The 72,089-nt window shown below is 39.5% G+C and overlaps 2 protein-coding genes and 1 pseudogene across 3 annotated transcripts; 2 read left to right on the top strand and 1 right to left on the bottom strand.

Annotated features, from left to right (window-relative positions):
* Positions 1 to 30,329: 30,329 nt before the first annotated feature.
* On the top strand, positions 30,330 to 38,448 carry LOC145124826 (uncharacterized). Its single transcript, XM_079060290.1, has 8 exons — positions 30,330 to 30,850; positions 31,593 to 32,697; positions 32,799 to 32,867; positions 34,171 to 34,395; positions 34,506 to 35,243; positions 35,327 to 35,891; positions 35,983 to 36,080; positions 36,206 to 38,448. Exons 1-8 carry the CDS (start codon positions 30,369 to 30,371, stop codon positions 38,279 to 38,281), a joined length of 5,358 nt encoding a protein of 1,785 aa, XP_078916416.1. The 5' UTR covers positions 30,330 to 30,368; the 3' UTR covers positions 38,282 to 38,448.
* Positions 38,449 to 39,860: 1,412 nt separating this feature from the next.
* On the bottom strand, positions 39,861 to 42,108 carry LOC145123521 (cell division cycle protein 27 homolog B-like). Its single transcript, XM_079058732.1, has 6 exons — positions 41,607 to 42,108; positions 41,108 to 41,176; positions 40,794 to 40,913; positions 40,636 to 40,703; positions 40,412 to 40,531; positions 39,861 to 40,064 (listed from the first exon to the last, which is right to left on the bottom strand). Exons 1-6 carry the CDS (start codon positions 41,607 to 41,609, stop codon positions 39,932 to 39,934), a joined length of 513 nt encoding a protein of 170 aa, XP_078914858.1. The 5' UTR covers positions 41,610 to 42,108; the 3' UTR covers positions 39,861 to 39,931.
* A 7,609-nt stretch (positions 42,109 to 49,717) lies between these two features.
* LOC145126940 (disease resistance protein RPV1-like) lies at positions 49,718 to 53,615 on the top strand (annotated as a pseudogene). The gene is made up of 6 exons (XR_013716427.1): positions 49,718 to 49,767; positions 50,330 to 51,485; positions 51,585 to 51,650; positions 51,761 to 51,985; positions 52,093 to 52,877; positions 53,004 to 53,615. The product of XR_013716427.1 is annotated as a disease resistance protein RPV1-like (transcript).
* The last annotated feature ends 18,474 nt before the right edge of the window (positions 53,616 to 72,089 follow it).

Below are 72,089 nucleotides of genomic sequence, written 5' to 3'. Positions count from 1 at the left end.
CCTGCCACCACCGACCACCATAGGGTGGCTGTGTGTTTGTTTATTTCCGTTTAGTGTGTTTATTTCTTGGGTTGTAATTGTAATTTGGAAATGAAATAATAAAAGAAATTGGAAACCACCACCGGCCGCCGTGTCGGGTGGCGGTGTGCTTGCCTCGTTGAGTTCGATTCAGTTAGGGTGCTTGAAACCCTAATGGGCCTTGTAAACCCTAATGGGCCCAAAGAAGCCTTAATGGGCTTAGTGAAGCCCTAATTGACATTAAAGCCCAAACATGTGTCTAATGGGTCTAATGGACCCAAATTGACCTTAGGAAACCCTAATGGGCTTAAGGACCTAGTTATCGGGCCTATTGGGCTAAGATGGGTTGGAAAACCCTAATGCCATGAAACCCTAATTTGGGACTTAGCGGGACCGCATCGGAACAATTTAATGAACTTAAAATATTAATTATTAATCATTGCAAATTAACCTAAGGCCATGTGGGACTTAATGGATTAAGTCCTTAATGGGTTAAGTAGGAAACTTAACCCTAATCATCATTTTATGAGAAACCCTAATTTCACTTGGGTTTATTGTTGGGCCTTTCTATTGGGCCTTGATGGTTGGGTTATTATTGGGCCATCCAACATCAAACAATTGGACTAGAATAATTTAATGGGCCTAGGGTAAGGCCCATGTAAGGGGCTTGGGCCCAATTTGGAAAATTGGGCCATAGATGGGCCATAGTTTAGGCCTTACTGATTATATGAGGTTGGGCCTTAGAATAAGACCATGTGTAGGCCTAGGCCCAATTTGGAAAATCGGGCCATGTGTTGGGTTTTGATTCTTAATGGACTTTGGGCCTATGGATTGGGCCTTGGGCTTAAATAAGCGAAGCTAGGGGTAATGTAGTAATTACCCAAAGCATGTATTTATGGTTATGTAGTGGAACCCAATTATTAATTGGGTGATGTTTTGATATTGACAGATCGGGAATCTGTCCTCCAGCAGCTGGGGTTGAGTCTGCAGGACTTCAACAGTGTGGGGTTGAGTCTACGGGACTTCAGCAGTGCGAGGTGAGTTACCTTCCAGTAGGGGTGGGTCTAAGGCCATAATGCCGGCCCACCAACAGGGGTAGTTGGTAGATAATTGTCTTTGTGATAATTATCTTGGTATGCTTATGCGATATGCTTATGAGATATGCTTATGTGATATGCTTATGTGATATGCTATGTGTGTCAGTGGTAGTAGCAGGGAATAGTTCTTCCCTGACTCGGTCGTTAGGATCGAAGGGTAGGTCAGTACCCTAGATATGCCTGACTGTATGATTATATCATGTTATTATATGATAGTGGTAGGGGTGAAATAGTCCCCGGTTACTGGTTGAAAGATACCGATGGCGGATACCGGTTGAAAGATACCGATGGCAGATACCGGTTGAAAGATACCGAAGGGGTATACATAACCCATGCAATGCTTATATGTCTGTTTATGATATGTTAGTATGTGATCAACATGTTTATGATATGTTAGTATGTGATCAGCATGTTTATGATATGTTAGTATGTGATCAGCATGTTTATGATGTTAGTACGTGATCAATATGTTTATGACATTATTATGTGATAGTAGTAGGGGTGAAATAGTCCCCGGTTACCGGTTGAAAGATACCGATGGCAGTTACGAGTTGAGAGATACCGATGGTGTTATGTGGTATGTGGTATGATAAGGGAACTCATTAAGCTTCGTGCTTATGGTTTACAGTTTTGGTTTCAGGTACTTTGTTTCAAAGGAAAGGAGCCGGCTTGGTCGCAGCGCATCACACTATGTTTTCCGCACACGAGATCCTTGGGATTATACTCTGATATGGTTTCATAATATTATATTTTGATTATTCACACTTTGGTTTTATGTAATAACCTAATTAAAAATGAAATTTTTGGCCTTGAATTTTGGGACGTTACAAGTTGGTATCAGAGCCTTGGTTTGAGGGATTCAGGCACACTCTCGGGCGTGTCTGAACTCAAACTAAGGACTTGGTATGAAAATTGTCAAAAGAAAAAAATCATTTTATAAAAAGAGTTTGAAAAGAATTTGGAAGGATAAAAGAACTTTGAAAAGAATAAGGTGTGTGATGCGTGCAATCAGCCGAGCTCAAGTAAGTTTTCCCCAAGATACCCATACATGTTGTGCTATGATATGATATGATTATGAGAACTGCATGCTAGACTAGGGCTAAGGATCTAGGAAGATGCCTTATGTGCCTGCTGTATGTGCTTGCTGAATTACATGATAGTACTGATCAGTCAGTGATAGGATAGCCTTTTTAGGTTATGCCTGATTGTATGAGCCTTTGGATTTACATGCTAGTATAGATTCCTGATAGGAGGATAAACTGATTTGATTGGAATGTGTTGGTTAGATTTCCCATTGTCTGAATCTTGCTTGCTTTGTGCTTCGAGGGACTCTTGGTAATGTGAGCTAGCTACTAAGTGAATATGCTAAATCGCGAGTGGCTATATTCATAAGGTAGCTAGTTGACATTAGTGGGAAGTCCTTCAGCACCTGAGGACTGGGTGAGTACGGGAACCTAGGAAAGCCTAGAAAGTGCTTTAGTGGGTCCGGTTGTGCTGTTAGCGAGCATTCAGGGTACCAGTTTGAGGAAGTGACTTGGAGGATTCAGGAGGATTGCTGAGGAAAGTAGGGATAGGTGTAGAAGGTAGTATTGGGCCCGTACTACTGAAAGCACAGGATCCATACTCGATTCAGTGAGAGTCTTAGAGAATCTGAGAAGCTTCAGGGGAAGTTTGTGACCCGGTTTGGGGACAGAGGATGTTCCCGTTGTTGCAGCTTAGCCATTGGCAAGTGAGTTAGTGAGCGTGGCAGGGTGTCAGACCTTGAAGGGTATGAGTTCCACGAGGTTGCAGATGCGAGATCGATCTGGAGCACTTTGAGAAGAGAGGTTCGTGCTAAGTGCATATAATAAAGGGTCCCGGGAAGAGACCCATGATTTCTGATCATCAGGAGAAAGGCCAGCAGGGCCGGAGTCAGTGCAGCACGTACGGGAGAGTGCACAAGGGAGTTTGTTGCTCCAAGGGTTAGGCTGCTACAGGTGTGGCAGGGTTGGTTATGCCAGCAGAAGGTGGTAAGGATTCTTGGGTATATTCGAATCCTTGGAGTGTCAGTTCAATATGGTGTTAAGCACCCAAGAGTGAGATACAGATTCTGGTTCTGGCTCAGGATCATGGCCTGGTCCAGGCAATGCGCAATCACAGGAGTTCATCTCATCGGAGATTACTTATAGAGTTATGGGAACGAACCTTGGTGGTCTTTCGTTCAGCCAAGGTATGACTTTAGAAGCTCTCGGTAGTTGTCTCGGGGCCTTTTGGGCCAGAATTGTCGCGAGAAAGTTAGGGGTTCGTTTGGAACCCAAGGTCTGTGGACCCTTAGAATCTTTTGGGAAGGAAGATTCTATAGTTGGTTCCTGTCATCAAGACCAGGATTTCGTTAGATGTTCACGGGGATGTCATCTTATGCCACTTCAAGGTGGATATTGGGAATCGGTATCGCTTCAGAATTGTGAGTGTTGAATGAGGATATTCAAGAGGAATGTACTTTCGCATGGGTTATGATCAGTTAGAGTTCAGTAGTGCTGCAAGATCGGAACTGAGGACGAGGATTCGTCAGCCAGAGTGAGAATTTAGACCTCCAATGGTCAACATGACTGGTGGATCAAGGTGTCGGATTGGACCAGATTTCAAGAGTACTCTTCAAGATTTTAGAGGATGGGCGATCTTAAGGTTTGATTGGTGATGGATCGCTAGCACTGGTAAGTACATGTTATCGTCAGTGGACTATTAGGAAGTAAGAAGGATTGGGAATCCTTCAATTCTCACGTACAGTGAAGACTTAGTCGAATCTAAGTGGGGGAGAGACTTTTTATAAAGTCCTCCAAATGTGAGTTCTGGTTGCACGGGGTGCAATCTCTTGGGCACCTAAGAACTTGTTATATCTCTGACTTCTTGTATTTTCTCGATCAAGTGGCGTTACGAATCTTAAAGTTTGGGTTGTTACATGATATTTTTTGATGGCTTATATCATTAGCTTATTTGAAGATCATTGTGACTTGGAGGGGGAGGTCTTCAAAGACAAGAAGTGATTTGGTTTCTTTGTTCTGAAATGGGTTTTTCATGGCGGGTTTGGTTTTCATGAAGATTTTTTTTGGGATTACATTCGAAAATGAAGTTTAAATACATTACTTCAGTGCTTGGTTTATATATCCTAGAGCCCGTGTTTGAAGACTATTGAAGAATCAAGATTCGTGGATTGCTTCATATATTCCTCGTTGCAGATCTTTTTATTTGCTAGATGCTTGTTTTGGAAGTTAAAGCATTGTCATCCATTCCATACTTTGAGGGGGAGATTGTAGGGTTTCAAAGCACTCCATGGATGATGGCAATGGGACCCTTGATGAAGTGTAGGTTAAAAGCCCAAGACTTGTCTTTTCCCTATAAATAGTCATGTATTATTCATTATTAGGGTTAAGAGTGAGGCAAAATGTAGCCGCCGCATTGTGAGGTTTCTTATGTAGTGTTAGATTCTTTAGTCTATGCTGAAAGTGTAATTTATTCCTCATGTTTTGAATAAATCGAGTGGTCATTCGACATATCTTCTTTATTTGTGTTTGTTCTTATTTTCCGCATCTTGTTCATCAAATCACAATTAGGGTTTTAATCCTAACAGTTGTATTATATCTATTTTGGTGTCAATACACAATGATTGAACACACATGTAAAATTATTATTTCTTTAAATATAATGGTTGTTGTACTTTGATTACTATGATGCATGTGTTGTGATACTTAAACATGAAGTCCTCCACCCCCGGACGTTTCCGCCGCTCCGGTTTGGGGGTGTGACAGTCCTGCCGAGCACTTTGATGGTATCTTTCCATCAAATCCTGATACATTTCATAGGGATAGTAGTCCTCATAGGACTTCTGCAGCTCAGCAGTCATGGTTGCAATCATAAGACACGACACCTTTGTCGCATCCCTCTCATGAGTAGTGTGTTCAGCGATTTGCATAATGCACACTCGCGAACTCCGATTCAGGATCTTTCCCAAAATGAATCGATACTCCGCTCCTACGTCGAGACCTACAAATCTGCATTTGCATAATGCACCATAACTTCCGACATCCCTTACTTGACCGATTAATAAATACCCTTAGCCGATCCCCGAGACTACCAGTCTCGCACCCGGTCCAACCACCAGGTTCCCAAGAGATCAAATATCAGGACTACCCAGCCACAGCTCTACTGTGACACGCACTACTCATCCACATGATCTTGCAACTCAAGATCCCACCTTTGGCTCAACAGTCTCTACCGGTTCCATCCTAACTTACCATAGCCATCCGGGCTCGCCCACGTATAACTGATCGAACAATCCCTCCGGTCTTGATTCTAATTAAGTTGCGGCCTACCCACAACCTTGCGAACTGGCCTCCCCTTGCCTAAATCATCTGAATGAATCTGTGAATGCTACGACTATACTCGTATACTTACAACACTCTCAAAACTATCCGACAACCTTGTGAATGCTACGGCTACACCCACAGACTTACAACACTTCCAACACTATCCGACAACCTTGTGAATGCTACGGCTACACCTGCAGACTTACAACACTTCCAACACTATCTGACGACCTTGTGAATGCTACGACTACACCCGCAGACTTACAACACTTCCAAAACTATCTGACAACCTTGTGAATGCTACGGCTACACCCGCAGACTTACAACACTTCCAACTAACCCAACCAGCGCCCATGATCCTACCGCTAATTTACCAATCCAAACACATCCCAAAGTTGAGCGCCTACACGGTCTAGTGTCCCAAACTGAACTCATGTCCTGAATGGAATCCCCAACCTGGTTCCCTCAAACCCACTATCAATTATTACGAGAACGCGATCTCAATATTGGGAAGTTTTCTGATCTTCCAACTCACAATATCCTCAATGTACACTGCTGCTTCAGCCGCCCTTCTTCCCGACACGGATGCAGAACTTATCCCAGTTTCAAACCACTCCTGCTATGAAGCTCTGATTGATTCTCCCCCACTTAGATTCGACCAAGTCTTCCCGGCACATGAGGATTGGTGGGCTCCCAATCCTTCTTGTCCTCTAAAGTCCAGCAGTTGGCAACCTACGCTTACCAATATCAGTGATCAATTACTAGTCAGACCTTAAGACCGCCCATCCTCTAAAATCTTGAAGAGCTCTCTTGCCACATGTTCCAGTCTGATACCTCAATCCATCTCCCTATTATATCAACTCCTCGAGTACCATGCTGGCGAATAGAAAACTTAACCTTTACCCTGGCTGACAAATTTCTCGCTCCAACTTCCATTCTCGCAGAACTACTGAACTCTATCCGATCGTAACCCATGCGTCTAACGCCAGTATTTGTTTACTATCACGCCTCTCCTAGCCACGGTAGTGCTAGAACCCAGAAGTTCTCCCATAAGCCACCACCGACAGCAGCAGAACAGACGATGAAATCGCAATACTCCTACGATGCATGCAGACTATTCCGATGGAACTAACTACAAACCTTCCACTCAATACCCCTAAGTCGACCTCGACCTCAACCCTAATTAACAACCGAACACTTGTAACTCTCTATACTAGATACAACCCCCCTTCCAATCCACTAACAATTCATTGTATGCAATTGGCATGTGATATTTCTTGAAATTATAATCCACACACAAGTAGATAAATAAACCCATATATACACTTACACAAAACTCAGTGAGATTTCAAAGCATATACAATTGCTGATTAAGAGTAATTACACCATAATTTCATTACAGAAAGGGGAATTCAAATTACATATCAACGTTCTATTGCTGTCAATCTTGACTTCCTGCAGAAGTACCTACGATGAATCCTGAGTAGCCCTAACTACTATGCGGGGGCAATTCGCCCTGATATGACCAGGCTGATGACAACGATGGCACAAATTTACCTCCAATGTGCATTCTTGGCGATTGTGACCCTTCCACCCACACCTGCCGCACTTAGACCTGCTACAAACATCCTTTTGTACCCCTTCGTCCTTAGTGCAACCGCCACGACCCCTCAGGTCTCTGACACTTGATGTCGCCGCACCCATCTGCTCGGTTCGTCGACCCAGACCATGTTCCTTCTTCCTCTTTCCCAGCAGTCCATCCAAACCAATCTTCTTCTCCTGAGTTACCTCGAACACCCCATCAACCACCTGTATAACTGAGGTCCACCCTTCGAGTCTGGCGACCACTCTATCAGTGACACGCCTAATGATGTCGGGTAACTCCTCTCGTAGGGCTCGCGAAACCTCCACAATGATCCAATCATGTGGTAGACTCTCCTGAAGACAAGGTGCATAAACCACCTCTGGTTCCAAATGACCAAAGTTAACAGTAGGGTCCTCCTTCCTGAAGGATCTCAGGGATCCATAAGCATTGGGCTCCAGATGAGCTCCCAACTGCCCTGCCATAATCTCGGCCTGAAAGGCCCTGAGACGACTATCCAATACCTCCAGAATCCCCTCCTTGACTGAACTAAAGATCACAGGGGTCTGCTCCAAAATACCGCGGGTGATCTCTGACAAGATAAATTCACGCATCTACTTGCTAATCAACTCAGCACTCGCACCTAAATCAGAACCCGAACCTGAACCACCTCCCTGAGTGCTCATCTCCAAACTGAAAAACCACAAAACCATTGGTCAAAAAAACATACTCAAGGATTCTCCTCCCCGAAGCTTCTCAGATTCTCTAAGACTCTCACCGATTCGAGTATGGATCCTGTGCTTTCAGTAGTACGGGCCCAATACTACCTTCCACACCTATCCATACTTTCCTCAGCAATCCTCCCGAATCCTCCAAGTCACTTCCCCAAACTGATGCACCCAAGTCTCACTAAACCTCACTACTAATCCACTGAAGAATATCCTAGGCTTTCCTAGGTTCCCGAACCCACCCAGTCCTCAGCTGCTGAAAGATTCCCCATAATGTCAACTAGCTACCTCATAAATATAACCACATGTAGCAGAGATCAGATAATCCTTCAAGTAAAAGACTCATCCCTAGAACGGTTGGACTCGTACGAGAGTTGCGCAATAGGGTCAAGTCAATCACTCTGAGATTATCCATTCTGTGCTACATGTGACTTAGCATATTCACTTAGTAGCTAACCCACATTGCTAAGAGTCCTACAAAGCACAAAGCAAGCAACATTCGGACAAAGGAAAACTAACCAACATACTCCAATCAAGCAACTCTATCCACACATACAATTCACAATCAGGTAACTATTATCACTAATCTCATCATAGGCTTACCCTAGGGCAATCTCCGAGCATACTCCAATCAAGCAACTCTATCCACACATACAATTCACAATCAGGTAACTATTATCACTAATCTCATCATAGGCTTACCCTAGGGCAATCTCCGACCAATGAACTATCATAGAACACTCGGCCCACATACCACAACTCGTGTCATCCACATCCATCCACCCTTACTGTCGGCTGCCTTATGCATGCAAATTGTACACAGAACAGGAAACGAGCCAAACCAGTCATTCTAAGGCTATAAGATCCTAACCGTATACAATTTTCAAAACATACACTTAGCAGTTATCAATACCAATAATCATTCTCATTCTAGCATGGCATCTAGCATCTCCAAGGCTACAAGCATCACATACCAGGCCAATCTATCGATGACTACTCAGCACTAGCATGTAAGTCTACCAGCTCATACATCATATAAAGGCATCTCTCCTAGCCCTAACTAGCATGCGATTCTCAGATTCATAAATCAAGTCATAACAGATAACATATATGGGTATTCTGGGAAACTTACTTGAGCTCGGCTGATTGCATGCACCACACCCTTTCATGCCTTAGAAAACTTTTTCCTTGAAAACATTTTTCTTTTTGAAAACTTTACAGATCCTCAGTTTGAGTTCAGACACACCCGGAAGTATGTTCGAATCCCTCAAACCAAGGCTCTAATACCAACTTGTAACGACCCAAAAATCAAGGGTAAAAATTTCATTTAGTCCTGACGTTCCAAAACATAGTTAATTAAAACATTTATCAGAGTTCATCCCAAAATCACTTATTGCGGAAAACATAGGTGTGTGCGCTGCGATCAAGCCGAGCCTTTCCTTTCCAAATCGATGCTACCTGAAACCAAAACTATAACCCGTAAGCACAAAGCTTAGTGAGTTCCCCAGAGCATACCCCACACAATCCACATAACCACATAATCCATATCAGCTATAACAGCTCATAAACCATATCAATTGCATAAGCCCTGCATATAAACATATAGGGATGTCGTGGGCTCCTCCCACGGTGTTACTCCAGGATGCCATGGGCTCCCCCACATGGTCTTACACCTAAGTGCAATGAGCTCCCCCATGGTCTTTAGCTGAAAGCCATGGCTCCCCCACATGGTCTTACATCCAAGTGTCATGGGCTCCCCCCATGGTCTTTAGCTGAAAAGCCATGGTCTCCCCCACATGGTCTTACATCCACGTGCCATGGGCTCCCCTCATGGTCTTCCATGCAAGTATCACAAAGACAACTAGCATACCACATACCACATAGTCAAATAGCATACCACATACTCACTAGCATACCGCATATACATGCATACCAGACATATCAGTAGTGAATCTACAATAAACACTACAACTAACTAAATGGGCCGGCCTTGGTGCCTTAGACCCATTGGTATGGTGAGAATACTCACCTCGAATGTAGAAGCTTCCCGAATAACATCCTTAGCTGATGCCCCACCGACTTCCCGAGCTATCAACACCAATCAATATACCCAATTAGCAAATTTGGGTTCCATACTATAATCCCTAATCCATACATGGGGTAAAATGACCATTTTACCCCTGGCCCAGTATGATCCAATACTGAGGCCCAAGCCCAAACAAAATCCCAACACTATAATGTCCATAAATCCATCAATGGACCTAATCTGCAAAGGCCCAATAACAAAAATGCCTAAAATACTGAATGGTCAACCCTAGTCAACTCCCAGTCAACTCAAAGTCAACAGTCAATGTTGACCTCAACTCGTCGAGTGCATCCATCAACTCGTCGAGTCACCTGAGTACTCGTCAACTCGCCGAGTTACCTATATAACTCGTCGAGTTCCTTAATGTCCAGAAGACCGCAAACTCATGCAACCCAAAACTCTAATCCTTCATTGCACTCATCCATAATCTCGAAAACGGGTAAACCCTACCCAACTCGTCGAGTCAACTAAGGGACTCGACGAGTTCCTTCAGTCCTTTTTGTGTTCAGACCTTTCCAGTGGGATCCAAGGTCCCAAACTTCAGATCCAACCCCCTAGGGTTGAGATACCACGTAAAGTTGCTAACTTTACATCCATACAAGGCATTAAAGGCTAAAAACACTTAATCAAAGCTTGTCAAGGGACTTAGAGCATGAAGGAGGGCCAAGACTTGAAAAAGTAGGCAACTTTAAGTCCCCAAAGGCCCTGAGATGTCTAGATCTAAAGCCACATCTTCATGTCATGCTCAAAACCAAGAATGGTACCAAACTAGGCTAATAATGGCCATAAACTTTCATAGAAGGATATCTAAGCAATGGAAGGTCAAGGTTTCGACTTTATACCTTAAAATGGTTGCCACACTGGAGGAAATCCCAGATCTACTGCCTTCCACTCAATCCAACCTCTTCAAGCTTCAAGTTCCTTCCAAAAGAGCACCAAGAATCACTTTCCAAGCTCACATACACACAAAATGGGAGATGAGACACGATTTAGGGTTTCTATGGACATAGGAGGTGTGTAACACCCATAAAATTTGCACCGATTTAAAACATTTTAATTCATTCAAAAGCCATTAAGTTATTACAACTTGTTTTAAAAAGAGTTTAAACATCAGAGTATCCCCAGAACCAAATCACAAAATCATGAAGTATGACGAGCGGTACGATCACGCCTTCGCCTTGCCACGATCTCCTGAAGTACCTGAAACATAACAGTACAACTGTAAGCCCGAAAGCTTAGTGAGTTACCCCCAAAATACCAACCACATATAACCATACTCATATCATATCACAATACAGAACAGTCGTGCATATCGAGTCTACAGTGTGACTGGTCCGCCCGCACCGGGCCTTCAGTCCACCTGGTCCACTCTCCGAGTCTAGCCACATATACCGAGTCTATAGTGTGATTGGTCTGCCCGCATCGGGCCTTCAATCCACCTGGTCCACTCTCTGGGTCTACAGTATGACTGGTCCGCCCGCACCGGGCCTTCAGTCGGCCTGGTCCACTCTCCGAGCCTCGGCACGTCTGGACCGCCCTCTCGGGGCCTTCAACCTATCCGGACCGCTCGCTGGGCCTTCGGTCTTTCCGGTCCGCCCTGGGTATGTTGGCCTACAGCACAAAGCAGGACCCGCCTCAACCCAACCCCAGTCAAACAACCATGTGCATATAAATAGATAACCACATAACAATCCTCAGTCAAACAAACATATCTATCAGATCATGCAGCATAACAACTGTTGGATTAGTGTCTAAGTCCATAACTATAATTGATATACTTGACCCGACCCGGCATGGTCCATTTGGGTTGCATGGCATCATGCATTTGGATAGACTAAAATGAGAGAAATAACACTTAAGTTTTATTAATATATTATAAGTTCTAATATATTAATAAGATTATTTAATTAGTATTGATCAAGAATTAATCTATAATTAATTAAGTGATCAAAAGAAGAGTAATTAAATATATGGGTTGATTGTGTAAATCATCCATACTTATATAGTGGGCTAATGCTCCATGGATTGTCAAGTTGGGCCAAAACCCATAGGATGCTTCATGGATGCTCCATGGTGTATTTGAACCCATGGATCCAAGGAAATGGAAAGCCATGACAATTAGGGTTTACCCTAATTATGACAAACTATATAAGCATCTTATTCTTGGAAAAATCGGCGACCATGTATGCATGAAGAGGGCTAGGCGATTTCATGAAGTGTTCATTTCTCTCTAAGTTATTCCAAGTGCATTTGATGTTGTGTGAACCATTTGAGGTGTCACATTTGGGGCACTAGGCTCTTGAGCTCCATGGAATCAAGCACCAATAAAGAGGTATGTATTTCTACTAGTTTCTATATTACTTGTACTTCATAATATGCTAGTTAGGATAAATACCTTGGAAAATTGACATTTGCATGTATAATAGAGAAAACATAGATCCAAGGTATTTAGGGTTGCATGTACACCATAGGAGTGTTATAATGCTCAAAACCCAACAGTGGTATCAGAGCCTGGTTTTGTTTTCACTTATACTTGATGCAAACTGCTTAAAAATCGAAGTTTTGTGCTGTCTGAACAGGGGACTCGACGAGTCCATTAAGGTACTCGACGAGTCCAAGACAAAATGCATCCAACTCGCCGAGTTGGTTCATGCACTCGACGAGTTGGAACCCCAAACAGCATATCTTCGAGTTTTGGTGCTGGAATTGGTCTAGAATCATTACCTTTGACTGTTTTGGACTTATAAAACCTGTTTTTAATGTGGTAATGATTGTGTTAAACCAATTTCAATGCTATAATCGAAGTTTCAAGTTTATATATGTTTATGTAATTCTTGAAAAATGTTGATTATGAATGTTCATGCTTATGAGTTTTGGTAGATCATAGGAATTATGTGCAAATTGTTTGTTAGTATAATTCTTGATCTCAATGAAATTGTATGGAGTCCATAACTTGTCCTTAAGTTATGGATTACCAAAAGTTTTTTTATGTTTCCTTGATTTATGAGTTAGTTTAGATTAATGAAAAAAAATTATGTTTTAGTTGTTTTTAATCCAAATTAATCTAGAGTTAGTTCATAAAATATGTTTTTGTAACTTGTCTTCAAGTTATATGAAAAGTCATATTTATGAATATTAAAACTCATAAAAGTGTCATAGGTTACATAAAAGTGAAGAGCTTTTTCATTAAATAGTATTATGACTCCATAACTTGTCCTCAAGTTATGGATGTTAAAGAGTCACTTCTTTAAAAGATGTCATTAAAAGATAAGGAGTTACATAAAAATGAAGAGTCTTCATTTTAATGTACATTAAACTCATAAGTTATGAAATGAAAAGTCTTGAATAGTTTCAAAACTTGCCCTCAAGTTTTGGAATTAGTAAAGTTACTCTTCATGTATACTTTAATTCCAAATTGAACCCTTAGAATTTTAAAAGCTAAAATTCAAACTTTATGGACTTCATTAAATTAATTAAAGTGTTTAATTAAAAGAGTTAATAATTCCATAAAGACATGGTTTAAGTTTAATTAAATTAAGAGTATAGTTTAATTAATAGATTAAACCACCAAGTATTTCAAATGTTTAAAATACACCCTTATACTATTATTATAATTTTAATTATATAGATATGTATAAGATAAAGTCAATCTTACCATTAGTAGGCCTCATTCACGAAGCCGGTCTATAAGGGGGGTATAAGGTTACTGCCTATAAAATGGCAGTTTAATGGGTGTCCACTCTCACCCACCGCTTCCTTGACTGGTGGAGGGTCGTTAGCCGAACGGGTAGGAAAGGACTATAATTATCCCTTCATTAAAAGTATAATGAAAAATACTAAGTAACTAAACACTTATAAATTCTCAATCTTAGTTACTTAGGAAAATGTGAAATAGGTGCTAACCCATGAAATTACACTTTGTAGCTTACCAAGTCGATTAGTGGAGCGTGTGTGGTTAACCGACACGCTAATAATGACTAGTAAGAGTGGCAAAGGGTAACTTGACCTTATTATAGATCGGTGGAGCTGTGTGGCTAACCGGCACATCGATTAGGTGATAAAGTTAAGGGTACCAAGTCAATTTGCATGGTTCTTCACACCTTGTTTGTGATCCTCGGCATCCCAGTCACAAACTTGAGAGGGCACAATCGAGATTCAAACATGCCATTGAAAGTTCAATGTATCTCAAAAGATCTAGGAGTTTCAAATCCAATTAAAACTTAATTATATTTCGTTTTTCATGGTGGAAATTGGTAAATCATCATTTACCTACCTTCAACTATTTTATAACTCGGATTACGGCATCCCTCTTCCAGTTATAAATAGGTTGTTGGATCCCAGCCTTAATATTTCATATTGGGTGTTATATTAAGGACTTTAAATCAACTAACTTGAATTTCTCCCTTATAGATGTCTAGTTTAGACAACTATGGTCTTCCCATATCGTTAGGAACAAGCTTCCTAATGAAGATGATATCCCAAAAGGGAATCAAGGTGAAAGACTAATCCCTTTATTGAGCACTAATGGGACTGGAAATCATACTTCATTTCCTCCACCTCCTCCAATAAATCTCCCTATCCCACAAGTTTCAAGACTTGATAAGTTCTAAGTCACTCAATCCCTATTGGCAAACAAAGTCTATATGTGCTTAGGTCTTGGAGATTAAGTCACATATTGACAAGCCGGGAGAGTCGGGTGTCGAAGTCTCGAGGTAGCTGGCTGTTGACTTGGTTCTTCAGTCACTCCCTGATGACAGATCACGACATGACCCTTTAATGATCTTATCTATTTGCTTGGTGCTGCTGAATCAGTAATGATTTGGAACACTGGTGAAGCAGATTTGATTAGAAGATCGACTTCCCAAAACTTCATGGACATTGACAATGGTGACACTGGAAATCCAGAAAAACTTTCTCTTCCCAATAAAAAGGGATCGGCCATAGTCAACTCGGTTGACCAAATGGTAAAGAGAAAGGCTAAGTCTGAGATAGTCCCATGTACCATTCCCAAAGAGTCCATATGTGCCTATTGCCAAAGGAAAGGGGCATTGGTTGCGAAGCTGCCGAATTTACCTGAAACCTCATAAGGATGGTAAAGTCAAAAGTTTGACTCTACTTCAGGTAAAGTCCGTTATCTAACTCTATTAAGTCTCTTTTGGGGATTCTTAATACATGATGTAATGTAATTACATTTTGATGTTTTTGAAGAATCAAAGGAAGCTTAAAGAAAAGGTGTGCTGATTCTGATCGCATGGTTCGATGACCAGAATTTTGAGTCACTGCATAAGAGTTATGAGATATTGCTTAGGAATAGATAACAACAAAGTTTTCATATGAATTTGCATTGTAAGGATAAGTTTTTCCGCAAGTTTTTAAAATAAAATAAAATTTTTGATTTTATTTATTTTAAGTATCCTTACAAAGGCATTTGTGAAAAATTGTTGTTTGTATGTTTCCATTGATAAGCAATATTGAAAATGAATTTGATTCTTTCGTTTGTGGTAGTGTCATAATTTATCAAATAAGGAAAGATTCTCATCACCCAAGTTTCAGTTGGATAGAAACTTGGAATCATGCAAGTTGTATTGTGTGATGAATGAGATTTTTCGTCTTTGGTAAATTAAGACTAATTCCTTGTTCACATTTGCATGTGAGTCAAGCGAAGGACTAAAGGATCGGGTACATTAGGTTGTGCACTAGTCAGGTCCACCACAAAGGTTGAATAAGAAGAATCAAATAAGGCAGAAAGATAAAAGTTTCTTCAATCTGAAGAGATGGGAGAGTACTTGTGTATCTTGTTTTATGATTATCTTAGTGATTATGGAACCATATCACAATTGATCCTCTAAGGATACCTTAGTGCATTTGTTGGCTAACGAGAGGAATCATGAATTGTTGAAATGGTTAAATCAAAAGATAAATCATACTTCGTTCCAAAATAAAATCTTAGAGTCGTACTCCAAGATTGAGCCTTGAGTGACATAATCTTAAGAAAGGTTTAAAACACTTGTCAAATGTAGACTAAAATGTTTTCTTACTCTTGTACATTTGAAATTTGTAAGTTGTGATGTTTTGGATAAAACAAAGACCAACTAAGGCCAATTATGTGAAGTGTTTGTAAAAGAATCCGCACTATCTCTTGAATATTGGGCAAAAGAGTCTTATTTGTCAAGAGGACAGTGGGAGTCTAAAAGATCTTAAGATAGGTTCAAGAACTAATCAAGATATTTGTTAATCACTAGCCCACGACTTGAGGTTTGTAACCTATCATGTTGACATATTCTTATTTCTGTGTCTATTCCAGTTAAAAGTTGACTATGCTTGTGAGTTCTATGAGTTCTCAATTGTTTGCATAAAAACGTGGAAGCAGTGGTAGGCCCTTGTGCTGCCGGGTGGCAAGAAATTAAGATTGAACAAGTTCAGTCCATATGTGTTTGGATTTTCCACTAACCTTGTCTTGTAATTAAGGTTATGAAAAATTCACATGGATAGGAACACTTACACCATAAAATCTAAGTGTCATAAGGTTTCTCTCTGATTCATGAAAATGATGGTGAGGAAACTCTTTCACTAACTAGATTTTAAGTAGATAGCAATTGTGAGAATGACAAAAGGTCTAAACATTATGATTACGGTATCCCTCTTCATAATTGTTTAGACACACAAGTGAGCTATCTAAGGAAAGGTGTATGATTTTGATAAAGTCTTATCAAAACATCTCGTATCAGAAATCTGAACTTTGGTAAGAAAGTCAATAAAGCATTGTTTTTCTAGAAGTCCAGCTGATTTCTGAGTACATGTCAAAGCTAGTGGAAGCATAAGTGTTATGCTAGTAAGATAATAATCATTATGCTAGTGGGAGCATGATGATTATGTTGCAAGTTAGCAATGTTAATTATAGAAAACAAAAGTTTCAATTCGCTTTGAAAAGTTGTTTCCCTATAATTAAGGGAGAGAATTTTATACTTCATTCCAATTCTACAAGCTTAGATTAAGATTTTAATCAACTTTAGTCAAGGATATATATGAATGTTATGTTGGAATGGTTCAACATAAGGAAATTCTGTATATGTTGCGTTCTCAAAATTCGTTTATGATTACGACATCCCTCTTCATAGTTCGAATTGTGAGAACATGGCAAATAAAAATTTTATAGCATGAATCATGTCCAATATGCTTCGGGTATAGGATCGATTACATGAGCTATAATAGTTATCCTTTCTAAATCTTCCTAATGCTCAGGGCATTAAGAGGGGAAAAGGTATTAGAACTGGATATGACTAAAATGATTAAGCAATTGTCGAGGACAATCTGAGGTTTACCAAAGATTGGTTGCTCATAGACAATTAGAAGTATAGAGTAAGGACCATATTGACATATTTTGAAAAGAGGAAACTCTTGTTCAGAAGTGATGGTCAAAATGGTAATATGGAATTGTTTCCATAGGTGGAAGTTATTCTTTGAATCTGTGTAAGATTAGAGAACTTAATGCAAGAAGGATGTTCAAAGGAATGTACTTTGAATTTGAGACTTCATGGAATTGCTTTCCATTGGAATGCTTTGTAATGTCTGTTGCCAAGTCTTTGTGACTTGTGTGCATATTCATTACAAGAGGATCATTGCATATAAGTTTAGAATCTAACAAGATTACGGTAAATGACAAGAATTTGGTGTTCTTATATTTATTGTAAAGAATTTGGGATTGTGAAATGAGCATCATTGAAATATTGTCAATCGATCTGTTTCACAAAGAGAGGACTACATGTAAACATAGTGTGCATGCTTGGAGCATGGCATGAATATTGTTTTAATTCAAGTATTAAGTTGATATATCGAAACATTGGATAATGAGTAATCAATATGGTGCTTAGATAAAAGATGTTTTTATTTACACTCAAAGTGTTGGGGCCATATAGGATTAGTATTATTCTTGTGTTTCACTTTGCATGTTTTGACTTCCAGAATAACTAGGTCATTCTTCCCGAATGACTAAGTTATTCAAACCATCCACAGTCGGTCATATGTTGGAAGTAGATATGAATCAAGACTGTCATGAATTTGGCTTGTATGATTTGTCTAATGTGCATTAGACATAGCAGTGGTTGCTACAACATTCATGAGTGCTCATAAGTTCTGAGTATTGGATTCAACCCACGCTCATTTGGATTCACTTCATGGATTTTATCACGAGTGAATCATGAGACGATAATATCTTATATTCTTCAAACCTATAGATATGAGTTGTTGACTATGAGTTGGTTATACATTGATTGCACGTAAACGCATTGGTAACTCGATGTTATAAAACGTGCCTTTGTGTATGATTCAACAAGTAGTCAGTACAAGCATATGAGTCGAAGTTTATCCATTCCTTTTACCCCCAAAGGGATAAAAGCGATATCTGTGGGCCCCTTGATGATTTACTGATGACAAAATGTAAGTGCTCGGTCGGGCCTGGACTGATTTGATTTGTTCAATTAGTCAGTCGTCATAAATCAGAAATCGGGAAACAACAAATGGACAAAGAGAATGATTATAATCCATGTCTCAGTCCATATGATATCTAGAATGGAGGAATATATGATCACTTATCTAATGGACGCGTCATTGATTTGTTCAGAGTTCGGCAGCAGCTTTTAAGAGCTACGATTGCTGGTCAGGTTATGAAGGCGTACTTGCAATAATAGTTATTAGACTTATCCAAGTGGGATACTATTGGATTAGTGTCTAAGTCCATAACTATAATTGATATACTTGACCCGACCCGGCATGGTCCATTTGGGTTGCATGGCATCATGCATTTGGATAGACTAAAATGAGAGAAATAACACTTAAGGTTTATTAATATATTATAAGTTCTAATATATTAATAAGATTATTTAATTAGTATTGATCAAGAATTAATCTAGAATTAATTAAGTGATCAAAAGAAGAGTAATTAAATATATGGGTTGATTGTGTAAATCATCCATACTTATATAGTGGGCTAATGCTCCATGGATTGTCAAGTTGGGCCAAAACCCATAGGATGCTTCATGGATGCTCCATGGTGTATTTGAACCCATGGATCCAAGGAAATGGAAAGCCATGACAATTAGGGTTTACCCTAATTATGACAAACTATATAAGCATCTTATTCTTGGAAAAATCGGCGACCATGTATGCATGAAGAGGGCTAGGCGATTTCATGAAGTGTTCATTTCTCTCTAAGTTATTCCAAGTGCATTTGATGTTGTGTGAACCATTTGAGGTGTCACATTTGGGGCACTAATCTCTTGAGCTCCATGGAATCAAGCACCAATAAAGAGGTATGTATTTCTACTAGTTTCTATATTACTTGTACTTCATAATATGCTAGTTAGGATAAATACCTTGGAAAATTGATATTTGCATGTATAATAGAGAAAACATAGATCCAAGGTATTTAGGGTTGCATGTACACCATAGGAGTGTTAGAATGCTCAAAACCCAACAACAACATCCTAACCAGGATACCGACCTAACCGGTCACTAACATAGCATTGCCCTACATACCAGGACACCGACCTTGACCAGGTCACTAACATAGCACCATCCTAAAACCAGGATGCAGATCTAGCAACTCAAAACATATCAAACAAATACCCGGATTCCCATCCGATAAAGGGCCGGCCTTGGTGCCGTAGACCCTGCTGATATAGTGAGGATAACTCACCTGAAACGAAGAACCGAACCACGAAAACACTCTCTCGAAGAACTGCACCAAACCCCAACACCTATTGCCATCAATGGACCATTGACATAAATAACCAATTACCATAACACCCATGAAGGTCAAAGTCAAAGTCCAGGCCAAAGTCAAACTTCATGACTGACTCTACTCGCCGAGTCAACCCGTTGACTCGTCGAGTCCTTATCCTCTGAAAAATCTTAGAACACGACTCAACTCGCCGAGTCACCCCAAGACTCGTCGAGTCCAACGATCTCCGAGTCCCATCCTGCTCGACTCACCGAGTCACCTCCCGACTCACTACTTCAAGGTTTAACCAGAAGAGATTGGGGTTCTGCGACCAGACTCGCCGAGTCCAAGGCAATCTTCAATAGACTCGCCGAGTTGTTCTTCCAACTCGCCGAGTTCATGTACATGTTCATACAACTCGTCGAGTACACCCATGTGACTCGCTGAGTCTCTCCAGTTCTCAATCCATACAGTGGCTTTTCGAACCATGCAGGGTCTCCAATCCATAGATCCACTCTTCTACAGTCCAACCCTCACATAAAGTGGCAAACTTTACGTGAAACCAAGGATATATAGGCCCAAAACACTCTAGGGCTAGGGTTAAGGACTAGGGGGCTTCACCAACAACTCTTAGACAGGAGCTTTATGACATTTTGGATCATCACAAGCCTAGATCTGAGGTAGCAACCTCAGATCTAAGCCTCTAACTCGAAATAGCTCTCAATCATACCAAAAATGCCCCAAATCTCAAATGATAAAAGATCTAGATGCAAAAGAGCCCAAGCAACAGATTATTACCTCCAATATAAGCTCCAACTGAAGTAGATCCCGGATCTACACCACTCCTTGCAGCAAGCCTCTTGATCTTCAAGCCCCTTTCCAAGATTTCCTCCTCCAAAGCTCCATTCTCTCTATTAATGGAGGCTCACTCGATTTTAGGGTTTCTGGATCTCAAAAGGGTAGTAAAGAGGCTAAGGGTGGGTTATAATGTTCTTTATATAGGGCACAACCCCCGGGATTAGGGTTTTCTCTCTACAGCACCAACTCGTCGAGTCCAAGCCGCCGACTCGGCGAGTTGACCACTTAAACCGCGACAGAATCCCGCTCCGACTCGGCGAGTAAGCAGACCTACTCGTCGAGTCCCTTCTTTTATTTACACTTTTGGCCCTTCATTGCACTTCTAAAATTTCGGGATGTTACAACTCTCCCCCTGTAGCGCCTGGTTCCTGAAGGAAGAGCATAGAAGGATCAAGAGGAGACTGAAGGATTCGAGCTTGGTTCATCATTTGCAGTCTTTGAAAGGAATAAAGTATGTACCTTGCTTACTTGTTTGTTAGATCCCTTTTTGGGGAGGATTTAGGGCTTTTAAGCCATATGAGGTGACCAACCATGATTTGCAAACATGGTTGGGGGTCAAGACTTCGGATCTAGCACTTGGGGAGAGTCACAAGGCAGATTTGGGTTGCTTTTACACCCAAGGAAGGCCCCATGCAACAAAAGAACCATTTTAGAGCCTTTTGGCTCAAAAGTCCCATGTATGCACGTAAAGTTCCTAACTTTACGTGCTAGATCAAGCTTAGGGGCTTGGATCTATCATTTGGACAAGTGTTGTACATCAGAAATCGAGAATTTAGGGTGTGAACGTTATCGACTCGGCGAGTCCGTTCTTGGGACTCGACGAGTCCAAGGCTTTGAGTCCCATACCTGTTGAGGGTCAAAAGAACTCAGTTGGGTGTTAGAAGGGTTGTAGCGGGACAGAAAGAGTGACCCAACGTATTGGACTTAGTTTTAGACCTAGAGTTCATAGGACTCGGCGAGTGCTAGATCAGACTCGGCGAGTCCAAGGCAATCTCCCAACCCTTGATAATGAACTCGACGAGTTGTTCATACAACTCGGCGAGTCGAGGACAGGACGTGTTCTTAGGATGAAGATGGACTCGACGAGTGTTCATACCGCTCGGCGAGTCGGATGAAGGTTCATATGAGGTTGTGTTAGAAGGAGAACTCGTCGAGTTGTTGCTAAACTCGACGAGTAGGGACGTGGAGGAGGACAGTTGAAGAGATAGGGACTCGACGAGTTGACGACCCAACTCGGCGAGTCGGGTCAACTGGAAGTTGACTTTGACTTTGACTTTGACTTGGACTTGGTTTGGAGTAAAATAGTCATTTTACCCTAAGGGTAGATATCAGGATTCTGATTAAGTGTTTTGTGGGGATTATAGCCGGAGGACTTCCGGAGCAGCAGCAGTCAGAGATTCCCCGCACAGATTATCAGCAGCTACTCGTTTGAGGTGAGTTACCTTCCAGTAGCGGTGGGTCTACGGCCACAATGCCGGCCCACCAGTAGGAGTTGTATGTTAAGATGATTGTCTTTGTGATATCATCTAGTTTTGCTACTACCTGTTATGTTATATGCTGGAATTATATGTTCGGTTGTTAGGACCGAAGGGTAGGTCAGACACCCCATATATGTCTGACAGTATGTGAAGATATGTTTATGTGATGGCATGATTTGTTATATGTGATAGTGGTAGTAGGAGGGGAATAGTCCCCAAGTTCGGTTGTTAGGACCGAAGGGTAGTTCGGACACCCCAGATATGCCTGATAGTATGTTTATGTTATGATATATGTGATAGTAGCAGTAGGGGGTGGAATAGTCCCCGAGGGTCGGTTGTTAGGACCGACGGGTAGGTCAGCACCCCAGAATGGCTTGACATGGGTAGGTCAGCACCCGAAAATGGCTTGACACGGGTAGGTCGGCACCCCAGAATGGCCGTATCGGGTAGGTCGAGCACCCCAGAATTGCCCGGCAGTATGTATGCTATGTGATTTTATGGTATGTGGTACGATGGGGGAACTCACTAAGCTTCGTGCTTACAGTTTACAGTTTTGGTTTCAGGTACCTCTTCAGCGAAGGGGAAAGAGCTGGCGTGGTAGCGGCACATCATACACACACGCATTGATCTTCCGCACTTGAGATATTCTGGGATTGTACTCTGACATGTTACTATTATATGTTTTGGGTTTTCAAACATGATACATTGACTCACAAAATGATGTATTGTTATGCAGTTTTCTTATGAACGTTTTTATAATCCGTTAATTAAAATGAAATTTTTGGACTCGAAATTTGGGATGTTACACCCCCACTTAAATTAGGCTTCGTCCTCGAAGCCTACTGCAGCATACGCTTCAGAACAAACCCCTTGCACTGTAGACTCCGATTTATCAATCAACTCAGGTTCTTACAAACCCTGCTTCTGCATCTCTCTTAACATGGCTTATTCTCGCGTGGCATCCTTGCCACTACTCCAAGCCGACCATTGGCCTTTCAACTCAAAAGCACCACCTATCAATCACGAATCACCCGATGATACTAACCCTTCTTATCAGGGGCACACTTCCACGCCCTGCAAACGCTAGATTCTACAAACACCCACTGAGCTCTGCTAAGACACTAATCCATCTTCCTTCGCCCAAGATTGGCGATAACCCTGGTACTTGCAACCTGGAACGAACTATGTTCCCCCTTTCTGATTCTATCCCTTACGTGCTAACAGGATACTGCATCCTTCAGCTCCCATAACCCATCAACCAACCATATCGCGTAGTCACTCGTACCTGGCCCAATCAGCCTCGGGCTGGAATACCAGGCATGCCTATAACGGTTCCAGTCATCCCTCAGATGGGACACCCCACATACATAACTCATGACTACATCCATACTTGGATCCCAAGGAACCACCCTTGCATCACTTCCGAACTCCTCTGATTCGACATCAGCGCTAACCATTCCACAACCTCAACGAACATCCAACCCGGATGTGCTTTCATACAACTGGTACAATCTCAGTGCTCACTATCAATAACTGAAATACTTCAGATCGTCCATTTACACTACTGCCTTCCCTTCGGATGACCAACACTCCTTCCCGGAGCCACATACCTTTCCCTCCCATTCCTCAAGGAAGTCTATTCAACGACCTTTACCACATCAACTTGTGCCATGGTGCTAAGGCTCCACTTTACACCACCCATGCAGAGCAACTGCTGCTCCCTAACTCCCATATACTCCGAATCCGATCACACAGCTAACGAAGCCCATCCCCGGCCTTTAGCTAACTCCATCACCATGATCAATCTTGGGGCCAGACCTTATCGATTTCCATATCACGGCGACATACTCACTCATTCTCTGCATAAGATCTACTAACACACACCGAGTCTTCAGCATGACTGGACCGCCTTATCATGCCTTCAGCCTATCTGGACCATTCTCGGAACCTTCAGCATGTCTGGACCGCCCTTCGGGGCCTTCAGCCTGTCTGGACCGTTCTCCGAGCCTTCGGCCTGACTGGTACGCCCACCGGCCTTCAGTCTATCCAGACCGCTCAAAAACTGTCGCACATCACCCTGAACCATTCTTTCCGGGAATCTCTCCCATGTAGTCTGTTCTAGCCCTCTAGGGGTTCCGAACTCCAGATCCGTTCTACGAATCTTTTTCCCTGGCCTAATCCCAGGCCTCACGTCGACCAACTACCTTACATGAAACCATGGTCTGTTCCCTGCCCCATGTGTCTATCACCTGCTCTAACCATACCACACTCTCGGTTAATGACACCGCTGAATCCGAACAGCAAACCATCCCTGGATGCTTGCTGTTTCTCCTGAGAATTTTCCAATTCTTCCCACTTAGTGCACCAACTACTAATTACCAATGGCAAAATCGGCATGACTCGACCGACCCCATTTGGTATCGACCCCTTCTCCATGAGCTGATTCCCTCTGGAGCGAGAAACCTTTACAGAACAACTGTCCCGTCATCGCACATCCCGAACTCTAAGGAAGTTTGAATCTCAACTGAACCCTTCTCACATCGTCGTTGCTATTCCTAGCAGCGAGATCATATAACATGTCTTCCGACCATGAATCCTCCTGGACGCTAACCAACTACAACTCCTAACTACTAAGATCCTCAATCATACTACGAATCATGAAGAAAAAGGCAGACAGATTTACAATACCACACAAATAACAAGATAACAAGATGGAAACATACCCGCAACTGCATCTGGCTCTGCCCTGACCTCCTCTGTTATAAGCTGGAAAGCGCGTCCCTGAGCCCTCGGAGGCTCCGCTCCACCCTGACCCCCGCCAGTAATCCTCAAAGTGGCCGGTGTTGGAGCCTGCACCGGTCTTGCAACAAGCTGTGGACAGTTGGCCCTCAAGTGCCCAACCTGATGGCAATGATAACAAATCCTCATATCCTGAACCGGGGCTGACTGTCGGCAATCCCTCGCATAATGCCCCTCTCTCCCGCACTTGCGGCACATACCACCGGACCTACAAACTCCGATATGACCCTTCCCACACTTCTCACAAGTGCGGCTGCTCTGCTCTCCAATCCTAGAGTCAACGGTCTTAGGCCGTTTCGGCGCCGGCTGCGACTGCACTGGGGCCTGCCTCTGCTCTCGCAACTGTAACTCAATCTCCAACTCTCGCCGCCTGGCGGCCTCCTGCAACTCTAACAAGGTGTCACATCTTTGTGTGGACATAAACTGTCTGATATCCCTCTTGAGCATACTCAGATATCGGGACATCTGAGCCTGCTCCGAAGCAAACTCCAGGCAAAACATCGCCCTCTCAGTGAACATCCTGGTGATCTCCGTCACTGACTCTGAATCCTGCTTTAGCTCTAAGAACTCCTGAGCCAACCTCTCTCTCTCAACCCGCGGAACATAACGGGTACTGAACATTTCCCGGAGCTGATCCCACGTAACGCAGCCCGCTGCGCATCAGAATAAGATCTCGTAGTCAACCTCCACCAATCCTTCGCTCCGAGCCTCAAAAGGTTCAGAGCACACCTCACCCTCTGATCTGCAGGGCATGAACACGTGAAGAAACAACCCTCCACGTCTGACAACCATATCATAGCAATGATAGGATCCTGAACTCCATCAAAGGTAGGGGGCTTCGTATTATCGAAGTCCCGGTACTGGAAACCTCGACCAGATCCTCCCCCTGCCGCGGCAGCCGCCTCCGCAAGAGATGCATAACGCTCATCAAAGTACTCAACCATGGCGGTCTTGATCGACCCAAACATCTCCGGTAACTCAGCCTGGAACATAGCAGCAACCTCATCATGCAGGATCTCATGAATCCTGGCATCCAACTCATCCGTACTCATCTGACCAATGACCTCGGGTGGTACTGGTCCATCCTGACCACCCTCTCCTGATCCCGATCCCGAACCGGATCCTGCCCCGAAACGTCTCGTAATCGCCATACTGCAATACACCAACAAGACCCTTAGACACATTACATGCCCATCCGGAGAGCTACCTCATAACCGACACCCTAGAGAGTTGTGACTTCCATGATACGCGTATGGGTCCTGTGCTTTCAGTAGTACGGGCCCATACTACCTTCCACACCTACCCATATTTGTCTCAAGTGTCGTCACAACACCCTAACCATATATACACGCACGACGAGCGCTCAATCCTCGCTCCTAGAGGAAAGCTGCATATCTCATATAAGGAAACCCTAGGCTAGTAGGCATCACATAATCAGGCCACTCTATCATGTAATTCCTGAAGATCCCTAGCCTAGTACTAGCATGTTGTTCTAACATATCACATAATCAAATAACTTGTATGGTATTTTGGGGTCTACTTATTGGCTCTGGCTGATCGTACCCTCTGCATCCTCCTTTACTTATTTCGGAAATCTTTTGAAAACCATTTTGAAAATCTCTCCTTGATTTGAGACTGGATTCACACGAATGTTCCTCCAATTCACTCAAACCAAGGCTCTGATACCAACTTGTAACACCCATAAAATTTGCACCGATTTAAAACATTTTAATTCATTCAAAAGCCATTAAGTTATTACAACTTGTTTTAAAAAGAGTTTAAACATCAGAGTATCCCCAGAACCAAATCACAAAATCATGAAGTATGAGGAGCGGTACGATCACGCCTTCGCCTTGCCACGATCTCCTGAAGTACCTGAAACATATCACTACAATTGTAAGCCCGAAAGCTTAGTGAGTTACCCCCAAAATGCCAACCACATATAACCATACTCATATCATATCACAATACAGAACAGTCATGCATATCGAGTCTACAGTGCGACTGGTCCGCCCGCACCGGGCCTTCAGTCCACCTGGTCCACTCTCCGAGTCTAGCCACGTATACCGAGTCTACAGTGTGATTGGTCCGCCCACACCGGGCCTTCAATCTACCTGGTCCACTCTCTGGGTCTACAGTATGACTGGTCCGCCCGCACCGGGCCTTCAGTCGGCCTGGTCCACTCTCCGAGCCTCGGCACGTCTGGACCGCCCTCTCAGGGCCTTCAGCCTATCCGGACCGCTCGCTGGGCCTTCGGTCTTTCCGGTCCGCCCTGGGTATGTTGGCCTACAGCACAAAGCAGGACCCGCCTCAACCCAACCCCCAGTCAAACAACCATGTGCACATAAACAGTTAACCACATAACAATCCTCAGTCAAACAAACGTATCTATCAGATCATGCAGCATAACAACATGCTAACCAGGATACCGACCTAACCGGTCACTAACATAGCATTGCCCTACATACCAGGACACCGACCTTGACCAGGTCACTAACATAACACCATCCTAAAACCAGGATGCAGATCTAGCAACTCAAAACATATCAAACAAATACCCGGATTCCCATCCGATAAAGGGCCGGCCTTGGTGCCGTAGACCCTGCTGATATAGTGAGGATAACTCACCTGAAACGAAGAACCGAACCACGAAAACACTCTATCGAAGCACTGCTCCAAACCCCAACACCTATTGCCATCAATGGACCATTGACAAAAATAACCAATTACCATAACACCCATGAAGGTCAAAGTCAAAGTCCAGGCCAAAGTCAAACTTCATGACTGACTCTACTCGCCGAGTCAACCCGTTGACTCGTCGAGTCCTTATGCTCTGAAAACTCTTAGAACATGACTCAACTCGCCGAGTCACCCCAAGACTCGTCGAGTCCAACGATCTCCGAGTCTCATCCTGCTCGACTCACCGAGTCACCTCCCGACTCACTACTTCAAGGTTTAACCAGAAGAGATTGGGGTTCTGCGACCAGACTCGCCGAGTCCAAGAACAGACTCGCCGAGTCCAAGGCAATCTTCAACAGACTCGCCGAGTTGTTCTTCCAACTTGCCGAGTTCATGCACATATTCATACAACTCGTCGAGTACACCCATGTGACTCGCCGAGTCTCTCCAGTTCTCAATCCATACAGTGGCTTTTCGAACCATGCAGGGTCTCCAATCCATATATCCACTCTTCTACAGTCTAACCCTCACATAAAGTGGCAAACTTTACGTGAAACCAAAGAGATATAGGCCCAAAACACTCTAGGGCTAGGGTTAAGGACTAGGGGTCTTCACCAACAACTCTTAGACAGGAGCTTTATGACATTTTGGATCATCACAAGCCTAGATCTGAGGTAGCAACCTCAGATCTAAGCCTCTAACTCGAAATAGCTCTCAATCATACCAAAAATGCCCCAAATCTCAAATGATAAAAGATCCAGATGCAAAAGAGCCCAAGCAACAGATTATTACCTCCAATATAAGCTCCAACTGAAGTAGATCCCGGATCTACACCACTCCTTGCAGCAAGCCTCTTGATCTTCAAGCCCCTTTCCAAGATTTCCTCCTCCAAAGCTCCATTCTCTCTATTAATGGAGGCTCACTCGATTTTAGGGTTTCTGGATCTCAAAAGGGTAGTAAAGAGGCTAAGGGTGGGTTATAATGTTCTTTATATAGGGCACAACCCCCGGGATTAGGGTTTTCTCTCTACAGCACCAACTCGTCGAGTCCAAGCCGCCGACTCGGCGAGTTGACCACTTAAACCGCGACAGAATCCCGCTCCGACTCGGCGAGTAAGCAGACCTACTCGTCGAGTCCCTTCTTTTATTTACAGTTTTGGCCCTTCATTGAACTTCTGAAATTTCGGGATGTTACAAGGTGATAAGGGAGGCTACAAGTGAGGCTTAAGGCCTTTAAATAGGGTACAAACCCTGAAAATTAGGATTTCCCTTTTCAGCTCCTACTTGTCGAGTTGGTGCCTTCTAACTCGTCGAGTATGTCCTTCATCCTACGTCCAATATGATTTCTACTCGACGAGTTGGAGCTCCCCAACTCGTCGAGTCCCAGCCCAAAACTCTAAAAATGTTGAAAACTGACAAATACCTAAACCAAGCGTTACAATTAATTCAAGTGTTTATTTGTTATTGGTATAACCATATATTACTTGTTATTGGTGTGACCCTATATGGTTATATCTTATTAGGAATATCGTTTTATGATCATTCTTGAGCATATAGAACCAACAAATTAAACCCTCATTTGGTACATTACATGTTTCCTTGTAACCGTATTTGGTCCATGAAGCTGCAATCCCTACTAAATGTCTTCATCCTCTTTTTGTCAATATAGCCACCCACTTGTAAGCAGTTCAGACTATATATGAAGGTACAAATGCGGATATGTAGCGATGGGAAGAACCTCGAGGAGTTATGACAACCCTACACATCGTTTCTTGAACTATACACACTCCATGGTGAGCTTCTATTCCTTGTTCTACTATCTATAGCAACATTTAAGTTGTATTAGTGGCGATTAAAAAAAGTTCGGAGGAGGAGAGGGGGGGGGGGGGGGAGATATCCTAGATTGTTTTTGGGGCAATAGCGGCGACGATGCCTATTGCGGCCATAGAGTCAAGAACAAGGTTCTAAATAGCATGAGACATGGTTTGGCGGCAAAGTCAACCCCAAGTCATGACGAGCCTTAGCGAGCTATGTCGTTTTTCAAGGCGTGACAATTTTATATACATTAAAAAAGAGAAATCATATAATTATATAATTATATCAAATATATCAAGTTTTTAGAAGTGTTATATTATGATTTAATATAAAAACGTTAACAAACTCAATTGTTTTAGGCCCGATGAGAAAAAAACAAAAAAAACCATGCCTTGAAAAAAAACTCAAGCCATAACGCGATACGGCGCGCCTTGACACGTTATTTGGCCGTCACGCTTAACAAACCTGTCTTTGATGATTTCGTAAAGGCTACACCACGTCTCGTGTCATGGCACACCTTAGTGCGCCTTTTAGGACCATGGTCAATAGTGACGACACAATATAGGGGACAGAGGCAATAGTGACGACTCTAAACACGTACAACTTGGTGTCCCTAGTCTTCCTAATGTCGTTCCTATAGGGTCGCCGCTGTTTCCTAAATTTTTGTAGTGTTAGTTGATAATTTGGCTTTTTTTACTAAGATGTTGTTTGTTTTGGAAGTGGTTAAATGTCTTTTGTCTTTTTTCATGTTTGCGGAAGAAGACATGCACTTGCGAAACGTCTACTCGCTAGAAGGGAAAAGTGCTCAAAAAGTACTTTTGTAGAAAAACAAACGAGACCTAAATGTCGTTAAGTTTGATGGTAAATTTTACTACTATTAATCTATTATAAAATATATAAAATATGTATTTTATTTATTTTAAAGTATTGGATAATATTTGAGTGATCGACAATTTTTAAATATATTTGTTTTTGTCAATATAAAAAATAATTGAAAAAGCTCACATCACGAATAAATTTCTTAGAAATATCGTTCAGTGGGGTATCATTTTGCATTATTGGAATTTTTTCTTTTTGACTATAACGAGAATTGTTTCTGGCATTATATATTCATATAGGTAGACCAAGACTTCATTAGTTCATCTCCATCCTCCCAGATCTAATTGTAATGGCTTCCTGTTCTTCCTCTAGTATTACAACTTCCGCTAATGCTTATAGATATGACGTTTTTCTAAGTTTTAGAGGCGAAGATACCCGTGATTCTTTTACAGATCATCTTTATGACGCATTAAAGCGAGCAGGAATCGGTACTTTTAGGGATAACGAAGAAATCAACAGAGGTGAGCGCTTGAAGCCAGAGATTGAGAGTGCGGTTAAGGAATCTAGGGCTTCCATAGTTGTATTGTCAAAAAACTATGCAACGTCCACTTGGTGCCTAGATGAGCTTCTGTTGATCCTCGCACAAAGAAGGGAGTGCAGTCATTTCGTTCTACCAGTTTTTTATCACATTGATCCTTCTGACGTGAGGAATCAAAATGAAACCTTCGCAATCGAAGTCCAAGCCTCTTCAAGGTGGACAAATCACAATGTGAACCTGTGGAAGAAAGCTCTTAAGGAAGTTGCTGATTTGGCCGGCATGGTTTTATGCGGGTATGCTTGTTTATTTCTTCTTAATTTAATCTTTACTGAAATCCATTTTTAACTGTGGTAACTTTATCCAATAATTTTGACTAACCTCTACCAAATTTTGGTCTCTATTTCAAATTCATGATTCGGTCAATTTTTTGTGGATAAATATGGCAATAACTTTTATCTTTTAAGGGATCTTTGTTTCATAGAGAAGTTCGGAGGAGTTGGTGAAAATGTAATTCAATAAAAAGTAAATGAAAAAAATGTAATCACGAACAAGCAGGGGAAGGATAATTTTTTTTTTTTTTATTAATTTAATTAAGTATTAGGAGAAAGCAAAAAAATATACTCTGATGATTTCCTCCTATTATGTCAACAAGTCAACAGCTTAATGCTTTTTCTAGATACACCATCTACAAGTTTGACTCTTGACCAGAGCTACAAAGTAAGTTTTTGGTTCTTTCTCGAAAAGAATGTAGTCCTCCAATTTACTGTATACTAGCCTTTAACGAAGTCTAAATAAGAGATTTGAATTACATAATCTTGTTTAATCTATCAATATTTGTTTTAGTTTGATTTAATTTGCATTTAAAATTTATTTGTTAATTAAAATAAGTGAAAAAATCTTCTACGCTATTGTAAATACTTTGATCAGGTTTTACTGAACTTTGATCTTCTTTGTGGAACTTTAAAGGGAATCAAATTTAAAAATGTATCAGTAGTATAATCCCATGAACTTGTTCATTTTCTTTTGTTGTTCCAGGCCTGAAACAGAGTTTCTAAAGGAAATTGTTAGCACTATATACAATAAACTGGACCGCAAAGAAGTCCATCTTCCAAACAACTTAACAGGGATGGCCACTCGATACAAGGACATCCATTCCTGGTTAAATGGATCCGATGCAGAATTTTTGGCAATTTGTGGCATGGGAGGAAGCGGGAAGACGACGTTGGCCCGGTATATAGTGTACTCAAATTGCCAAAATTTTGAAAGCATTAGCATTGTCGAAGACATTGGAAGTAGATGTAAAGAACCACATGATTTGCTTCAGATACAAGAAAAACTTTTTGCAGATATTTCAGGCGGAAAGAAGAGAAAAATACCCAGTGTTTGTCAAGGTACATTCAAGATTGAAGAGGCCTTACAAGTGAAGAAGGCGCTTATTGTTCTTGATGACATTGTTGAACCGAGCCAGTTGGTAGCTTTACTTGGATGCGGTGATATTAACACACAAAGTAAGATTATTATAACAACTAGGGAAAATGGTATAGGTAAATGGTTTGAGTCCAGATCTTGGAAGTGTCAAGAGTACCAAATGAAATTACTAGATGATGATGAATCATTAGAGCTTTTAAGTCGACATGCCTTTGGAGTTAAAACTCTGATGGAAGGTTATGAGGAGCTTGCAAAGCAGGTGTTGCAGTATTGTGAAGGAAATCCGTTGGCTCTTGAGGTGTTGGGTTCCTCTCTAGCACAGGATAATAGTATCCTATTTTGGAAAAGTACATTGAGCTTATTGGGAAGGGATATTGATGTTGGAATTCAACGTGTACTTATCAGGAGCTTCAACTCTTTGCCACATGAATCTAACAAAGAGTTGTTTTTGCATATTGCTTGTTTCTTTGTTGGCAAAGACATAGATTATGTGGTAAAGATATTGGAGCATGATTACTCTGCAGTATCGGGGATCAAAATATTAATCAACCGATGCCTTCTGTCTGTTTCTCCAAACAAAAAACTAATGATGCACCCATTGCTTCAAGAGATGGGGAGAACAATAGTCCATCAAGAATCACCCAAAGATCCTGCAAAACGTAGTAGAGTCTGGTTTAATAAGGATTCTTATGATGTTCTGCGAAAAGGAAAGGTGAGAAGCTTCCTATACATGTGTATGTTGAAGCTTATCTTCCCTTGAGCACCCTCACGTTTCATCTAAAATTCTACAGTTTTGACCTTTTTTCTGTTTAGGGTTCAAAAACAATGGAAGGTCTATCACTTGACATGCAAATGTTAAAGGAAGAAAAGTATGCATTAAAGGTAATTAATACACAAGTAAAAACTAATGTCTGTTCTTACATGTAATGAATGCAGATTTTTTTAGCGGATCATAATTGTTGGATATCTTTCTTTTAATGTATCCATGGGTACTCTGATGTTGTTAACTCTTAGAATAAAACTAAGTAAAGGTACAATGCATTATATGGGATGTTTGATCAGGGCCCGCCCTAGGGGAGTTCAAGATGTTCGACCGAACAGGGCCCCGGAAAAAAATAGGGCCTGAAAATCATCCTATTAACTAAATAAATATATATTATATATAATGTTATTTATGTTTTTTTAACATAAGTGTTCTAGTGCAGTTGGTTATGGGCGCAACTCTTGAATGTTTATACACCAGTGTTTGATTCTTCCCCCTAACGCGCCCATGAGTTTTTATTTGTTTTTCTTTTTTTCTATGAGTAATTTATATTATACAAATTAAGTAGAGTTTTTTTTTTTTTTTTTTTTTTCTTTCCATGAGTAATTTCTATTATATAAATTACGTAGACCACATTAAGAAACGATCCTATTTTAGTTTAGTTGGTGAGGGTGCAACGGTTTTTACTAATCCACCTTAGTTTGATTCCAATACAGGCCCATTTTTTTAATATGTTTTGCTACTTTAATATATTTAGGAATTTTTTATATAAACCTAATTTTAATATACATTTTTTATATAAACCTAATTTTAATATATTTAGGAATTTTTTATATGAAGACTAATGACATGGAAAAAGACTTTCAGTTCACATCTTATGCCACAGACATGGAAAAAGACTGAAGACATTTACCTCTTCTAAAACAAACACCACCTTAGCCATAGCTATATACATGCTTTGTTAACAACCACCTAATTACAAAAGGACAATTTCTGGAAATATTTCTATGTATTGGGTCTGGTTAGACCCACACAAATAACTTCTTTGGATTCGGCTTTGACACTAGTCTAAGATCTAGTGAACAGGATCTCTGGATTTGGGGGTGTGTGGGCATGGGCACGCATGTGTGTATGTATAAGATCTAGTGAAAAAGAGTATCCATTGCTGATTTTTTCCCTGCAATGAATGTTTACTCCAGATCTAAATCACCCCTTTTCTAGATTGCTCAAGGTCCCCAATTTACTGACAATATGTCTCATTTCCAGTTCAATATTAGTAATTCATTCAGAACCCCAATTTGCACACAACCATTTACTACATGGAGATTCTCGGTTGGTACTTAAGAAATAGAATCCTAATATGTAGGGAATGTTTGGTGGATATATTTCTGCTTACTATACCTCTCAATGCTACATTTGCAGTCATCAAATCTCAAGACAGATGCACTTCAAAATATGGATAAACTTAAATTACTACAGCTAAATTTTGTGCAACTCAGCGGGTCGTATGTGAATATTTCAGAAGATATAAGATGGCTATGTTGGCTTGGATTCCATTTAAGAACCATACCTTCTGATTTATTCATGGGGAACTTGGTGGCCTTAGATATGAGCTATAGCCTCTTGGAAGTATTTGAACCGCCCATGGTAGGCAATTCTATATCCTCTTTATGTTTCTTATCTAATTGGCTTCTCAATTTATAGTGGGCTTTATGCATACATCGAGTGATACATAAATCTTGTTACTTTTGCAACAGGGTCTTCAATCCCTGCAGATTCTAAATCTTAAAGACTCACACAAACTAATCGAAATCCACAACATGTCCCGGATCCCTCATCTTGAGACTTTAATTCTCTGGAACTGTCAAAGTCTGGTTCGTGCTTGTGATTCCATTGGAGACTTGACAGGTCTTGCACTGCTGAACATGACAGGGTGTAAAAAACTGCAAACACATCTGTTTGTAGGGGTAGAAGCTTCTACTTCTGGTGGAGAAGTTTCTAAAAAGCCGACCTTTTCCTTCCCACTTTCATTACATCGGTTATTCCTCAAGGACTGCAATCTTGAGTGTACCGAATCTTTTCCTCTGACTTTCAGTGTTCAAATATCTTTGCAGTACTTGAATTTAGGCAATAGTTTATTTGAGTTTCTGCCTTGTTATGATCATCTTAAAAATCTTCGGGTCCTTGACTTGAGTTTATGTTCAAGACTTAAATGGCTTCTGTGTCTTCCAAGTACACTTGCAGAATTGTATGTATACTACTGTAAGTCACTGGAGAAAATAAGTTTCCAATCACATCGATTCACATTGCAAGAGTTTGGCTATGAAGGCTGTATAAGTTTGTGTGAAATCGAAGGCTTTATCAAATTGGTGCCTGTAGCCAAACTTGAAGAAAATGATTTGGGACACATGAAGTGGCTAAAAGAATATCAAAATCATGAGATGTGCCTTGTTGGTGATGACGAGCTCACCATAGGGAGGAGTTTTTCTCTTCAGGTTTGTTGTTTTTTATTCAAGCACACACAGCACATCGACTTACTGATTATATGTGACTGAATTCTAGTGCTTGTGTGTTACAGATGTTGTATGAATTCGATATAATGAGCACATCTATGCCAGACATAAAGGATCCAAACATGACGTCTGGGTATGTATCACAAGAATCGTATTTGTCCTTTGAGGTGCCTTCGTGTCCCATGAATAGGAAGCTGAAAGGACTTGATGTAACTTTCAGTTATACAATATCAGGTGATTATTGGTCATGGTTTTGTAAAATCAGTACGAGCAATGGTGTTGATTTGTTGTACAACCCAAAAGTCTTCGGAAAGCCTGAATTTGGTAAAGTTGGTATATGGTTAAGCTATTGGCCAATTGGAAACACATTGGACATTGGAGATATAGTTAATGTTTCTATCGTTGTGATAAGTGGATTGGAAGTACACGAATGTGGTGTGAGCCTTGTCTACGCTGATGATAACGTAGCTGAGGAATCCTTGGAAAATAAAATGGGAGATTTTTCTGAATTTGAACTAAGCACAGGAGCTTATTATCTTTGTCGCCAAGATTTCTTTGAGTCAGTGGAAGTTGGCAGACCAAGTCCTGATTGGTTCAGAATCCTTGTTGGTGACACCATTGACTATACAGGTATGTCCCTCTTGTGAAACTAATTATGGGAAATTGTAATTAGATTTATACTACATATAGAGAAAGTTCATGTTATGAGACATTGTTACAGAGGTACGTGGATGGAGAAAGACAGGTCGACCAAAGCAGATGAATCCATCATTTACAGAGTTGCAAACTGTTAGATGCATCATCCATGGTCCTGAATTGGTAAATTTGTTTTCTAGTACTTTATTACGATAAATTTTCATTGCTGTTGATTATTTGGTTATAGTAGGTGTAATAATTATTTGGGTTTTGCTGATCTGGCTCTGGTGTTTATGAAAAAAAAATAGGAGGAAATTTACAAGATCCCAGAGATGTCAAAATCATCTTTTGGAGATAAACCTTTGGAGTCCACATCAAGCATGCTTGGGGAGACGATGAAATCTGCCACATCATCTACATTTAGAGACACAACAATCCAGGTTCCATCTAACCCCAAGATGGAAATACTTGAAGAAGAGAATCTAATCGCTGCTGCCAATCTTATTCTCATGGCACTGGATTCCAACAAGGAAATCACAAATTCAACAAGGAAAATCTTGGTCGATCTACGCACCCGAATGAATTCCATGCCAAATATCGTTGTAACTGAAGATGAACATACCGAAGAATATGAAGAACTCAGTGACATCAAAGAACAAATCAATTTAATTCAAAAGAAGATCATGAGTTGGGAACGTGATGAATTCAAGATATGGGATTCTGATCCCGAACAAGCTAAAGAGTATTTTAAAGCAGTCGATGAAGCACGAAGATTATCAGAGGTCTTGGAGAGTTTGAATTTGACAAAAGACGTTAACACTCTATTGAGAAACGTTAATACTCTTATCCAAACATCAATGGCGAGGATCGAAGAGAAATTCCGCCATATCCTTTTTCATAATCGTCAAAACTTTGAGCCAGACCATTCTGAACAATTTTCTTTCCTTTTCAGTGAAGATGATAGTGTAGACGAGAATTCCATGCTTTCATTCGGGGACAGCACCATAAGCCATGGAGCTGAAGTTTTTATAATGGATTTAATCCATCCGCTGGCGATTGTGGACCTGAAAGGAATTGCTAATTTCATGTTTGATTCCAATTACGGTTGGGAATGTTCTCAAACATTCATTAGCGTCCGAAAAGACTCATTAGATGATTGTTTATTTTCTCTCGAAATCGAAAAAATAAGCATCGAAGATGTTATAAAAATGGAATGGATTGGGTTAAACTCCAAGATTAGAAGATGGATCAAGGCAATTAAGATGTTCGTTAGGGAGTACCTCGCTAGTGAGAAGCTTTTATGCGAGCAGATATTCGGGCAGAGAGAGTCGGTCAGTTCGATGTGTTTTACTGAGTCCTCAGAAGCTTCGATGTTGCGGCTTTTGAACTTTGCAGAAGCAATCACGATCAGGCCCCACCAACCGGAAAAACTTATTAGAATTCTTGAGATGTATGAAGTTTTATCGGATCTTATGCCGGATATTGAAAGTTTGTACCCCGATGAAAACGGATTTTACATTAGATCAAATTACCACCACGTTTTGACAGAGGTGGGCGATTGTGTAAAGGCAACGTTTATCGAATTCAAGAACAAAGTAGGGGCTAATTCGTCAAATATCGCGTTTCCCGGTGGTGGTATCCACCATCTCACACGCTACGTGATGAATTACATCATTGTCCTAACCGATTTCAGCGACTCGTTAAATTTGTGTCTGAAAGACCACCAAGGCAATGAGGATCCTTCATCTTCACCAGGCCAGGGAGACGATTCAATCAATGGAAACTCATCTTTATCTCCAATGGCGTTGCATTTCCAATCGTTAATGTCAATTCTAGAATCCAAACTTGAGGAAGAGTCAAAATTATACAAAGATGAAGCACTGGGCCATCTTTTTATGATGAACAACATCAGTTACATGGCAGAAAAAGTGAAAAATTCAAAAATGAGAAACATTGTTGGAGACGATTGGATTCGGAATCAGAATCGGAAATTTCAGCAATATGCGTTGAGTTATGAACGGGACACCTGGCAATCAGTTTTGAATTTGCTTCGAGAAGATAGTCTACATAGTTCTGGAAGCTCAAAAACAACCTCGAAGATTGTGCTTAGGGAAAGGTTGCAGGCGTTTTATACTGCTTTTGAAGATATTTACAGGAATCAAACGGGATGGTCGGTTCCAAATAGTCAACTTTGTGAGGATTTGAGAATCTCGATCTCGGTTAAGGTGATTCAAGCTTTTCGGACTTTTGTTGGTAGATATGCCAATATAATTAGTGAAAAATATATCAAGTATACTGCTGATGATCTTGAGAAATATATTTTGGATCTGTTTGACGGAGCTCCGAGATCTTTGCAGAGCTTCGGTAAAAGGTTACGTCACTAGTTTTTTTAGTGAGTAGATAGAGCCCAGTCATTGGAGATGAAAGTTGAGTTTTCATTGATCATACGAAATTGGTCACACTTTTACATTAACCTTTGGATCATTCCATGTTTCAATATTATATCAGTTGTTTTAAATGGTAAGCCATTGAGATAATGTTTCATGACAAACTACTAGACAACTTCATGGTTGATTAGAATTGGTATATGTTAAACTAAACTAATATTGTATGTTGTGCAAAATAAAACTATATTGTTATATTTTTTACAAATACATGTTGAAAAAAATAATAAGATATTAACTATAAAATAATATCTTCTATAATTTCTTAACCACTCACTTTTTTTATAAAAAAATCAATTATTTCGTTAATAATTTTTATATTATTTAGAAAATCAAAGAAATACCCCAATCATACCCCCACCCCAACCATATAATATATGAGAAATTAAATATCCTCCTACTTTTTGTTCCTACATATCCTCCTACCCAATGAAATGATAACATGTGTAACATTTAATGTTCATTTAATGAAATTTAATGATATTTTATGATACTAATATGACACATGTCAACATTTAAATGGGTAGAAGGATTGGTAGGATTAAAAGGTAGGATGATATTTAATTTCTCATAATATATTTATCACTTTTCATAATATTACGACTCATTTGAAGCTGCTCAACCAAGACTGCCGGACCATCGCCGGCCGTCACCCAACCGCCACCGGCCGTCGTCGGACCGTCACCGCATCGAATCTTCGTTAAATGCCGTCCTGAACGATTTCTAATTGTCTATTCTCTTCCTGAACCAGCTCCCCCTTCCTCTCATTTTCCTCCACCTGAAAAGTACCTCGTCGGAAACTACCTTGTCGGAAATCACCTCATTCTCGTTTCCTTTTCGATCTCGTGTTTATCATCGGATCTGATTTCGCCTATTACGGATCTGAATCAGAAGGCAACCAGGTCTGGTTTCGCCCGTTACGAATCCAAAGTAGAAGGCAACCAGATCTGGTTTCACCGGCTACCGCCGTCGCGATGTAGAGGTTCTCGATCTGCTTTCACCAGCCACAGTTGAACAGTTGCTTTCACCAGCCACAGTTGAACTGGGATTTGTACCTCTTGTTAGGAGCTTAGAAAAAAATGTCTATGAAGAAGAAGCTCTTCTCCTGAGGTAGAAGATGAAGGTGAGACAAGGAAGGACGGCAACTAAACGGCGCCATTGAAGAACAAGCCCCTGCTCCTGTCTGCCGGAAAATATCGCTAATTCTTCTATCGGAATTGTAATCTCTTTCTTTCTCTCTCCTTTTTACCCTCTTTTTCCCTCACGACTCACTTGTTAAGTAATAATTCTAAATAGTTAAAAGACTTATCAGTTGGATAAAAGTAAATGACTGACATCGTTTTTGCTATGTACCGCACGTTATCTTATTCAATTTTATGTTATAAATAAAAGTACGAGTTTTTATTTTATTATGATAATAAAAGGCATCTAGCAAGTTTCCTTCAAGGATAAATTTATTTAGTAGAAATTATATTCCACCCGTCCCAAAATTATTGTCCACAGACAAAAAACACACAGATTAAGGAAACATTAATTATCATTAACTTTATTCAATAAAATGACAGTTTTGTCCTTTTGAAAGTGATGTTCTTAGAATTCGTATTTTTCTTGGCGAAGATATATCATGGTAAGGCCATACCATGCGTTATAATGTCTTCCATCGACTTGAAGGGCGTTTTGGTAACTTTTTATTCCATTCTCAAAGTCCTCCGATGCCACATATCTGTAAACAAAGATAAATCAAAAAAGTGATGTAAGGGTGCATTTGTAAATTGTACATGGAACAGGAGTCACAGGACAAGCTTTTATGGATATTTTTTATAATGAGGGTAAGGGCATTTTCGGCTTTTGCACAAACGGGACATTGAGTTTAATTTTTTTTCGTTATGTCGTTGGCTGAATGGATAGTGTGATGTTTGTCTGGATAATGTGTTGTATACGTAAGGTCTGTTTCTTGTTTAGAATGAATATAAAGCGTATGAACGAGACTAAATGACCATTTTACCCCTACTATCCAAAAAAACAAATTTCAAAATTTGAAAAATAAAAAAAAAAGCAAAAAAATCATACTCATGACCACAAAGGGTGTGAGCATATGCAAATCTTGAATTCAGTTGTACTGCACGTTGAAAGTTCTTAAGAGCAGTTTCATGGTCTTTTTGCATACTAAAGCAATTTCCCATTGCACACCTGTCACATTTATATTTAAAAAAAAAAGTAAATAAAATATAAAAAATATGTCCTTATAGAAGAGATAACTCAACCACTTATATTTTTTTAAAAAAAATGGTTACCATGATTGAGGGGCTAAGCGATCCGTTGATATTAGCTCTTGTGCCAAATTACTCAACCTCATCAGGTGCTACAACATACGAGACCAAAGATTATGTAAAATTACCATTTTGCCCTCTGGGGGTTTAGTTATAGTGTTATAATACCAATGAGAACTTACATATAAAACAGTAGAATAAATATCCATTCCTTCTAAGCTATAAGGAGAAGCCAATCTGGCATTGCTAAAGGCACGCTCAGCTTCTAGATAATCAACCAATTCAAAATGAGCTTTTCCCACCTGTGGTTAAAATTACCAAAATATCCCCCAAAGTGAGATTTCCATTAATATCAACTTAAAATATATTTACAGAAAAAAAAAACATGGAACAAAATACCAGATATTCATTAATTCTAAATTTTATAAAAGGATGCTTCTATATATATATATATATATATATATATATATATATATATATATATATATATATATACCTGAGAGAGAACCCAGCCTGTGTTATATTGCTTATGAGGAAGTTGAAGAAACACATCATCAAGTGCATCCTGTTTCACAAAACTTGGTCATCAGCAAATTACATCACTAAAAAAGGTCTTCTTTTTAAGTATTTTACTTTCATTTCTTTTTATTCCAGCATTCTATATAATAAAAGTACATTGCTATTTCTTGCAAAGTTTGTTAGTTCTTGATACTACCTGACATGACACTGATATAGACACATTTATCCCTTAATCCCTTAATCTCTGCCCTCCATACATGAAAATTTTCATTAAGACATTAACTTCCAATTTCCTTTGTGATACTTGTAAATTGTTGATTCTGATGATTTATTCCATAAACAAACACTCCACGGAGCCAAGTCTAGGGTTTCGATATCACAAAAGAGAAGTATACCCTATTTGACCTCCTCAGAAAAGCAATCACGGAATTAAATAATAGCAAATGAAGGAGAATATAATTGAGCTAATTAATTACCATTGAGTGTACATATCCAAAACAACGGTCTTATCACCGGCGGCATTAACGATTGGCCAAAATGTATCCTTATCAACCTCAGTAACCTGACCTACAACGACCGTTGGACCGGACATCTCCAGGCTCGATCTCACCTTCACCGAAGACCTCAAGTTTTTTCTGGTTTTACTATCGATCGACTTGGTTGAAGCAACGGATCGGTGAACGTCTATGCCGATGGTAAACTGTTTAGTCGGCCATGATGACAGTGATCCAGTTGACGGCGGCAGCGGAATCGGCCGGCAAACATGATGAATTTGTAACGCCATTGTAGCGATGGAGGGCGGTTATCTCGGAGTATCTGAATGCTTGGAAGGAGATGTGATGGAGCGACGATGGACTGGCGGTGACGGAACGGCGGCGATGGACCAGCGACAATGGCCCGACGACGATGGGTCGGCGCGATGTTGATTGTTGTGTATCAATTTAGGGCAAAAGAGATGTGTTGAGTCTAGGGCATAGTACTCTTTATTGGTAGTCAAAATTAGTCAACCTTGTTTATCCTTTTAAGGGAAGGGGTGTTTGGGTTGTCTAGAGGCAAAAAAATCTTTTTTGCAAAAGATAGATGGCAAAATATGTTTGGTAAAAACATTTTAAAAGTTACTTTTTGATTTTAGATAGAAGGAAAACTGATTTTTTGGAAAAGTTAGAAAATCTGACTTTTTGTAACTTTTCCAAAAAGAACTTTTGTCTCTCAAAAAGACAAGTCAAACACCTTCTAAACCAATTAATCGTGTTTACAAAAATTATCTGTATAAGTATAATTTAGTCAAAATTAGTCAAGTCTCCTTATTTAGTCAAAATATAAATACAAACGATTTTTTTAAATGTGTTTTTCTTTTTATTTTTTCGAACTTTTTCCAAATATTATAATAGTAATATGTTTGATAAGGACCGGTCAATAATGTAACCAGTCTTTGCGAAATTATGTATAAAAATAAAATAAAGCTGTAATTATTTTCAAAAATAAAAAATATTAATTAAAAATATTTCAGTTTTTATTAATTGAAAATTATAATATATATATATATATATATATATATATATATATATATATATATATATATATATATTCAGTGACCACTGTTTCATGGTCACTAATTGTTTTTTTTTTTCTTATAATTCACCAGTGACCACTATTGGGTGGTCACTAATTGTTTTTCCCCATTTAAAGAGTAGACGTGTAGTTTTAAATAAAAGCAGTCAGTAACCACTATTTTTGGTCATTAAACCTCCAATACAGTGACCACTTTTTTTGTCACTAAGCTTCTAACATATTGACCATTATTCTTAGTCACTATATAGTTAACATGGTGACAATTATTTTTAGTCACTAAATAGTTGTTATGATATGAAACAAAAATAGTTTAATTTTTTCGCGTTTTAGTGACCGAGTTAGTGACCACCACATATAATTAGTCATTAAATTTGTAGGATTACCAAAATTCAGTGACAACTTAATTTCTAGTAACTAAAAGATGCTGTCACACCCCGAAACCGTGATGGCGGAATCGTTCCGGGGTGGAGGACGTCATGCGTAGTATCACAACAATTGTATCATAACAAGCATAGTAAACACAACCAGACATTGAATACATGTGTGAAAAAGGTTTACATTGTTTAATACATAGTTTTGTTCATATCAAAAGTAAAATAGAAAGGTGCGACTCTAACGCTTCGACTTCTCCGAACTCCTGGAAGTACCTGTCTACTAATTTCCTGAGAATACAAGCAGTTTTGAAAGAATATCAGCATAAAGCTGGTGAGTTCATAAGCATTTAGTTTTTAGAGAAAAATGTTCTTTGATTCTTTTGAAAAGTATTCCTCAAGAAAATCCTATATTTTCTTATGAAAGGTAGAGTTAAAAGAGTATCTATTAGTAGAAGATAAACCATCAGCTTTTAGAAAACATGTTATCCGTCCTAGAGGTAGAGAGACCAGTTTAGAAATCCCTGAATGTTATCTGTATATATAAAAGTAGTTTTATTGCTCAAAATAAAACAAATGAAGAGTAGAGTCCGTAAACAAAATTAGTTTATACTTATTTGCGAGTCATATAACCATACTTGATATGACCGAGAGACCTTTATAACGTTCTTCAGGCGTTAAGCTAAACGGGTTTACGGTCGTAAACGAGTTTACGGCCGTAAACACGTTTACGGTCGTAACCTCACTTAGACCGGAAATGATTGATTTTTCGAGATATTCGGGTTTCCGCGTGATTTTTGGTTCCGACTTGCAAATAATTTAATTATATATAACTAGATTATTTTCAAAACCAAGAATTTTGACGGAAGAGTTAACGAATTTGAAATTTTATTAACGGAAATCGCGTAACGGAAACGGACAAAGTTTCGGGTTGTCACATCATCCCCCCGTTAGAGGGAATTTCGTCCCGAAAGTCGAACATAGAATACAAATCATGGATTAGGAAAGAGATGCAGATATTTCTGTTTCATATGATCTTCGCGCTCCCAAGTGTATTCAGGTCCCCGCTTGGCATTCCAGCGAACCTTCACTATCGGGATGCGGCTCTGCTTCGTGCGTTTGACTTCTCGGTCCATGATTTCGACAGGTTCCTCCACGAAACGTAGACTTGCGTCTAGCTCGATCTCGTCGAGGGGAGCCACAAGTGCCTCATCGGAGGGACACTTATTTGGTTCGACACAAGGAAGATGGGATGAACGCTGCTAAGTGCTCGAGGTAAATGGAGTTTGTACGCTACGGGACCGATCCTAGCAAGGATCTTGGACGATCCAACGTATTCTGGTTTTTAGCTTTCAACGCCTTGCGAAGCGTATCGGGCTTTTCCAGGGTGTGACCTGCAAAAGGACACGTCCACCTATCTGGAACTTCAATGGTTTTTGTCTCTCATCGGCGTAGCCCTTTCGCACGATCTTTTCTGCCGTCTCTCGGATGATTTCAAGACTCGTGAGAGTGCTGTCGGGGACTCGACTCTTGTCTAGTTGTGTGTCGCCCACTTCAGCCCAGCACAGATGAGGTCTGTACTTATGGCTATAGAGGGCTTCGAACGGTGCAACCTCGATACTGGGAAGGTCACCGTTATTGCAAGAAAGTTCACTTAAGGGTAGATGTGTGTCCCATCACACATCTTCAATTGTCCGGATGGTTCTCTTACTTTGTCCTTCTCTTTGCGGATGATACTCTTCGTATGAATACTTTCGGATTTTGAAGAGAGATGAATTCTTTGAAGTTCGCATCTGGTTGTTGTCACGAGCGACAGGAGTTTCGCGATCGAACAATTTAAGACAAAGGGTTTGGTATAACATAGACTCAGTCGAGCTAGACAGGATGGTGTCGTAGAATCGCGCGTCCAGTTAGTCCGGGAGGATCGTTTTGCTAGCACATTGGTGCCCCTGGGTGAATGTCTCTGGTGTTTGATGTGTTTGATTCGAAATTGGGGGGTACCACAAGTACGAGGGTTCTGATACTTCGAAATTATGAACTTTTTATGAAATGGTTCCTACTAGATCTTCATATAATCGCTTGGTGTATACAAGTCATGTATAACTACAACTGACTCTAACGTATTCACTAAGCTATCATAATTTACTTATTAGAGCTTCAAATCTTATAGGAATGTCGCGATTTAATTTGGACGAGAAAGTAATCACAGTTATGTACAATTATTGGGGTTTTCGAAAACGTACCAAAACATAGCAGGGTTCTTTAATAATTCCTCATTCTCTGAGGTCAGACTCCTCCTGCTCCCCCGTTGTTCTTCTCTGTTGGGCAGTCTCTTTTGAAATGTCCCTTTTTGCCACATACACTGCACACTTGAACTATGCTAGCATCGGTAGTGGAAGGGATATGTTGAGTCGGGGTCTTCGCGAAGCGAGCTTCCTTGTCATCCCTAGCCCTTGGACAATTTGTTTTGAAATGTCCTCCACTACCACAGAGGTAACAGGTTGGACTAGCCCCAACATTGGCATTCAGAGTGACGAACTCGACTAGGGTCCTACATCTGCTGGAGGTGTCCCCCTTCCTGTTGCATCTGGTGCAATGCAGCACTCGACAGACCCCATGATGATAGTAGTTGCATTTGCTGCAGTGCGGGAGATTTCCCAAGTAGGGTGTGGTTGGGGTTGGAACAGTAGGGCTGACTGGGGTACTGACTGTCCCAATTCGTTGCCTCTCAGTAGGTCTTTGGGTTGAACAACTCCCTTTGAACTTTCGTTTTAGGATGTTAGGTTGGAGATCAGGTGTGTCCTTTCTAGTAGGCACTTTTTGTTGAGATTGGTTAGCACCAAGATTCGGATTGCCATTCACACTTCCACCTACATTTGTGTTGTTAGCGTTAAGAACAGCTAGGGCGGCTGCTACAGCTGCTGTGACAGTAGCTTGGAACGTAGCTGAGTCCATCTGGAGGATTGGTGTCTTACTGGTGGGTTGGTTACGTTTCTTCGGAGGCATGATCTGCTACATGTCAAGAAAAGAAGATTGTGAGCAACAATGGTTGCCCCTGGATATATCCTAAATGTTTATCTATGCGTTGAGATTTCCCGTTTTGCTATCGGACTCTCAGTGATTCGACCCACATCCCCATGATGTGGTCTTAGCTATGATAGAAAAGATTTGAGCACACAAAGTTCACATACAATAAGTTTACGAACTCCTGGTTGCTCAGCTCATCGGACTGGCTGAGTAACTCTCACATTTTTGTCGGCTCTTGACGATATGGAGATTTGGCTATAAGGGTAGTCCCGAGGATCAAGTCGATACGGGATTCAACTTGGCACTCGGAAGAAATCCATGGAATGTCTTTGGGGAAGACATCGGGAAAGTTGCAGACTTCGAAGATGCTCTCGAGGTTTTAACTTCTTGCGTCTCATTGTCAACATGAGCCAGGAATGCATAGCATTCCTTCCGCAGATGCTCCTAGGCTTGACGCAGGAAATGATACGAAGGTTCGAAAAATCTTATCACTAAGACCAGTGAGGATTTCGTTGAAGGGACGAATCGCTTCCTCGAAGCAAAGGATATCTGCACGATTTGAGGCTTAACCAATTCGTGTCGATTAGGATATCGAAGCTGATACGAAATTGATGGGGAAAGGAATAATCGTCTAAGTACATCTTATGATTCACGTTTTGAGGACAAAACAGTGATGGGACCTTGATAAAGTTGCTTACTTTTCATGCTATCAATCTAAGGTACACTTTTGACAATGAAAATCTTTAACTGGAATATGATAGTTGCCACCATTGTCGATATCAAGATTACACAGAGTTTGAAAAAATTTTGACCTAGGAGTAGGTCTACCACATACCAACAGAGGAACAATTTGACAACATAAAGAACTAGCAAATCGGTACTTGCAAGGCAAGAATGTCTACAGAGGAAGGAGCTACTTGGAACATAAATAGGAAAGCTATTCTTTAGACAAAAAGGAAAGACAAGTAGAATATTTCCTACTGGCGACGGGCACTTCTCTGGCGGAACCTTAGGTTAGTCAATTGGCGCTCCATTTCAAGCAGGCGACTCTCGTATACTGATTGGCGTGCTCGGAGCTCTACGACTTCAGCTCTAGTTGCAGCTAGCTCTCGCTGCTGGGCTTCGCTGTCTCTTAAAATCCTCCCATAAGCAACCTCGAGACTGCGAATATGGTTTGTGTTGGCATCCGAGTCTGCCTCGAGTTCCACAGTTCGTTGAATGGCCGCCACGTTCATTTCGACATTGCGGGCCACTCGGCGGACTATGATTGGAAGGGCTCTATCTGCGGAGCCTCCTCCGTCCACATTGTAGAAGCGGCGATCCCCATTATACGGGCGGGGTTGGCCTTGCTCGTGACTCCACCTATACATGCTTCCGACCCACATGGGCGTTGGGCCTTCGAGTACAAGCTGAGGGTTGGGATTTGGTATTGGGGCCACTGGGGGTAAGTTCTCGACTTCTGGTTCCGAGTCAGTCTCTTCAGTAAATGGTTCGGCGATGCCATCGTCAAAAGGGATTCCATGGTTTCCTTCTGGCTCTGGTTCGATCCATCCATCATCTCCTTGGTTAGGAAAGTACGGGTCGCCAGGAAGATGGAATCCAGCCATGCTATCTACGCGAGGCGAGGGTAAAGGAATAGTTAATAGGCATCGAATCTATAATACTTCTAATGTATTATAGTTACATGATTGATTCTCCTGGGTAAAAGTCCGGTTCGGTCGTTATAACACCCTTAAATACTCCTACAGTATTTTAATCCTTATGTTCGGTTCTAGAACTCTTCTAGTATCTAGGTAAGTTTTAGGCTTGTTGCAACACCATAGTTACTCCCAAGCACATGTTGGTCATGTCTTGAATGAATATAGTTGATCAGGCTATATTAACCCTAGACATGATTACATAATTTCCCAGGTTTAACCGCAATGTCCAACATCCAAATACTTTTGTTTTGCTCTACTTACGGCACAGATTCTGATACTCGGGTATACTTATATACTTTTATAAAAATACTTGTATTTTCGAAAGTATACTTTTTATTTTAGAGCACTTAGGCCCCTTAATATTTATAGTTGTATACCATGTAAGGTTCGGTATACTTAGTTCGCTATAAACAAGGGCTCTGATACCAATCTGTCACACCCCGAAACCGTGATGGCGGAATCGTTCCGGGGTGGAGGACGTCATGCGTAGTATCACAACAATTGTATCATAACAAGCATAGTAAACACAACCAGACATTGAATACATGTGTGAAAAAGGTTTACATTGTTTAATACATAGTTTTGTTCATATCAAAAGTAAAATAGAAAGGTGCGACTCTAACGCTTCGACTTCTCCGAACTCCTGGAAGTACCTGTCTACTAATTTCCTGAGAATACAAGCAGTTTTGAAAGAATATCATCATAAAGCTGGTGAGTTCATAAGCATTTAGTTTTTAGAGAAAAATGTTCTTTGATTCTTTTGAAAAGTATTCCTCAAGAAAATCCTATATTTTCTTATGAAAGGTAGAGTTGAAAGAGTATCTATTAGTAGAAGATAAACCATCAGCTTTTAGAAAACATGTTATCCGTCCTAGAGGTAGAGAGACCAGTTTAGAAATCCCTGAATGCTATCTGTATATATAAAAGTAGTTTTATTGCTCAAAATAAAACAAATGAAGAGTAGAGTCCGTAAACAAAATTAGTTTATACTTATTTGCGAGTCGTATAACCATACTTGATATGACCGAGAGACCTTTATAACGTTCTTCAGGCGTTAAGCTAAATGACATTTGTTCACCCCAGGCGTGCCCGCCTAACTGTAGCTAGCAGTTCAGGTGTGGGATTGTCAGTCCCGAATAGATCTATTCACAAATCTCACGCTCTCCCTCCAGGAGACTCTGGTTATACTAAAAGGATTTATCACTATACACCTAAGGTACAATATTGAAGTAGAGCCTCACAATTCTGTATAATCTAGTTTACTAGCGAGAAACAATATAAAACAATAATTATCCTTGAATAAATGTACTTTATACTTGTGAGAAAACATATAACATAAACTAAATCTGCCATAGTTTATATATATTCATTTATGAAATCTGATTAAGTAGAGACTGCCTAGAGGGTTATCCCAAACTATACCCATTATAGTTTATTAGAGTTGATATGGAAAATGCTTTGTAAAAACCTTTCTGAAATATATGAAGTTGGATTTCCCCATTAGAAGTTTCCCTTATGTTCAACATATTACAAAAAGAGATAAAATATCTGAATATGTTATTAAACGTGGAAATCGTTGGACTGCATTAATACGTTTAAAACTTAATAAAATACTTTGAGTTTGGCTTGTATTCCCCCCCCCCCTGAAAACATTAAAAAAGCGGAAAATGTAGGGGTATGAACTCACAGTTGTTGTGTGAAAGCGTTGACTGAAATGAAGATCCTCGAGTTGTTGCACGTGACACTTAACGAAATCCTATTATCAAATAAATACATGTATGTATCTAAATTAGTGATTTCGTTAGATAAAGTGTTAGAGGAACACTTGTATTCGGTTGAGGAATGTTACCGGGACTTGATCGAATCGAAGAAAATAGGTTTTCAGCCAAAAGCACCACCTAAAAGGTGTTTACGGCCATGAACAAGGGTTTACGGTCGACTGATAGTTTACAGTTTCTGAAGGTTTGGTGAGTTTACGGCCGTAAACTCAAGAACAGGGTTTACGGTCTTTGAAGGCTTGGACCGTAAACTCAAGAACAATGGTGCTGTTTTCGAAGAGATAAGTGCTCCAGACGTCCCGAAGTGACTCCAAACGGTGTTTCTCGATGCTTTCCCGGTGTTTTTAGGTGTTTACGGTCAAGGTTTTTAGAGAGAGAAGGAGAGAGTTTTTGGCCATAAATGTTCAAATGAAGGTGGAGGTCTCGTATTTATAGGGGTTTTGTGGTCGGTGGTGGGGGTCCACCCCTTGCTGACCGTAAACGGGTATACGGCCGTAACCTCACTTAGACCGGAAATGATTGATTTTTCGAGATATTCGGGTTTCCGCGTGATTTTTGGTTCCGACTTGCAAATAATTTAATTATATATAACTAGATTATTTTCAAAACCAAGAAGTTTGACGGAAGAGTTAACGAATTTGGAATTTTATTAACGGAAACGGATAAAGTTTCGGGTTGTCACAGATGCTTTCAATGACCAAATTTTAGGTCGTCACTAAAAATTAGTCACTAATAAGGACTTTTCTTGTAGTGATTGTCGCAGATCTGAAACAGACTTTATTGCAGAAATTGTTGGCACAATCGACTCTGAACTAGATTTGAAACTAGTTAGTATTCCATCTCATCTAATTGGAATAGAATCTCGAGCTATAGCTATCAACTCTTGGTTGGAAAACGAGCAATCTGATGATAATGTTCTAGCAATTTGTGGCATGGGAGGTAGTGGCACGACGACACTGACCCAATTCATTTATAACTCAAACAAGCAAAAATTTGGAAGCAGCAGTTACCTTGAAGAGATCGGAAAGCACTCTAAACAGGCTCATGGTTTGCTTGGGCTTCAGAAACAACTTCTCACAGACATTCTAGGGGGAAACAATGCAAGTATATCTAGTGTATCTGAGGGTACAAGGAAGATTGAGGAGGCCTTACAAGTGAAAAGGGTACTGCTTATTGTTCTTGATGACATTGATGAACATGATGAATTAGGCGTTTTACTTGGAACAAGGGCTTTTCATACACAAAGCAAGACCATAATAACAACCAGGCTTCTAGATATACGTGCATGGTTCAGGTCCATATCTTGGAGGTGCGAGGTGCAAAAATCCGAATTGTTGAATGATGATGAATCATTATAGCTTTTAAGTTGCCATGCATTTGGATCCAAATTTCCTAGGGAAGGTTTTATGGAGCTCGCAAAACAGTTAGCAGAGTATTGTGGTGGAAACCCACTAGCTCTTAAAGTATTAGGTTCTTCTCTATCATCTGACACTGAAGAGCCATGGGAAAAAAATAGCATGATAGAGGTTTGGAGAAGTACATTGAATTCAATAAATTCATTGAAAGGAGATCTTGATGATAGAATCCAAGGTATCTTACAAAGGAGCTTTGACTCCTTGCCACGTGGCAGTAACAAGGAGTTGTTTCTGCATATTGCTTTTTTCTTTGTTGGTGAATATGAGGATTATGTGGTAAAGATTATGGAGCATGACTGGCTTGCAAAGGCTGGGATCATGACCCTCATTAACAGAAGCCTTGTTACCATCTCGCCAGGTAAAAAACTGATGATGCATCAACTGCTTCAAGAGATGGCAAGAAACATAGTCCTTAAAGAGAACAAAGATCCTGCAAAATGTAGTATAGTCTCACAAAATGATAAATCTTATCATTTGTTGAGAAAAGGAGAGGTAAGATGCTTCTTGTGTAGTTATGTTTATCTTTAAACTTACTCTCTTTCACAACCTCCTATGTTAACTTGCCTACTCTCATTTTATCTTTCCCTTTAGGGTTCAAAAACAATTGAAGGTCTAGCACTTGACATGATTAAGCTCAGCCAAGAGATAAGATCATATGTAAGCCAAAAACTTGAATTTGTGTGTGGTACTCTTGATATTTTTCCTCTAATTTTCAGTTCATTTTATGCCATACATGACGTATATAATAATTAATGATAAACTTGCAGCCATCATCCGTTAAAACAGCTTCGCTTGCAAAGATGGAGAAACTTAAATTGCTCCATCTCGTATTAGTGGAATTCACGGGGTCCTACAAGAAATTTCCAGAATTAAGATGGTTGCGCTGGCATGGATGTCAACTAAAAACAATGCCCTCCGGCTTATTGATGAGCACCTGCTTGGTGGCTATAGATATGACTTATTCAAACTTGAAAAAGTTTGAACCACCCATGGTAGGAATTTTATGTCCTCTTTTTCACTCGACCTTTAGCTTCTCAAAATTTGGAGTCTTTTTGTGTGAATGTATGGTGATAAATTAATCTTGGTATTCTTGTAATAGGTTCTTAATTCGCTGAAAATCCTAAATCTTCAAGGTTCGTACAGACTGGTGAGCATCCACCATCTTTCTCGACTTCGTAATCTTGAGACTTTGATTCTCTCGGACTGCACCAAACTTAGTCTGACTTATGTTTGTGAAACCATAAAAGGCCTTGAGTGTCTTTCTCTATTGGACTTTGGAAGGTGTAATCATCCTGGGAAGGTTGCATCGAATAATAAGTACTACGCAAATCCACTGCAAATGCTAAAAGCTCTACATACTGGTGGAGGAATGCCACAACCGTTGTTGGTCTCCTTTCCAGACTCGTTAAAGGTTCTGTTTCTCAATGACTGCAACTGTGATAGAAGCCATGATGATGATCCATTGTTTTTAGAAAAACAGCCGCCATCCTTTTTCAATGACATGAATTTTGGCAGTAATCCGTTAATGCTCCCGACCAATTATACTAATCTTAAAATGCTTCGGGTACTTGATGTAATGATGTGAGTGATTGTCCTAACATAAAGTCCCTCCTATGTCTCCCAAGTATGCTACAAGAGTTGTATGTAGAATTCAGTCCTTCACTGGAGAAAATAACATTTGAATCAGCTCGGTTCAGATTGCGGAAATTTGAATATTTTGCTTGTAAAATCTTGTGTGAAGTTCAAGGCCTTTTCAAATCGGTGCCGTTAGAAAGACTTGATGAAGCAGATTCGGGACATATGAAATGGATCAAAGCATATCAAGATCGCAAGGTGAACCTGGTGGGTGATGATATCGTGAGTTGCGGTGGGTGCCATATTAAGGTGCCTCTCTCTCTCTCTCTCTCTCTCTCTCTCTCTCTATATATATATATATATATATATATATATATATATATATATATATATTGTTGATGAATAATTTGATATTTCTGCAATTTGTATGAACAGGTGTTGAATGAATATGGTATAACGAGCACATATCTGCCAGGGATAACGACAACATCCAAGTATATGTCATTTTCATCGTTCTTATCCTTCCATGTGCCTTCTTGCCCTAAGAAATGCCGGATCCAAGGATTAGAGGTTACCACCTTATACAGACGATCAAGTGAGGATGAAGATATGTGGCCTTTGTTCATCAAAATCTGCAATACAACCAAGGGCCTTACTTGGATGTACAACCCTGTGGTCTATTGCCAACCCGAGGTTGGTGAAGATGTTGTATGGGTAAGCTATTGGCCAATTGGAAACATATTAGACACTGGTGATGACGTCAATGTGTCCATCATTGGTGGGAATGGATTAATTGTAAACCAGTGTGGTGCCAGTCTTGTGTACATTGATGACGGCGAAGTAGAGCCAGAATACTACAAAAATTACAAGAAAGAGGAAGAAGTAATTGGAGGAGATTTATCTGAATTTGAGCTCACTACAGGAGCCTACTATCTTTGTCGTCGTGATTTCTTCAAGTCAACCACCCCTGATTGGTTGAATATGTTAGTTGGTGATACCATTCCACATAAAGGTAAGTTCCTCTTTCAACTGATGCTTGTGAGTTGAAACTAAGCTGCAAATAATGATAGATCCTTGTATCACACAATGTCATAGACTTAAGAGGATGGAGAAAATCTCGTCCGGCAGACTACAAAGTGTCATTTAAGGAGCGGAATACTTACAGAGGCGACGGTTATACCGAGATGCGTGTATGTATATACTTTAAACATTCTTTTTGTCATGCATTACCATTATTTATTTGTACATTTATATCAATTTGCAAGCTTAAATCCCTTGACCCAACCTACCTTAATAAATGAACGAGTTATCTCATCCTCATGCTACTACTTGTTGAGTTTTGTTTATATTAGAATAAATACAAACTTTTTTTGTGACCATTCCTTGATGTGTAATCCTATACTCTACTTCCATGGGATATTTGTGTGATATGAGAAATAAAATAAAAGTGAAATTGCAAAATGGATAAATACTCTTAATTAGGTTAAACAATATTACTTGATATGGGGTGTACTAGTGGACTGGGCCATTTGAGGGTAACCTATATATACATCAGAATTTGTATTATTCTGTTTTTGAAAGATATTGTAACTTGATCTTGAAGAATTTGTAGCAACTTGATCTTTGTAGAGAAGAGAAACTGAGAGAATTGATTTGGAACTTTGATTCATAGTAACTTGATCTTTGAAAAATTGGTAGTGATTTGAAATGATTTGGAATTCTGATCTGGGTTTAAATCTGTCAGATTAAAATTTTGAAATTGGAAGAACTGATGTGGTGTTCTGATTTTTTTCAGATTGAATCTGTTAGGCGTCGAAAATCAATGGAAAGTAAAAGAACTGATCAAGAAAGCTGTTCAGGTTGAAACTGTTAGGTGATCAAGAAGAGTTTGAAGGTGTTTAAGCATATCAGCTACTTTGTTTTATTTGATAACCATTTTTCCTAAAAGTGGTGTAGTGAACTTTTTAAACTTTTAGGTTTATAGGATTTTGTATTTTTGTTTCGAGAATCGAGATTGTCAGGTCAAAACACAACTAACTAAGAAAAAAAAAATATTGGACTTAATTTTAAAGGGAGTTTAGTTGGAGGATCCTAAAACAATTAAAAAACATCTATTACCCATTTTCTCCAAATAGCTTTTTTAAGGAAAGGGATAATGACTTTAAACCTTAATATATTTTTTGATTTTTACATATTTGATTATTGAGTTTTTTTTTTTCCGTCGACATTTACCCCTTCAACTTGTTAAACTGTATACATTTAGTCCTTATGACCGGCTACCCCAGGTTAGCCGGTAAAAATGACTTAATAGGGTAATATATTTATCATTTTTATACATTTAGTCCTTAATATTTTTGTACACATTTAGTCCTTAATATTTTTTTAGTTGCAAAATACGTCATTTTTGTTTTTGTACTAATGCAGTACTTATGAATGATTTCTTTAGGTTTTTCTCATTATACCTTATGTGAGACAATCATTAATGATGTGTTTGGGGCTTTTGATGCGTATGTCCATCACGATATCGACTATTTGGTTGCTTAGGTCATGTATTCTGAACGTCATAATTTTTCATATGATATTGAATTTTAACGATCTTTATATCCATACGTTCGTATTTTATTCTACTACAACTTTTGTTTATATTACTCCAGTTAAAAAGTAATATATTTTTACTTATGATCTTTACATCTATACGTTTTTTATGAATGCATGTATGAATGTTTTTTTTAATAAAATCGTAAGTAAAAATATATTACATTTTAACGGGAGTAATCTTAACGAAAGTTATAGTAGACTCAAAAAACAAACACGTGGATATAAAGATCATTAAAATCTGATATCGTATGAAGCAGTTATGACGTTCAGAACACAAAAACTAAGTCAAACCACAAGACCTACGCAACCAAACAGTCGAGATCGCGATAAACATAAGCATCAACAACCCCAAACAACACATCAATGATTGTCCCACGTAAAATGTCGTGAGAAAAACCTAAAGAAATCATTCATAAGTACTGAATGGGTACAAAAACAAAAATGAATGATTTTGAAGCAAAAAAATATTAAGGACTAAATGTATACAAAAATATTAAGGACTAAATATGTACAAAATAAGAAATATATTACCCTATTAAGTCATTTTTCCCGGCTAACCTAGAGTAACCGGTCATAATGATTGAATGTGTACACTTTAACAAGTTGAAGGGGTAAATGTAGACGAAAAAAAAATCAGTGATCAAGTGTGTACAAATCGAAAAATATACTACCCTTTTAAGTCATTACCCCTTTAAAAAAAGGCTCCTACCAACCTATTTTTTCTAGAAATAAAGTCAAAAAGCCAATGTTTTAAAAACCGGCTTTTAGACCGGTTCAACTAGTTTTATGAATTTTTATGTATTTTTTATTTTCCTACTACATACATATTAATATATAAATCAATAATTTGCATCTAACAATAAGTTTACCCTCAAAGCATGATAATTAGGTGCTTTGTACTGGTAACCAATATTCATTATTTTATCTATCATATATTGAAAATAAGGAGAGTTACAAGCATCCATAGCTATACATGCCTCATAGAACCACATCGAAAAAGTTATTATTAGCTCAATCGGAGTTTCTTGAAATCTCGATCACTAGGGAAGAAGTAACGGTTGTAATATGGGGCTGTGGGCCCATTAAGCAAACCAGCCAACATGTTGGTTTTTCAAAGCTCAATAAATAGAATTTGTTTTTTGGTTTTTTAAGGCTCAAACATCATCATTTTCAGTTTATTTTTTTTGTACAATTTCATTATATGAATTATACTAATTTCATCAATTTATACCATATATATAGGCATACATACATGCATGTGTACTACTCGAACCCATTATGTAAAACATGCTTCTCTTATTATAATATACATATATGTATATGTGTACTAGGTTTAAACCTGCGTAATACTCGGTTGATAAATTTAAAAAATACTTTTTTATTTTTTTCAGCATATAAATCAATTTTTAGACAGTAGAATGGTATAAACTCATAATCTATTCACTTTTAAGTCATCCTCGTTGAAACATAATGTTTAGAGAACAAATATATATTCAATAATTATAAATAATAAAATACAAAACCGAATAATCATCATCATGACTTTCAGAATCAAGAAATATCAAACTCATCATGAAAGCGATTTAAGGAATGTAGAATGTTATAAATGACATTTTCAGAAAGTAGAATGCTATAAATAGGAAAGATTAACATTAAGGATTTCTAAAACGATATTTTTCATTATGATCTAACTGAATGATAAATAAAAATTAGTAAAAAAATATTAAATAAAACTAAAATTTAGTAATTACTTTAAGTAATAAAAAATATTATTCGAAATAACAAAAATATAGTCGTAAAACATAAATTTCCAATATAAAAATAATAATGTAATAAAGGTTTATTTGATATTTAATTTAATTCAAAGAGGGTATTATGTTATTTTCTGAGAGTGTGAAAAAAATAAATGAATTTAGAGGTGGGGATAATGAATTAAAAAGGTAATATATTTTCCGATTTGTATACATTTGGTCAATGAGTTTTTTTTTCCGTCTATATTTACCCCTTCAACTTGTTTGACTGTACACATTTAGTCCATATGACTGGGTACTCCAGTTAAGCCGGAAAAAATGACTTAAAATTTAGTTCACTTTAATATTTTTTTTGCACATTTAGTCCTTAATATTTTTTTTGTTGCAAAATAAGTCTTTATTGTTTTTTTACACATTCAGTACGTATGATCGTTTTTTTTAGGTTTTTCTCACGACATCTTATACGGGACAATCATTAATAAGATGTTTGGGGTTGTTCATGCTTATGAACACCGCGACCTCGGCTGCTTGGTTGCTTAGTTTTTGTGGTTTGGCTTAGGTCTTATGTTCTGGACGTCATGACTTCTTTATCGGAAACTGCATCTACAAATCCACAACATAGAATCAAAGAGAGAGCCTATATATCGTATGTCGTTATAAAACTTGGTTATATACATAGACAAAGTACCAAATTCTCAACTGAGTTGGGACAAATTAATCATTATTAATGTCCATAACTTTATGAACCTAAGGTCATCCCCAATGGGGGTTGTACGAAGAGTTTAATGGGTAAAAAAGTGGTGATATGACATTGAATGGATTAAAAATACATTATGGGTAGAGTTTATTGAATAGGGGTTCAATCCCCATTGAACGGTGTAAATATAATTTGCTTTTTTTTTCTCAATTTAATATAACAATTTATGTTGAATTTTTTTTCTTTTTCTTTTTCATTTAACATAACAATTTATATTGAAAATGACACTTAATTTTTTTTCAACAAACAAACTATATATTATTATTTTTTTGATTTATACTTTATTTTATTTTATATTCAATAATTTAATTTATTAAGTTACTTTATATTTTTTTTATTCTAAACAATAAAAAATAGATATAAATCTTAAAAATATTTTAAAAAGATAACATCTTATTTATTATAATACAACATAGTGAAATTACATATTAATAAAACATTCTCAAATATGCCCCATTGAATCATGTCGAAGAACATGATGTATTACACTATCACGTAGTTCAGAGTTTATTTGAATTTGATATTGAACTTCTTCGATAAGTCCTCGATTCACACGTATATAAGGATCAACATCATTTGACCAATTACTAATTGTATTTCCTTCATTTTCTACGATCATATTATGTAATATTGTAACATCTCGATTTTCAAGTATTTACCTTTTAACCCCTTAGTATGAGAATTCATTGCTTTTGGCCTTTAGTGGCATTTTCGTAAATTTTAGAAGTGGGGTGCATACGTTGGGCGTACATGGGTTTTGTGGAGTACGTTCGGCGTACGTGGTAAGGGTGAAAACCTTAATTTTTAGGGTTTGGACCCTATTTAAGCATCCTTAAGTCCCAAGTCATCCTTCATTCATCAGCCTCTAGCCCCCAACTTCAACCCTTCCAAACCCTAATTGCTTTTTGAGCATTCTGGAGCCATTTCTGGTTGTTTTGGTCTTCATAGAGGAAGATGAAGGAAGAGAGAAAAACTTAGAATCTTGGAAAAACCTTGCATGTGGAAGCTTTGCAGCCTCCTGCATCTTTGGAAGGTATAAAGTTCACAACTTGATGCTCATTTGGTTAAGTCTAGCTTATGTGGTGTTATTATGTGCTTTTGTCCCTAATCAATGTTGCTCTTGTGTATGGCATGCTCTAGATCCATTCAAGCTGTCCTTTAAGACGTTTTGGAGCATTTAGAAGCATAAAAATGTAATGTTGATTGTTAGTTTCCTTCCTTGCATGATTTACAAGGTCTTGATGGGTTAAGTGGTTAGGGTTTTCGTTGTTAGGCACTTATTAGCCAAGCAATACCATAAAGTTGGAAACTTTATGGTTAAGGACATTATTTTAGGGTTGGATCTGGAATTTGAGCAAAAGAGCTTAAGGAATAAGGTCTTAATGGAAGGATTGAGTGCTGGGAGGGTACGCTGGGCGTAACCCAGGTACGTCGGGCGTACTAAGTCAACCAGCCCGTAATTTGGTCAACACTCGTGTACGCTGGGCGTAGAAGCTAAGTACGTTGGGCGTACTCAGTTGTTTTGACCATGTTTAACTTTTGACATTTTCTAACTTTGACCAGGATTTGACCAAGTTGAACTAAGGGTATGGTATTTTGAGTTATGTTTAAGATTGGTCACTATTTGATGTATAGGTGACGGGTAGAGCTGATATTCGGAGCAGAGACCAATTCAACAAATTGTTCGGACTGCAAGGTGAGTTTTCCTCACTGTGTCGTGGGTCGAAGGCACTAATGTCAGCCCACTAGTTTATGTATCCTGGATATAGGATAGTGATATACTGATATTTGCCTGAGTAGTAATTTTGCATGATTATCTGTATTTGTTGGTTATGTGTTTATGTTTATTTGTTACTTATGTAGACATAGTATGGTTGGGTTAAGGTTGTACTGCTTTGTGTGGTAGCCAACAAACCTGGGAGCAATCCAAACATAAGTTGTGGGCCCCGAGGGTAAGCCATACTTATACTGTAGGCTCGAGAGGAATCCAGATATGAGTTGAGGGCCCGATAAACATGCCAGACTCATACTGTGGGTTTAGGGGTAATCCAGACTGATGTTGAGGACCTTGTAGGGGTATTCCAGACATAGGTTGTGGACCCAATATATGATGTTGAATGTATGTTTGGTACTTTGGGGGAACTCACTAAGCTTTGGCTTACAGTTTTAGTTTATGGTTTCGAGTACTTTTGAGGATTGTGGGAAAGCAAAGGCATGATCGTGTACGACTTCCTGTTTTTATGTCATTGAGTCTTGGGAAAACTCTGGTTTTGGAAATAATGTTTTTGAAAAAAATGACTCTTTTGTAAACAATGATGTTAAATGGTTTATTTTGAAAATTTTAAATTTCTTTGATTTTTGGTATTTTACAAATATAATGCATGTATATATTATATCCTTTATGTTTTTAAGTTGCCAAGATCTTGTTGGACCTCGTACAATTTCCCAACGAGACTGAAGAACACCAAATGATCTCTCCACAACCTTTCTTGCAGCCTCTTGCATTTCTTTAAACTTAATCCTTTTTGGGGTGTAACGTCCATAAAATCACAGGATAAAATTTCATTTTTAATATAATCAAAATTACTCCTTTATCCTTTATTCAAACATTTAGAAGCATTTCACATAAAAACAATTATCAGGGTACATTCCCAGAATCACAAGTTGCGGAAAACACGGGTGTATGCACTGCGATCAAGCCGAACCCTTCCCTTTCGAACCGGAAGTACCTGAAACCATAAACCACAAACTGTAAGCACAAAGCTTAGTGAGTTCCCCAAAATACCACATACCATACATAACATACGAGTGACACATATTAACATGTAATAGGAGGTGCTATGTGCCAACCATAGTCTTGCCATTATGCCACGAGCCGTATCATGGTCTTTCTTTCCAGCCGGGGTCCAAAACCCTGGGTCTTACAGACAAGTGCCAGGAGCCACCTCCTGGTCTTCCATGCAAGCATCACAAAGACAACTAGCATACAATCTACCACTACTTATCTAGTTAACTGCTAGAGTCCAAACTCTAGTCTTGCATACAGATTGCCAAGAGCCACCTCCTGGTCTTTCATACAAATGCCACAGGCTACCCCATGGTCTTCCTAATATACATAAACCGAGTGGGCCGGCATTGGTGCCTTCGACCCATAGTACAGTGAGGAGACTAACCTTGACAACTGAACCCCACGAATAAATCTCTGACTGCTAATCTTGCTAGAATCCCCGCACTGTCAAACAAATAACACCCAATTAATAATTGGGTTCCAAACCAATCCAACAATCCAAATATGGGGTAAAAAAACCATTTTACCCCTCACCTAGTTCGGTCCAAGACTAAGGCCCAAACCAAAATCACAAAGGCCCACAAACCAAAATCATCTAAAGTCCCCTCATGGCCCAATTTTCCAAAATGGGCCCAAACCCTTACATGAGCCTTACACTAAATCCCACTAACTTTTCCTTAATCTAAAACACTTGTTCTCAAATGGCCCAACAATGCTCCAGGCAACCAAACCCAAAAGATAGCCCAAACCCAAAATGACACCATAAGGCCCAAAAAGGCCCAAATATCCAAATTGGGCCCAAATCCATCATGGACCTATCCTGAGAAAGCCCAATATCCTAAAAGGCCCAAATTTTCGAATGCTCAACCCTAGTCAACTCCTGGTCAATGGTCAAATGTCCAAAAAGGTCAACAATTTAAGAGATCTCAACCTGACCGAGTACGCCCCGCGTACTCAGCTGGTACGCTCAGTGTACACCCTTTGCGGCTAGTACGCGCAGCGTACCAGATGGGTACACCCAACGTACTCCTCTAAACCCTAACCACTCCAAAAAGCACTTAATCACTTAAGTCCTTGCTCCAAATTCTTATATCTAATTCCCATAGATAACTTATCACGTAAACTTGGCAACTTTACGTGCATGCATGGCTTAATGGGACTCTAGAGCTCAAAAGAGCTTAATGAAGGGTCTTAACGCATGCATGAGCCCAAATAAACCATAAAGATCACATTTTTATGCCTTTGGGACACCTAAAACGTCCAGATCCACAAGATCAAACCTCTGAAACAACCTTAGCTCAGAAGGACCACTAAAAGAGGCTAAATTGACCATAAACAACCCCAAGAGAAGATCTATGAAATGAGAATATAAGATTCAAGCTTTTTACCTTCAATAGATTGCAAAATATGAGAAACTTATGGATCTACAAGTTTCCCTCCAGATGATGATTCTCCAACAAGCTTTAAACTCTTCAAAGTGCACAAAAATACTCCAAGATTCTTCACAATGGCTTAAAAGCTCCAAGATAAAGGCTATAGGTCGACTATTAAGGTTTAGGAGGCTTGGAGGCTGATAAAAGACAAGGATCATGAAGGAAATGAGGTTTAGATAGGGTCAAGGATAAAAAATTAGGGTTTTATGGCTGAAGGGAGTATGCGCCGCGTACCCCTTAGTAGGCCCCGCGTACTCAAAGGCCACTCGCGATTACTTTGCCTGCTATGCCCCGCGTACAAATCTAGTACGCCTCACGTACTAGATGGCCTTCCAACACTTAGAAACTTTACTCGGCCCTAGCTCCTTCGTCCTAAGTCCGTTTCCAACGAACTTTATATCCATGGAAAGGTGACGAGAATCCCTACGCTCCTATTAACTCACCATCGCCTTAAAAACTTCCCGAACAAGAACCCAAAATTCATAAAGGACCGAGTTAACAAATTACAATTATACCCTTGGGCTCCGAAACACCATCGAACACTTGGATCACTTAAACTATAACACCCACATCCAAAAAAGGCCAAATCCCATCTTCCCTAAGGCCTAAGCCGGGCCACAGGCCTGAATAATGAAGCAATTTGAACCCTAGTGTTACATTGGGTTAGCTGGATGTGGAAAACTTTTAACCATTGTAGCCCATTCAGGACATATACCATCTGCAAGATAATATCCTTTTGTGTATGTTCTTCCATTAACAGTAAATTGCATTCAGAGTCATACCCTTGTAATACATCATTGAATAACGAGAAGTGGTTAAGTACATTAAGGTCATTGTTAGACCCGACAACCCCGAAATATGCATGTCATATCCAAAGGTATTATGATGCAACTATTCCCAACATAATTGTTGGACAACCTTGATCACCTCGAGTATATTGACCTTGCCATGCAATAGGGAAATTTTTCCAAGGCTAATGCATGCAATAAATACTTCCAATCATACTAGGAAACCCGTGCTTTTTTGAATGTTGTTGTACTAAATTTTGGATGTCATTAGCATTTGGTTTTCTCAAATAATGGATTGAATAAACCTCAATCACACATCGACAAAAGTTTTGTAGACATGCGATTGAATTTGATTCACCAATTCGTATGTTTTCATCAAATAGGTCACCAGTTGTTCCATATGCCAACTGGTATATGGCAGCAGTGCATTTTTGTAAAGGGGAAAGACTGTTGCTTCCTAAAGCATATTTTCTTTGTTGACAATAAATAAAATGGTTAGAGATACTGTTAACTATTTGAACAAATAGTTCCCTACTCATCCGAAATCTCTATCTAAACATTTGAGGTGGGAAAACAGGATGCTCATCTAAATAGTCTTTCCAAAGACGTTTATGTCCCTATTCACGATTTCTATCTATATATATTCGACTATGTCCAGGACGTCTTGAACTTTCAGCATCTGACTGTTCTGCTTCCAAGCAATTTAGTTCCTTATGTAGTTGAAATGTAGAATTACTTGTGAGATGGTTGATTATGAATTCAGAAGCAGAATCATCTGAGGATGATGATGACATTGTATGAGAAAGAAATTAAGAAATAGTTTGAATTGGTACGTATGAAATAATAAAAAGGTTGTTCTTTTACAGCAAAAATATATTTTCATAATGAAATTCAAATTATATTCAAATAAGTTCCAAATTAAAGTAAAATCAAATCCAAATTATATTCTAATGGAATTGATATTAAAGTGAAATGAAATCCAAATTAAAGTTAAATGAAATTGAAATTAGAGTCATATGAAATTGAAATTAGAGTCAAATGAAATTCAAGTTAAAGTCAAATGAAATTTAAATGGAAGGAAAATGCATACAAGATGTTCAACTCTACAAATAAAGATGACCTATTATATTCTCATTCACACCTACCAACCATATGATAACATCAATAATGAATCCAAATTACTATACACACTTGTTATCTTTGTATGATCCTGAAAATCCAAACAATCATCCACAACATTTATACCTAGATCCAAACAATCATCCACAATATCCATACCCAAATCCAAACAATCATCCACAATATCCATACCTAAATCCAAACAATCATTCACAACATTCATACCAAAACGCATACCGGATTCTACCAGCTAGATATGGTGATGATTTTAGGCATGAAGATGGGGCGTTTATGTCTTCATCAAATACATAATCTTTAATTAACATGGATAATGATGAAGTTACAACTCATCCAAGGAATGCAACAAAAAAAGCAACAAAAGGGAAAGCTACCAATTCCACTTCGATATCTGGTAATAGGATTGATGAAATACTTGAAAAACATATAGAATAAAAAGTGGAACTGAAAGATACTACAAAAAGGAAGTGAGAAGTTCATCTCCGGCATTATTCATCTCATGAAAATCCAGAACCTAATCAAATTAAAGATGACATAACCCATTTAAATGTACCGATATAAAAATCATTTCCTTGAAAGTTGGAAAACCAAAAGATCTAAAATGTATCATCCACATTAGAACCATTGAGATTAGACTCCTAGGTGGCTAGGTGTATGTTTCAGATCTGCAAAAAAAAACATATATTTCCCATGAAAGACACGTGCATGATCGTGGATATATCAATTAAAAATATATTAGAGATCAAAGGTACGGACATATTGCACGATTGGTCGAAGTTCATTTCTCCTCCATGTCCGGACACATTGATCAATCCTAAAATCCAAAAAAGAGTACTTTCTATTAGGGTTTTTTGTTCTTCGTCTTACCCATCTGACACGAGGTTCATCTATATTAGCAAAAAAACCAAATTTTCAGTTGGAGGTGGTTTGAGTGGTTGGATTCCATAAAGTTGGCAACTTTATGGATCCATGAGGTCCCTTTGAGGTTTGGTGTGCTAGAACTATGGTTTGGTTGAGTTTTGGTCCCATGAATTAGATATGGAACTCATTTTCACCATTTTAACCTAATCAAGTTCAAGACATGCATATAATAAAGCAAAGATTTTTATGTTGCTTTTGATGTATGAAAGCCCTCTGGAAAGTTGGAATAGATACATACATTTGTCATGGGCTACTCCCATAGTCTTTTCCTTGAAATGTCATAGGCTACCCCAATGGTCTGACTTCTAAGTGTCATGGGTTACCCCCATGGTCTGACATCCAAGTGCCATGGGCTACCCCTATGGTTCCACGGGCTACCCCCTGGGTCTTCCATGCAAGTATCACAGAGAGAATTAGCATTACACATAACAAGTAATGGGCCAGCATTGGTGCCTTCGACCCATAACCATAGTGAGAAAAACTCACGTCGCATCACAGAATCACACTGATAACTCCCTGGCTGTTAGTCTAACAAATCCCTGAGCTATCAATATCAAATATAATCCGATTAACAATTGGGTTCCAATCCATAACTCTTAGACCATAATTAGGGTAAATGACCAATTTACCCCTTACCTAGTTTGGACCAAGACTTAGGCCCAAACCTATAATCCAAAAGGCCAAATTACCAAATAATCATACAAGGCCCAAACATGGACTAAACCGAAGACCAAAATATCTGAGGCCCACTCTGCTGAGTACGCGGGGCGTACTCAGCTCGTACGCGCAGCGTACCTGCTTGTACGCCCAACGTACCCTCACATTCAGCTAACTTCCATATTTAGCTCTTATTCCATAAAGACTTTACTTTGCAACCTAGATCCGACTTTGTTGGACTGATTTATCACGTAAAGTTACTAACTTTACGGTCATGCATGGCTAAACGAAGCTCTTAAGCTTAAAAGGACTTAATATGTGACTTAATGCATGCATTAGACCCAATACCCCATAAAGTTGGCACCTTTATGCTTAAGGAACTCCTAATAAGCTCAGATCTATAAAGAATAAGTCCTTCAAACATCTTAACTCATCCACCAACCCGAAAAGGGACCAAAAGCATAACAAATCAAGCCATAAATAGATCTAAGCATTTACAAGCCAATGTATGAACTTGATACTTCCAAAGTCTTGCAAAAAGGGTGATGATTCTGGATCTATAGGCTCCTCACCAAGAAAAGCACCTTCAATCTTCTTTACCTCCTTCACAAAGGGCAAAATAACCACCAAAATCTTCTCAAGAGCTCAAGAACACCACAAAGAAGGCTTAAGGGTCGATTTAGCGTTTTAGGAGGTTTGAGGGATGGTAAAGAGGCCAGCCCTAGGGCTTAAGGTCCTTAAATAGGGTACACCACACTTGAATTAAGGTTTCCTTCACTCCTCGTACGCCGAACGTACTCCTCGTACGCCCAGCATACGAGGCCTCAGTCTCGCGGACATTCCCTCTTGGTACGCTAAGAGTACACTAGTGTATGCCCCGCGTACTTCACTTTGCACTAGTACGCCACACGTACTCCCTATGCACGCCCCGCATACTAGGATTTCCACGGTGTAAATGGCTAATGGGAAAACAGAATCCACTGGGAAAATCTACATCGGATGTACCCTGACCTTAAATCATCACGTCTTTCCAATAAAATTAATGCCTGTTTCCATTAGGAGTTTTGATGTGATTATCGGCATGGATTGGTTAAGCCCCCACCATGCTGAAATTATGTGTCACGAGAAGGCCGTTCGCCTTCATCTCCCAAATCACGAAACCCTAGTTATTTACGGAGACAAACCCAGCACGAACCTTCGTCTCATCTCGTGCATTAAGGCACAAAAGTATCTACGAAAGAAGGACTTGACGTTTCTAGCTCATATAGTGGATAAGTCCAAAGAAGAGATCAATATTCGAAACATCCCTGTGGCTTGTGATTTCCCGGATGTCTTTCCGGAGGATCTTACGGGGATACCCCCAGAAAGACAAGTTGAGTTCCGAATTGATCTAGTGCCAGGAGCTACTCCCATCGCCAAATCACCCTACAGATTGGCTCCTGCGGAGATGCAAGAGTTGTCCAGTCAACTCAGCGAGCTTTTGGACAAAGGATTCATCCGACCCAGTTTCTCACCTTGGGGAGCTCCGGTTCTCTTTGTCAAGAAGAAAGACGGTACCTTCAGGATGTGTATCGACTACAGAGAACTTAATAAGCTTACCATCAAAAACCGCTATCCACTTCCACGAATCGACGATCTATTTGACCAGCTCCAAGGAGCTAGTTACTTTTCAAAGATAGATCTGCGATCTAAATACCACCAACTCAAGGTCCGGGAGGAGGATATTCCTAAAACCGCCTTCCGAACTCGTTACGGACATTATGAATTTGTCGTAATGCCCTTCGGTCTAACGAATGCTCCTGCCGCATTCATGGACTTAATGAATCGAATCTTCCGACCATTCCTCGATAACTTTGTCATCGTTTTCATCGACGACATCCTCGTCTATTCTCGAAGCGAGGAAGAACACGGCCGACATCTCCGACAAATCCTGGAAACCCTGCGAACCGAAAAGTTATACGCAAAACTCTCTAAGTGCGAGTTTTGGCTCCGTAGTGTGAACTTTTTGGGACATGTTGTTAGTCAGGAAGGAATTCATGTGGATCCTTCTAAAATCCAAGCCATCGAAGGATGGGCGATCCCAATAACACCTACCGAAATTCGCCAATTTTTAGGCCTCGCAGGCTACTACAGGAGATTCATTCAAAACTTCTCCAAAACAGCAAAGCCACTTACCTCGCTTACACAAAAGGGCATACCCTTCGAATAGACGGATAAGCAAGAAGCTGCATTCCGGACCCTGAAGCAAGCACTCTGCAGTGCGCCGGTGCTATCACTACCAGAAGGAACAGAAGACTTTATAGTTTACTGTGATGCGTCAAATCAGGGTTTAGGCTGTGTACTCATGCAGCGTGGAAAGGTGATAGATTAACATGGATTTTGTAACCAAACTACCTAAGTCGACGGATGGTTTGGATACCATATGGGTAATAGTTGATAGATTAACAAAATCCGCTCATTTCCTACCAATAAAAGAATCATACAAGATGGAGCGCCTGACAAGAATCTACATCAAAGAAATCGTGAGACTCCACGGAGTGCCCATATCTATCATCTCAGATAGAGATAGTAGATTTACTTCACGCTTTTGGCAATCGCTTCAGAAAGCTATGGGAACACAACTTGACATGAGCACTGCCTACCACCCACAAACGGATGGTCAAAGCGAGCGAACCATTCAAACGCTAGAAGATATGCTTCGCGCGTGTGTGATAGACTTTGGAAAATCGTGGGATACCCACTTGCCTCTGATCAAGTTCTCATACAACAACAGTTATCACTTGAGTATCAAAGTCGCTCCTTTCGAAGCATTGTACGGACGTAGGTGTAGATCACCGTTGTGTTGGACTGAGGTAGGAGACACCCAACTAGCAAGAGGGCAAACGCCAAACAATGCTTTAACGGGACCGGAAATCATACGTGAGACGACCGAAAAGATAGTTCAGATCAGGGCCCGCCTGCAATCATCACGAGACAGACAAAAGAGCTACGCCGACAAGCGGCGGAAGCCCTTGGAATTCAGAGTCGGAGATAGGGTGTTACTAAAAGTCTCTCCTTGGAAAGGAGTGATTCGTTTTGGAAAGCGGGGAAAGCTGAACCCTCGATACATTGGACCCTTCGACATGCTTGCCCGAATCGGTCCAGTGGCTTATAGACTGCAGCTACCCGCTGAGCTCAGTAGTGTACACCCTGTGTTCCACGTTTCCAATTTGAAAAAGTGCTTATCCGACGAGACTCTCGTCATTCCATTGGAAGAAATCGAAATCAACGAGAATCTTATGTTCATCGAGGAACCAGTCGAAATCATGGACAGAGAGGTGAAGCGTACTAAGCAGAGCCGCATTCCGCTTGTGAAGGTTCGATGGAACGCGCGACACGGACCAGAATTCATATGGGAACGCGAAGATCAAATGAAGCAGAAGTACCCTCACCTATTCTCGCATTCTCAAATCTAGCTTTCAAAAGAATTTCGGGACGAAATTCCCTCTAACGGGGGGATGATGTCACAACTAGGAATTTTGATGCTTTGTAACTACAACAATTATATCAATTACGAACCAACAATGTGAAAGCATGTATGATGCTTATTCAATAACAACAAAACTTTCATCAAATACTTCATTCAAGCACTACAAATAGTCAACAAAGAATTGGAAGCCCTAGAGATCCCGGTTTAAGTCCATTTTGGACTAGGATTTCCTTATTGGGCCTACTGGACCAATAAGCTCCCAATTTAACTATCTTCAACATAGAACTCTCAAATGGGTCCTAATTGGACCCATATGCATGAAACTTAATATTTTGGGCCTTATAAGCCTAAGATAAACTAGGATTAACTTTAATGGGCCTTATTGGATCACAACAAATTTAAATAGCCCTAATGGGTCATAAAAATCATTCCTTGATTTAATTGGGCCGAAAATCACCTAATGGAATTATGATATGGGCTTAAGCATTAAAGGGCCCAAATCTTCTTTTCTCATTCTCCTCTTCTCGGCCCAACAACCCAAACGAGGAAGAGTTGACTTTAGGATTGCCACCTCCCTATTACATCTTGGTTCTCCATGCAAATTCCCATGTTTCCATGCATGTCAACTCACAAGTCTCTCTCTTCCCCTCTCTCTTTTCTACCCTCGGCCGAGAACCACAAAGAAACACACACACACATTTCACTCAAACACTCTCAAAGAACTCTCTTCATCCTTCATCAAATTTTCGAGATTTAGGAAGCTTTTCAAGGAGATTATTCCACAAATTCATCATCTAAGGTAAGTTCATGCTTGGATCTATGATCTATATTCTTTGTTTTATCAAAAATCTCTTCCTAATCTATTCAAACTCATGATCACCCTCTTAGAAACATCTAAGTTCGAGATTCTCCAAGAAGGCTTGCTAGGATCGAATCTTCTTCATTTCTCTCTTCAAAAACCGAACCCACAACTCAAGGTGAGCTTCATACCCCTCTCTTTTCGGTTTTTATAAGTTTTATGGGGGAGAATACAAGAAAATGTGTGGATCTATGTGCATGTGTATGCTATGTATGATTTTATGCATGTATGTGTGATTTTATGTGTTTTTGTGATGAACATGTAACCAAAAAGGGGTGATATCTCGAGATCTATGACATGAGAAAGAAAACAAACATGATCTAAGTTATGTTACACAAAACAAGTCAAGAATAATAACTTATAAGATTGTGATGAACATATTTCAACATAAAACCCATTTTTGGGCTTAAATTGTCAAATATACAAAAATTGGGTTAAAGGTTGCCAAATCATGGTTTCTTAAGGGTTAAAAGAGTCAAAACAGTTACAATAATTGTTTTTATGAATATTATGATTTTTAAAGGACTTAAAATGTAATTTCTAGCTTAATGGGCTAATTTTGGGCTTTTCGGCCCAACAAGCCCAAAATTGCGAAAAAATCACATTTAAAGGTGCTGAAATGGTAAACTCTTCAAAACAGGGGATAAAAAGTGTAATAAAACTATTTCAAGGGTTAAAAATGCTTTTCATTTCCAAAAGGGATCAAAAATGTAAAGTTTTTGGATTTTGGGCCAAAACTGTAAAAATTGCAAATAGTTGGGTTTTAACCGGAAAATACTATTCTGAAAGGGCTGAAACTGTCAATAAAATAAGTTTTGAGTTAAAAATATCATTTCAACAAAACTATGGTGCAAAAGTGTCAAGAAAATGTTTTAAGGGTTTAAAATGTCTTTTCTTTTATATAAAGGACTAAAATTGTTATTTTTGTAAAAAGAAAAGGGTTGAAAAGGTCAAACCACTATTCTTAAGTAAATTATTTTATTAGTCAAAAATATTAAACTACGACTTACGAAAAATTGAAAGAGGAATACACGCATAACTCCAAATATTGTTATAAACAAATCGATCGGTCTCGAATCGATACAAATACAACGATCGTTCAATCGAACCCTCCAATAGATATGCGATACCTAAGACGAGTAAACATTCAAACTTTGGGCTTGAAAGTTTCAAATCATGCTTGTTGGACCTTGCAAGTCCATTTACATGATCTTTGGGCCCAAAGGGATAACGCTTATGTGTTATTGGGCCTCCTATGACCCAATTCCATATAAAAGGACTTTCAATGGCTTTTATGTGCTATTGGGCCCTAGTGGTCCATTAGTATTGCTAGTAAGGTCAAAGTAATCAAATGCGAGATGGGCCAACGTGTCCTTCGCATCCCCGACAACCTAAAGTACTTACGATAGTAGCAGGACTTCGTACTCCTCTTCTCTTCGTTTGCTAAGGCTTATGAGTAATCAAAGTAGACGGACTTAGGACGTTATTCAACAGTAATCAAGGTGGTTTGGATTACGTGAGTAACAACGGACGGCACCTCTATGGGTCGTTCGTAGTTGACAGTTATAACCAGTCTTTACCGGACCTCGTTATAACTACTCACTAGTAATGATAATATCCGACACCCCCCGAGTAATCAAGGAAGAGTAATCAATATTCATTCGACGTGACTGTATAACAATTAGTAATCAAGTATATCTTTCGACATCGGAAAACATCGGGTTTTCCGGGGAAATCAACACCACTCGCTCGTAATTTCTATAACTATAATACAAAACACCCTTTATATATATATGCTTTGAAATCATTCATGCATCAACTTATGGATCTTCACACTTCGATAAACTATTGTCTTTTCAGAAAATATCGGATTTTCTGGGTTTTACAAACTATACAAATCATTTTATCACAACTTTGCTTATGAACTCACCAACATTCCATATGTTGACGTTTTCCAAAATAACTTGTATTCTCAGGTAACAGGTAAGCGGAAGGGTAATACCAAGTATGTTAGGATGTTTTGTTTTGAAAACTCTGAAACATTTTGTGTTATGAATGTGTAATATTTAAAACAATGTACTGGATGTAAACAGTATCAGTTGTAATGTATTGATGCATGGTGATGTTTATGTTATGATTCATGTATATTCATTGTGATGATATTCAATTTAAGTCACGCGAGCCCCCGGACGTTTCTGCCGTCTGGTTTCGGGGGTGTGACAACTATGAGTCCGCCTCCTCTTCCCTAGATGCCTATCTGAACAAATATCTTGCTCCTAGGTTACCCCGACCATCCCATCAATCGTCTGAACAACTGAGATCTGACCCTCGAACCTGGCGACCAATCTATCGGCGACACGCCT

This window comes from Lactuca virosa, chromosome 7, assembly GCF_052849685.1.
Source record: "Lactuca virosa cultivar CGN04683 chromosome 7, Lactuca_virosa_CGN04683_v6, whole genome shotgun sequence".
NCBI classification, from domain to species: domain Eukaryota; kingdom Viridiplantae; phylum Streptophyta; class Magnoliopsida; order Asterales; family Asteraceae; genus Lactuca; species Lactuca virosa.
The sequence above is the reverse complement of the archived record's forward strand: the minus strand, read 5'-3'. Positions and strand labels throughout refer to the sequence as shown.

Bases quoted from the DNA above. Each gene is read 5' to 3' on its own strand.
- LOC145124826 (XM_079060290.1), top strand. From the start codon at position 30,369: ATGGCTTCCTGTTCTTCCTCTAGTATTACAACTTCCGCTAATGCTTAT. The intron at 30,851-31,592 runs GTATGCTTGTTT...TTGTTGTTCCAG, and splicing joins GCCGGCATGGTTTTATGCGG to GCCTGAAACAGAGTTTCTAA. The intron at 32,698-32,798 runs GTGAGAAGCTTC...TTTTCTGTTTAG, and splicing joins ATGTTCTGCGAAAAGGAAAG to GGTTCAAAAACAATGGAAGG.
- LOC145123521 (XM_079058732.1), bottom strand. The intron at 40,704-40,793 runs GTAAGTTCTCAT...CGTATGTTGTAG, and splicing joins TTTATTCTACTGTTTTATAT to CACCTGATGAGGTTGAGTAA. The intron at 40,065-40,411 runs GTATGATTTTTT...CTTTGTTTACAG, and splicing joins CACACCCTTTGTGGTCATGA to ATATGTGGCATCGGAGGACT.